Source organism: Miscanthus floridulus, chromosome 14 (genome assembly GCF_019320115.1).
Source record: "Miscanthus floridulus cultivar M001 chromosome 14, ASM1932011v1, whole genome shotgun sequence".
Taxonomy (NCBI): domain Eukaryota; kingdom Viridiplantae; phylum Streptophyta; class Magnoliopsida; order Poales; family Poaceae; genus Miscanthus; species Miscanthus floridulus.
Window position 1 is genome coordinate 25,810,550 of NC_089593.1, and position 72,089 is coordinate 25,882,638.

A 72,089-nucleotide genomic window follows, 5' to 3' on the forward strand; every position below is an offset into this window, starting at 1 on the left:
GTTAATCCTATCGACCGAACCAAGACACCAAGGATTCATGGGAATATAATCCAAGAAGGATATGCTACCATCTCGGTAGATAAAGCTGAAAAAGGTTTTAGTGATTTGCCTCTTGACATTCCTGGAGGTGATGGCGAGAAGACTCTAGGAGAAGCGGAGAAGACATTCATTCTATGGCGCAAGCGCTACATCATCATTCCAGGGATGTCGGCTCCACCTCCTCCTGAACTACCTCACCATAGGTACGTGCGGATGAAAACACTACATCATTAATTTGTATTGGCTTAAATAATTAATAATCTGCTCATAATAATATGTCATTCCTTTTTTTGTAGCAGATCCTCCCCCAACCTAAATCCAATTGTTCAATCGCCAGATCATCATAGTGCTCTGTACGATGACATTGTGTTGGAAGGCAAGGCTGCATCCACACCATCTCCAAGGAGGTCTCCAACGCCGCAGCCGCCACCTCCAAGGAGGTCTCCAACGCCGCTGCCAACACCTCCAAGGAGGTCTCCAACGCCTCCCCCGCCCCCGCCTACCAAGAAGCCTAGCAAGAGGCCAGCCCCTCAAACGAAGAACCAGTCCCCGCCTGCAAAGAAAGCCACCGTGAAACCAAGGGCTATTCCCAAAATAATATCTGAAGAGAAGGAAGAAGGAACTGATGCATATAAAAAAGACATGTCTAGATTCTATGACAAACTTAAAATGAATCAAGAAGCAAGGAGAAACCCGGAGAAACCGTACTTCTTCGTAGCTCCAGATATTCTAAGAAAAAAGGTGACTTCTTACCAGCAACAACAGCGGGAATCTCGTAAGCCGTCCAAATCAACGTTATCGGACTATGACCGCACTCTCACCAAGTCAATTGAGGCGGCACAGAAAAAGAAGCGGGCAGGGAAAGGAGTTGCCCAACTCGGACAACAAGCGCACCAATCAATCCCCCCGCTAGTTGTTGGTAATGAATATGGTTCGAATTTAGGATTAATGCATCAGGCAAACATACCTCCGGATGTCGATTTGGATCACCTTGGTGAATTTCTTGATGAGACTGGTCTCGACCTTTACCAGATGTTTGGTGATGGAAACATTGAGAGTGCGGCGGAGGTTGATATTTGGAAGAAAAAATTTGTACTAGGCCAGAGTCTATACAACCCTCAAGCCTTATCTGATCTGGGGACGCAAATGTACCTGCTAAACAAGTGGTACATGCAGGCGTCTACCAGTGGAGACTTCTGCGTTGGTGTCAGAATTAGAGACGAACATTGGTTCCGTGGCGATGATGTTATGTATGTTGACTTTGCAGAATTTCATCAACTATGCCACCTGACCTCTCTGGACAAAGTTATCATTAGCTGCTATTGCCTGTAAGTAATAATTCTTTCGATCTATTATTAAACTCATCATATGTGTGTATATGCATATAAATTATCCTAACAAGTACTATATATATGCAGATTTACAATGACAGAGCTCAGAAAGGAAGGCTGCAATGAAATTGGTTTTGTTGATCCCCATATAGTATTCAAAGACCCAATTACTCCAAAGACTAATTGGAAGTCTGAGTCAGAGAGTAACCTCATGAACTTCTTAGTGAACCAACGCCACAAGAAGGATATACTCTTTCCCTATAACTTCAAGTGAGTGTTAATCATGTCGATCATATCCTTAATGGCTCATATGTTGATTCTAGTTAATTAATGAGTGTTATGCGTTATATCCTATAAACACATGCAGCAATCACTGGATATTGATGGACATCGATCTGGTGAAAAGTCACTTGATAATCTATGACTCGATGAGAAAACCACAACAAGACTACCAAGATATGATAGATATTATCCAGAGGTAATTTCGGGATCTCTAGCAACTATATATACACACAAACATGATGATTAACTATATCTGATGACGTGGCAAATTTTTTATTGGGCAGTGTTTGGAAAACCTTTATTGAGAAGCAACACATGGAAAAATGCAAAGCGCCACTGAATGTAATCCCTTTGAAAGTAAGTCCCCTGAATCGCATCATCTTTATTAATTAAACATATAGCTTTCACCGGATCACCAGATTGGATGACAAATCTTTTTCTCGTAAAGTGGTGTCTGAGGCAGGAACAGGGGAACAACTACTGTGGTTACTATGTTTGCAAGTTTATCAAGGTGCTCTCCCAAAGAACTCCTACAGAGAGACTCAAAGTACGTTAAAAATACACTATATATTCATTTAATTATTATTATTGATTGTGTTACTATGTCTTTATATATATATATGTACATATATTAATTTATTTTCCTTTAATTCAAACCTGTAGACTCGATGGTTGGAGGAAAAGGTCATACGGCAAGACCAAATCAAAGCAATTCAAGAGTCTATAGCCGGATTTTTTAATGAGCAGGTCATCGATTCCAAGGGCGAGTTCTACTTCGACCCAACACTGCCATTGAAGCCAAGCTAGAGGATGAGAGGAAACTTGTTATGTCACAACAACTGTAATGCAATCTTTTGTAATATATGCACATGAAATAATATAATGTAAAATACACATATGCATGCATGCATGTAAATATATATATGATATATATATATATATATATATATATATATATTTCTATGCTTGAATTGTGTGATTTAATACGTTCATTGTGCTTGAACCGAAACATACTATACGCGCGTATAAATGTATAATTAGCAGCATACAATACGACTTCGAAAACCTATTTTGAAAAGAAAACAAAAAAATGAAAAGAAAAGAAAAAAGAAAAAAACCTTTAGTCCCGGTTCGTATTACCAACCGGGACTAAAGGTGCCGGCCATCGTGGCATGTCAGGAGGCACCTTTAGTCCCGGTTGGTGTTACCCACCGGGACTAAAGGTCCTCCTTTAGTCCCGGTTCCTGACCCGGGACTAAAGGACCCCCCTTTAGTCCCGGATGCTTGCTCTCGGGTGGGGAACCGGGACTAGAGGGGGTTCCCCACCGGGAGTAAAGCTCGGTTCTCTACCAGTGTCCATCGCCCCTCTCGCTCCCTGCCCCTCGCTCGCCATGGCCGCCATTGATGCTGAGCGAAGCTTGAGCTACCGCTGCTATAGCGTGCTCCCTCTCCTCCTCTGCTACAGTGCCTAGGCACGCCACGCTGCTCCTCCGCCGCCATCTCTTCTCCGGCCAGATTCGCCGCTGTCGTCGCCAAAGCTACCACTGCCCTGCTTGTCGTCCTGCTTGCCGTCCTGGCGCTGCTCGGTTGCTGCGCCGCTGCTGCCTGCTGCTTGGCCAGCCAGGGCCAGGCGCGGCCACAGCTGTCCGCGGCCAAGCCCCAGCACCACCCCTCTCCAGCCGGCCAAATCGGCCACCGGCCGGTCCTCCCCGACGGCCTCCTCTGCTCAGTTCGATGAAGGAGAAGAAGGACTGCGCGCGCAAATAAAAGCTTCTCTAGGGGGTTATGTGAAGAAACCGTGACTCAGTTGAACAGTGCCGAAAAGGATCCATTTGTTCATTTTTAATTTATGTTTTCGACAGGGACCCCGGTGCAAGATTTCAATTTCCTTTTTCTCTGGTTTTTATAGATTAGAATGCTCCACTTTGAAAATTCATAGTAATTTGTAGAAAAATCGTAAAATAGTAAATGAGGACTTTTTGGAATTCTTGTGAAATTATCTGTGCACTAGATCTATAATATTACATGTTTTAGTTTAAAGGTTTAGCTGTAAAAATCGATTTAGGCAGCTAGGTTCTTAATGCTAGTCATGTCTTGTCGTTTTGATAACTACAGTTATTTTACTCAAATAAATGTGAAATGTTTATGGAGTGTTACTGATGTGATTAGTGATGTCTGGTAAAAATTTCAGTATTTTAGGCTTGATAGTTTAAGATCTATAAAAATAACAAATTACCTGTATCTGCAAGATTAAATTAAGTGGCTTAGTTAAGTTAGGAATCATGACTTTATAATAATACATGAGTTGTAGTACTTTTATTAATATTTTCAAAAATCTAAATATCCTAATTTTTGGTTAAGTAGATCTTGAGTTATACTTGCTTAAATATCAGTGGCTGTTTTTGCCCAAACTCTGATAGGGTTACCTTGTTGGTATTGTGGGGCCTTCTTAATAGTAGAATTAGCTTTAGGTGTTTACAACAAAGTTGTTTAGAATTTGATAAGATTTCTAAAAAGTCTAGAACCACATTTATTGGATATGTATAATTCCATTTATAGCTGTTTAAAGTGGCATATCAGTTTCTGTCTATGTTTTGGACAGATATGCAATTATTGAATTAAGTGACCCTTCTAACTATAGAATCATCTTAATATGAGAATAGGAAAGTTGTAGGTAACTTCCTAAGCTTTTCAAAAAGTTATGGTTCATGTTTGTTGGAGGTCTAGAACTCCAGTTATGCTTCTCTGAAGTTCCTATCCGTTTTCTGTACCACTGCTGTTGGGTTGCATTTGCAGTTTTGCTTGTGCAATTATTTTCGTGGTGTAAATGATGTTTGCTATGGTTGTAGTGAATACAAAAGTTGTAGAAAATTCCATGGTCTTTCTTGTGTTCAAATTGTAAGGCCATAGGCCTGATAGTGTAGGAGTTACATGACTTTTAAGTCTCCTGTCAGGTTTTGATTGTATTCTGAGCAGATCTGAAAGATGCTAGTGTTTGATCTAGTTAGGGTTTGAATGAGCTTTTGGTGATAATAACAAAGTTGTATATAATTCATGTATCTAGCTGCTGTTAAAATTTGGTGGTATTTGGTTTTGTGGTTTGTGAGTTATGCCTGTTGAAAGTTGGGATTCAGAAATGGCTGCTCTCTGTCAATTGTGGACCAGTTTCTGTAAATATATAATTTTGACCTACTTAACTTGTGAATCATGCTATGATGGTTATAGATGAAATGTAGATAATTTCATAAGATTTCCATAATGTCTTCTTGTAAGTCATTTGGATTTGTGTAACTCTAGTTATAGCTAAATCTTGTAGCTGCTGTTTGCATGTCCAGAAATTGGCAGATTCCAATTATAGTGTTTGCTTGTATATTGTTAAGTGTGACTTATGCCTTGAATGATGACTAAGTTAGAGCACCTGAGATCTTGGGAAACTTGTGTCATGCTTGGTGTTGTCGTCTTCTTTGCCATCTTAGCATGATAGATTGTGTGATGTTTAAGTTAAGCATCGCAAAGTACTTAAGTGTGTTAGTGTAAACTATGCTTGTCTTGCTTGCTATTTTGTGATGCGTCTTATGGTACTATTCTTCATATTTATGCACTTGTATATTACATCTCATCTAGGTACGCTAGATGCACCACATGAAGGATGCGATGTTGGAGCCAAACCTGAAGATTTGGTTTGGTGGATATATCCCGAGGATGGAAGGACTAAGCAAGTGCTAGGACCAGAGATGTCACCATGACGGTGCAAGCTAACTGAACTGACTTGTGTCGGATCCAAGGCAAGCCCCGAAGCATATTAAGCCTCCTAATTTCCGAAATGCAGTTAAAGTATTATTGTTACATATATATATTGTTGCATTAAGTTTAGGTGTTGGATGCAAACACTTGCTGCATTGGTTATCCAATCCTTGTCCTGATATTGATACCCTGAATCCTATGTAGCTCAGGTTCGTGTAGTGCTTAGCCCTGCTTAAACGCGGTAGAAGTCAGGTGATTTCCTATCACCTGCGAGATATAGGAATATACATATGGCACGGTTGGCTATATTTGCTATCGTGGAAAAGAACCTGCCATAATTTGAAATGAAGACTGGGCGGAGGCTTACCGGTTTGTAGTGACTCCGTCTGTGTCGCTTAAGGACTAAATCTTGGAGCCTTTCCTATTCATGTTGAACACATGCCTCTCTCTTAGTTGGGCGGGTCTAGAGACCGACCACGATGCCGAGTAGCTCACCTCAGGTCGGGAGTCGATAAGTACAAAGTACGCCTCAGAAGGGAGCCATAGGCGTGAGTCCAAGGGCAGGTGATTTAAAAGTCCTGATCCTCCTGGCAGAAGGGTAATCCCTGAGAGTGCTGGCGCTGATCGAACCCATGAATTTGGTTCCTGAGTTGTACCAAAGGTGACCCACGGCTACTCTTGCAAAGTATGCTAGGGTGAGAGTCAGGAATACCCCCTCAGCTGAGTTGTAATTCGATTCGAGTCGCCGTCTCTCCCGGTTAGTGAGAACTTGACGGGCTTATCTCCAAAGTAGATACACTAAATAACTTAATGGTTCAGAAATGATGATATGATGATGATAGCCTAATTATACCTGCTATGGTTAATATTGATTGCTCCTAATAAGTGAGTGCTCTAGTACATGTGCTAATCTAGTGGTCAGGTAAATAATGATAAACTTGATGCTAAGTTTAAAGTGGTCACTATATTCATAAGCCCTTTTATGCACTATGTCAAGCTAGCCCACCTCATAAGCCTTGCATGACCCTTGGTGTCCTTTATTTCTGGTTTTGACGGGTAAGTCTAGCTGAGTACCTTCTCGTACTCAGGGTTTATCCCACCATGTTGCAGGTAAAGTTCTTGGCCTGTGAAGATGGTGGCTAACCGCTGGTGGCTCGGTAATTCTATAGTTACTTCTCATCATATGCTTTTGTCGGATGATGTCACTTATGCTAGCAATGTATTTGGAACATATATTAATGTAATCATTTGAAAACTATGTTGTTTTCACTAATCGATTTTGAAACCCAAACTTGTACTTTTAAGTGTGAACCCATTTGTAATATTATTTCCGCTGCAGCCCTGTGTATGTGATGTGTATTTGCTTAATCATACGATCTTGGTTGTGATGTTGATTTACCGAGGTCTTTCGGGACACTCGGCGGACTACCGGGTTTATATGAGTGAAAGTATGCGCGTGTCAATGTGTTAGCGGGGACAGCCATATTTAATCTTGTATAAATTGGGCGGTTCTATTACAGCTGGCATCAGAGCAAGATTAAGCATAATACTATCATGTACATTGTTTTAAAAATAAAGTTTTGGTTTTAAAAAGCATATTTTAACTAAAACTTTAGCTACAGGTAAATTTGTCAAAACTAATTTGCAAAACTATGCTAGCGACATCCTCTTTTATGCCCAGTTAAGGACTATTAGGTGGCTATCTAAGTACTAACATGGGGGTTTTTACTTTCGTCATCCATACGTCATGCTATTGTATGGATGCCATTCATTTGAATGGTAATGTATGGATCAATTGCCTCTACGCCCAGGTAAGTGTGAGTTGTGAGAGCATGACCATCCAACTATCGGTCTAGGGGAAAGTTAGCTATGGTTACTGGAATATTTACATGTTACACCCATGTATATATGAAGGTACTTAATTGCGGGTATATTTATCGGGTAGCTATGGATATCGAAGTATATACATCTGGGGATGCATATATAGAGAGTATCTTAGTTTACTACTTTCATTGTGTGCTTATTTATCTCTTGTGGGGATGGGCTGCAATGAATTTGCCTGTAGGTACGCTAACCACGAATGCGTAGATTGAATCTAGCTGACGACTAGCTATATATCAAGAGAGTACATGTTATGCCACCGACATAGAACGTGATTGCCACCTTAGGCTGGCAATTTCATGAGGACGAATAGGACGAGCATGCATCATGATTGTGCTTGTGCATAAATATGCTTCCCTCACCTTGTTCTAATAGTAAGTAACTTGTGATCCATGTGATGTTACTATCTTCCCTGTGCAAAGCTAGCCAAAATGCCTTGTCCCATGCTGCTTGAATAGTTATGCTTGAAGGTAGTTTGTGATTAGTTTCGTCTTGTATGATTGCTGCCAAAGGAAATAGAGGACAAGTTATTAATTAGCAAAAACTTCACCCCTTCAAAAACTAAATTGTTAAATGTAAGTAAAACTTGTTTTGTAGAGATATCCACCTACTCAGTAAAGAGGAAATAAAAGATAACAATACCTTACCACCAGGTTTGCATGTTTATGTGTAGTGGTGTTACTGTAGGTGACTGCTTATTATGTACGAGCTTTGTGCTTAGTAATAGTCGCTTAAGCTAATCGGATTGAGTGTTTCGAAATGCTCGCTTAAGACCATGATTTAGGCGTGGATGCTCGTTATCTAGGTAGTGCCATAGTTGTCACCCTTTTGTCCTCGGTAAGCATACAAGTGTCAAATAGCTTTATCCTAAAACAACGCTCAAGTTACGTAATCGCACAGTTGTCGTCTCCAATTAGGTTCTCTCTTGGGAGCCTGAGCCTATACACGTGGTTGCTAGCCTTGAATGTTGTGCTACAAAGACTTTATCTATGCCTTTGCTTGACCTTAGGTCCAAGCTTAGTTCCCTTGAATGCTTGCATGTTTCGTGGTTGTCCCGCTCCTATGTGGGAGGACCCTGCTCAAAAATCCTTGTTGGACCTTATTGCTCTCTCTCCTACTAGTGAGCTAGTGCAACGCTAATCGCTATCTGCCCTGGCTTTGGAACCTTTTCTGCGCAGATCATGTCATTGCTTTATCAACTGAATCCCTAGTTAGTGCAATGGCTCTGTCCCTCGAATCTCATGTATTTTGTCTCCAACTCCTTCAAGTCTCTGGATGTTTATCAGTCTTGATCTCCTGTTGCTGCTCGACAGGATCAAATCTCATGTTAATCTTTATCTGGTAATCACTTTGGTGGACACGAGGCGTATATGGAAATTAAGCAAGAGTCTCCTGCTTAGTTGCCTTCGGCAATTAGGCTATGTTCTTTTGCGCTGTGTTTTGATCTTCTGATCGCCTCCTTGTTGAGTCCTAACCTTGTGACTACCTTTGTTTGCTATCTCTCCTTCTCATTGTGCTTGCTCCTATGCAACCAAATTTGTGCCACGTGAGAATTTTGGTGGGTTGTATATTCAGTAATGGTGCCACGATTAGCGATCTATGGTGCCACGACGGAACCTAGGGCCTCCTTGTGGGTGGTCAATGCATGGTTGTGTTGCTGGGTGCGTGCTGGTATCGAGGTTTCTAGTCATGATCCATTGCCGAACTGTACCAATGTGTTATTTTCACGTGAGCTCTTCCTTGGTTATCTCTCCATATCTTATCGAAGATCCATATATCTAACCAAACGTAGTAGAGCTTCCTGTTGAAGTCATAAAAAGGATAACCTTTGAAGAACTGGTCACCGACATAAACATTAACCGACTACAAGAGGTGGTAGACAAGTGACTCCACTTGGTTGTCCCAGTATTGACGTCCGTCACCTAGTGAACAACTTATGTCATCATTGTTGGATTAGAAAGGCGCACAATACTTAATGTTGGGTAAGTTGTTAGTCAGATAAGAATCGAACATCATATTATGATTATGAATTAGCTATCCAAGTCTTGATCATTAGGTGCATGCGGATTGCACAGTCGAGATCAACCATCTCTAGTGTGACCCCTTGCCTACTGACTTCGATGGCGACCATCTGTTATGTGTCAATCACAACTAGGTGGGCAAGAGTGAAGGTTTAGAACTTTTAGTGTTGAGAGACAACTGATTAGTTACTAGTAGGAAGCTTAACCTCTGGCTAGGTGACAACCTTTTGCTAATTATGAAGGCCAGATCTCACAGAACAATGTTAAGCAAACGAACAGCAAAGCCGGTCATCGATGCTAGTACTGCTTCCTTCTCCAAGCCCTATGTTGTCAAGTCAAGTCCATCTTGGACAATCACACAGATAGTGTTGGATGCTATATCAGCTAAGTAAAGAGCTAGAAAAGGCACATTCCTAGTTTCTGTCAGCATCGTTATGTATATGGTGCTATCAAAGGATTGTTCCGAATTCTATTGGATGAGGCACAAAAGGATAATAAGAGACGTTCCCTTATCTCTGTAGGACAGTCCCTCCATGAAGAGTATGCTTTGTGTTCTGAAAGCATAGTCACAAGTCCAATGCTTGTGCATAGTCAAGTTGCTATCTAAATCAAACGATTTAAGTTGTTTCCTGAGAATCATATATGGAAAATCTTAGTCTACATCCTTAGAGAAAGGAGCTGCTGCTGCTGCTATACAAAGAGATCGAGAGTATAGAACACACACCACAACGTGTGAAACAAAGAAAGAGAAGAACGAGAAATCTGTACAGATCTTAGGGTACAAAACTAAATATCTTCAAGCCAACGATTAGTGACTCAAACGAAGTTGGATTGACCCCAAACTTGGTGATCTCATTCCTTGCTTAGGACCATTCAATGTCTTAAGTTGGTTTGAGTATTGGTTGAGTAAAACATCGGATTTGAGAGATATCTTGTTGGCTCGGTTTGCTACCATTTTAGAACACAGCAGTTTTGGTAGATGAATTGTTTGGATGGTCAAACGGTGTCCGGTTGAGTTGAATTTTGGTGAGTAGTTAGAAGACCCATGGATCTACATTCACACCAAAATTTGTGCATATTGGTGCAGTAGTTTGTGAGATATGAATAGAAAACAAAAGGGTACGGAATCTGCAATTTCACTGTGACTGCGATCATCCTTCACATTAGACGGTTGTGTTTGTAATTCATGCCAAGAAATTACAACTTGTAGGTGTATTGCTGTTAGACAACCCTCCATATCCTTGAGAAGACTAATTGCACCCTATGTGCCTTGCTTTTGCCCTCTTAGATCAGCAATGCGTGAGCAGTCAAGGTGTTCTAGAAGTCAAATTGTGCCCTTGCAATTCGAAAGTAATTGGAAAGGTGTCAAACCATAGATTTTTGGATTATGGTTTTTAAAATATTGATTGGCCTAAGAATGGAAGCCTCGACGTCAAATATAGTTTAAGAAAGCTGATTTTGCTACGATGCAAGTCAACCCAACTTGCTATGCTACTGCACCACGAAGGCAAATTGTACTTAACCTGCTTGGTAGTGAACTAGTCCCTAGTGTTGTGATTACTTGCAACTTGTGTTGCCCTCCAAGCTTTGCTAACATCCTTCTGCATCAATGGTTCTCCAATGCTGATATGCCTAAGGTGTCTTCCATGTGTTTTACCCAAGGGGTTGCCTCAGATACAACTCAGATAACGGTTGCCGCTGGGATATGAGAATTCCTTTAAATAATGGTCGTCAAAAATGCTGAGTCAACAGAGTCAGCTATCACATTCATCGCTCACTCAATAGACTTAGGTAATACAGTATTGTTATCAGAGAAAGAGCACTGCACACATGGAACATTATGTAGCTTTCCATTAGTGGAAATATGAGTGAGTGCACCGCTACAACCAGTTTGGATATTGGTTAACTAGCTTCTTATACCCTCAATAGATGTTTACCCCATCTATGATCACATCCTTTACGTAAAGTTGTGCTCGAGCCACTTTAGTAGAGAACTGCCTTTCAAACCTTAGGAGCCAATATAACACCGTTGCATGGAATATCCGTCAACCGACTGCGATCTAGTGCAAAGTCCATAAGTTCTGTGCTATATCCACTAGGGAAGTAGGTGTTACAAGGATTTAGTCTACATTTGAATCACTCTTCGTACATCGAGGACAAAGGACAATGCTATCTTGGATTCCTTCCTATGTAACAATGCTTTATGGACGCCAATGAAAGAAATTCTTTAGACAACAACTTACGACAAAGAGCAAGTATCAGAAAGTGTCGTGACCAAATTAGCCTCTCTGATACTCCGAAGTTAAGTGGCCTAATGCTATCACTGATGTTGGAAACTGGATGACATGTTTCTCTTCCCTTAAAAGTCTTTCGCATCGAATCTCGAGACATGTTTCCTTTAAGGGGGGAGGGCTATAACACCCTATGTGTTTGTCACTGGTTAAGCAATGGGTTTGAGCTCAACCATGACATGTTCAATGGTGATGGAGATGTCAAGGTCAAACCTATGGAAATGAGCCCCAACCTAAACTCGGATGTTGCACCCTTGCTTTACATATAGGCCCTTTTAAAGATATATGCTTGGCTAGTGTTATTGGAATATCTTCATGTGTCTCACATCAATATCCATCTATATTGATCACTGGAAAAGTTTCATGAAGTTTGGAATCAAAAAGTCACATGAAATGATAAGTTATATCCTTATTGGAATGATTTTACTAAGTGCTTGAATTGCACTAGTAAGTGAAGGGAATTCTAGGCCATCAATCAAACCTTGCAACCTTGCTCCAACAACTTTAATTGAACTCTACAACAAAAGTTATGAAGGGTTCATGTTGAGCAAAGATGGAGAAAATATCTGAAAATCATGGAAACCCTAGATTCTATAGCAAAAAGGGCTTTGCGTTGACCAAGAAATAAAGTTGACTTCTGGACCAGATATGAGGTTTGACCAAAAATGAAAGTTGAATAAAAGTTTGATTATAACAAACTTTGTTAAAATACCAAGTCATGATTCGGTTTCAAAATGGATCAAAACAAGGCTCAAAGTCTAATAGAAAAGCTGAAATCAGCCCGACAGTGTTTGCAGTCTGGAATTCACTGACATCGACATTGACATCCCGCGTTCTCCAAATTTTGCTAAGCAACTTGAGTTGGTCCAAAAATAAAAGTTGAAGGTTATATTATGGAGAAGAGCATACAAAAAGTTGCACTGAGTTTGACTGAGTTTTGACCTCCGAAGGCGAGCTCCCATGACTGTTATCAACACGCTGACACTATCACTTTGGAGCCTAATTAACTGCTAATCCATTGCTCAAATGGTCATGGTCCATTAATGAAATTTGTAGGTCATCATGTGGACAACCATCTTGCTTAAGGGCCCATGACTTGGTTTAGACCAAAACAAGCCCAATAACGTGGTCCAACCGGCCTGCTCCGACACTTGCTAGCCGCTCGGTGGAATGCCCCAAAGGGGGAGCGCGTGGCAGCCATGCAGAGCTCGTGCCACACCATTACCGGGTGCCGCTGCCACGTGTTCTGCCACCCTATTGCACCCCCTACCCCTTAAACCAAGCGCTCGAGCGGCCCTCGCCTCCTCTCTCGCCTCTCCATCGCCCATCTCGCTCCCTGCCTCTCGCTCGTCGTGGCCGCCATTGACGCCGAGCGAAGCTTGAGCTGCCGCTGCTATAGCGTGCTCCCTCTCCTCCTCTGCTGCAGTGCCTAGGCACGCCACGCTGCTCCTCCACCGCCGTCTCTTCTCCGGCCAGATTCGCCGCTGCCATCGCCAAAGCTGCCACTGCCCTGCTTGCCGTCCTGGCGCTGCTCGGTTGCTGCGCCGCTGCTGCCTGCTACTTGGCCGGCCAGGGCCAGGCGCAGCCACGGCTGTCCATGGCCAAGCCCCAGCACCGCCCCTCTGTGGCCGCCGAAGCCCCTCTCCAGCCGGCCAAATCGGCCACCGGTCGGTCCTCCCCGACGGCCTCCTCTGCTCAGTTCGGTGAAGGAGAAGAAGGACTGCGCGCGCAAATAGAAGCTTCTCCAGGGGGTTATGTGAAGAAACCGTGACTCAGTTGAACAGTGCCGAAAAGGATCCATTTGTTCGTGTTTAATTTATGTTTTCGACAGGGACCCCGATGCAAGATTTCAATTTCCTTTTTCTCTGGTTTTTACAGATTTAAATGCTCCACTTTGAAAATTCGTAGTAATTTGTAGAAAAATCGTAAAATAGTAAATGAGGACTTTTTGGAATCCTTGTGAACTTATCTGTGCACTAGATCTATAATATTACATGTTTTAGTTTAAAGGTTTAGCTGTAAAAATCGATTTAGGCAGTTAGGTTCTTAATGCTAGTCATGTCTTGTCTTTTTGATAACTGTAGTTATTTTACTAAAATAAATGTGAAATTTTTATGGAGTGTTACTGATGTGATTAGTGATGTCTGGTAAAAATTTCAGTATTTTAGGCTTGATAGTTTAAGATCTATAAAAATAACAAATTACCTGTATCTGCAAGATTAAATTAAGTGGCTTAGTTAAGTTAAGAATCATGACTTTATAATAATACATGAGTTGTAGTACTTTTATTAATATTTTTAAAAAGCTAAATATCCTGATTTTTGGTTAAGTAGATCTTGAGTTATACTTGCTTAAATATCAGTGGCTGTTTTTGCCCAAACTCTGATAGGGTTACCTTGTTGGTATTGTGGGGCCTTCTTAATAGTAGAATTAGCTTTAGGTGTTTACAACAAAGTTGTTTAGAATTTGATAAGATTTCTAAAAAGTCTAGAACCACATTTATTGGATATGTATAACTCCATTTATAGCTGTTTAAAGTGGCATATCAGTTTCTGTCTATGTTTTGGACAGATATGCAATTATTGAATTAATTGACCCTTCTAACTATAGAATCATCTTAATATGAGAATAGGAAAGTTGTAGGTAACTTCCTAAGCTTTTCAAAAAGTTATGGTTTATGTTTGTTGGAGGTCTAGAACTCCAGTTATGCTTCTCTGAAGTTCCTATCAGTTTTCTGTACCACTGCTGTTGGGTTGCATTTGCAGTTTTGCTTGTGCAATTATTTTCGTGGTGTAAATGATGTTTGCTATGGTTGTAGTGAATACAAAAGTTGTAGAAAATTCCATGGTCTTTCTTGTGTTCAAATTGTAAGGCCATAGGCCTGATAGTGTAGGAGTTACATGACTTTTAAGTCTCCTATCAGGTTTTGATTGTATTCTGAGCAGATCTGAAAGATGCTAGTGTTTGATCTAGTTAGGGTTTGAATGAGCTTTTGGTGATAATAACAAAGTTGTATATAATTCATGTATCTAGCTGCTGTTAAAATTTGGTGGTATTTGGTTTTGTGGTTTGTGAGTTATGCCTGTTGAAAGTTGGGTTTCAGAAATGGCTGCTCTCTGTCAATTGTGGACCAGTTTCTGTAAATGTATAATTTCGACCTACTTAACTTGTGAATCATGCTCTGATGGTTATAGATGAAATGTAGATAATTTCATAAGATTTCCAGAATGTCTTCTTGTAAGTCATTTGGATTTGTGTAACTCTATTTATAGCTAAATCTTGTAGCTACTGTTTGCATGTCTAGAAATTGGCAGATTCCAATTATAGTGTTTGCTTGTATATTGTTAAGTGTGACTTATGCCTTGAATGATGACTGAGTTAGAGCACCTGAGATCTTGGGAAACTTGTGTCATGCTTGGTGTTATCGTCTTCTTTGCCATCTTAGCATGATAGATTGTGTGATGTTTAAGTTAAGCATCGCAAAGTATTTAAGTGTGTTAGTGTAAACTATGCTTGTCTTGCTTGCTATTTTGTGATGCGTCTCATGGTACTATTCTTCATATTTATGCACTTGTATATTGCATCTCATCTAGGTACGCTAGATGCACCACGTGAAGGATGCGATGTTGGAGCCAAACCTGAAGATTTGGTTTGGTGGATATATCCCGAGGATGGAAGGACTAAGCAAGTGCTAGGACCGGAGATGTCACCATGACGATGCAAGCTAACTGAACTGACTTGTGTCAGATCCCAGGCAAGCCCCAGAGCATATTAAGCCTCCTAATTTCCGAAATGCAGTTAAAGTATTATTGTTACATATATATATTGTTGCATTAAGTTTAGGTGTTGGATGCAAACACTTGCTGCATTGGTTATCCAATCCTTGTTCAGATATTGATACCCTGAATCCTATGTAGCTCAGGTTCGTGTAGTGCTTAGCCCTGCTTAAACGTGGTAGAAGTCAGGTGATTTCCTGTCACCTGCGAGATATAGGAATATACATATGGCACGGTTGGCTATATTTGCTATCGTGGAAAAGAACCTGTCTTAATTTGAAATGAAGACCGGGCGGAGGCTTGCTGGTTTGTAGTGACTCCGTCTATGTCGCTTAAGGACTGAATCTTGGAGCCTTTCCTGTTCATGTTGAACGCATGCCTCTCTCTTAATTGGTCGGGTCTGGAGACCGACCACGAAGCCGAGTAGCTTACCTCAGGCCGAGAGTCGATAAGTATAAAGTACGCCTCGGAAGGGAGCCGTAGGCGTGAGTCCAAGGACAGGTGATTTAAAAGTCCTGATCGTCCTGGCAGAAGGGTAATCCCTAAGAGTGCTGGCGCTGATCGAACCCGCAAATTTGGTTCCTGAGTTGTACCAAAGGTGACCCACGGCTACTCTTGCAAAGTATGCCAGGGTGAGAGTTAGGAATACCCCCTTAGCTGAGTTGTAATTCGATTCGAGTCGCCGTCTCTCCTAGTTAGTGAGAACTTGACGGGCTTATCTCCAAAGTAGATACACTAAATAACATAATGGTTCAGAAATGATGATATGATGATGACAGCCTGATTATACCTGCTATGGTTAATATTGATTGCTCCTAATAAGTGAGTGCTCTAGTACAGGTGCTAATCTAGTGGACAGGTAAATAATGATAAACTTGATGCTAAGTTTAAAGTGGTCACTATATTCATAGGCTCTTTTATGCACTATGTCAAGCTAGCCCACCTCATAAGCCTTGCATGACCCTTGGTGTCCTTTATTTGTGGTTTTGACGGGTAAGTCTAGCTGAGTACCTTCTCGTACTCAGAGTTTATCCCACCATGTTGCAGGTGAAGTTCTCGGCCTATGAAGATGGTGGCTAACCGCCGGTGGCTCGGTGATTCTATAGTTACTTCTCATCTATATGCTTTTGTCAGATGATGTCACTTATGCTAGCAATGTATTTGGAACATATATTAATGTAATCATTTGAAAACTATGTTGTTTTCACTAATCGATTTTGAAACCCAAACTTGTACTTTTAAGTGTGAACCCATTTGTAATATTATTTCCGCTGTAGCCTTGTGTATGTGATGTGTATTTGCTTAATCACATGATCTTGGTTGTGATGTTGATTTACCGAGGTCTTTCGAGACACTCGGCAGACTACCAGGTTTATATGAGTGAAAGTATGCGCGTGTCAATGTGTTAGCGGGGACAGCCGTACTTGATCTTGTATAAATTGGGCGGTTCTGTTACACAAGCGGGATGAGCGTAGCGCTATTGTTGAGCACAAGACGTGCCTCGTCGCCCGAGGCTTTGTCCAGCGTGAGGGCATCGACTTTGAGGAAGTCTTTGCATCGGTAGCGCGCATGGAGTCTATCCGACTGCTACTGGCTTTGGCAGCAGCAAAGGACTGGTGCGTCCATCACTTAGACATAAAATCGGCCTTTCTCAACGGCGAGCTGGCGGAGACAGTCTTCGTCAGGCAACCTCCGGGTTTCACCGTCAACGGAGCGGAGCACAGGGTGCTCCCACTGTGCAAGGCGCTCTAAGGGCTGCGGCAAGCCCCGAGAGCATGGAACACTAAGCTTGATGCCACGCCGGACGAGCTTGGGTTCACGCGGTGTGCAATCGAGCACGCGCTCTACACGCGGTGACAGGGGAAGGAGGAGCTCGTCATCGGCGTGTATGTGGACGACTTGATTGTCACCAGTGCGCGTGCGTAGGATATCGACAACTTCAAGCGTGAGATGGTGGCTCATTTTCGAATGAGCGATCTCGACGCGCTCTGCTACTACCTCGGCATCAAGGTGAGATAGGGGAAGGAGGTGCTCACGCTTGGTCAGAGCACGTATGCCTCAAAGCTGTTGGAGCGAAGCGGCATGGCTGAGTGCAAGCCGTGCGTGACTCCGATGGGGGAGCGGCTGAAGCTGACGAAGGCCAGTACCGCACCGAAGGTAGATGCAACACTCTACCGGAGCATCATCGGTGGTCTACGCTACCCAGTCCACACAAGGCCGGACATTGCGTTCGCCGTGGGCTACGTCAGCCGCTTCATGGAGGATCTCCAAGAGGATCACTGGGCTACGGTGAAGCGGCTGCTGCGCTACGTCAAGGGGATGGTGGATCAGGTGATCGTCTTCCCCAAGACCGGTGAAAGTAGGCTATAGCTCACTGTGTTCAGCGATGTAGATATGGCGGGGGATATCGACGGACGGCGGAGCACCTCTAGCGTGATTGTCTTCCTCGGGTCAGCTCCAATCTCATGGCTGTCGCTGAAATAGAAGGTGGTGGCGCTGTCCACGTGCGAGGAAGAGTACGTGCGGCGTGCCAAGCTATGTGGCTACGACGACTGCTGGACGAGCTGACCGGTGTGGAAGCTCACCCACCAGCACTGATGGTGGATAACCTATCCGCCATCGCCCTCGCGAAGAATCTATATCTCCACGACCGGAGCAAGCACATCGACGTCAAGTTCCACTTCATTAGGGACTGTGTCGATGGAGGGCAGATCGTCATCGAGTTCGTCGAAACTGATCGGCAACTCGCGGACGTCCTCACCAAGCCGCTCGGCCGTCGTCGGTTCACGGAGCTGAAGAAGATGATCGGCATGGTAGAGGTTCTAGGGTTAGCAGCAGGATTAGGGGAAGAATTATAAAGTAATCTGCTGTCCTTCCTCTGTACGCGCGGCAGGGCAGGCGTCGAAAGGGCTCCCCTGCTGCTGCACTATAGCCGCTGCAGGGGCAGGCGCCGAAAGGCTCCCCTGGCGCACTGTAGCCACAGCAGGGGCGGGCGCCAAAGTCAGTCATGCTGTCGCATCTAGTCACTGTAGCAGCATAGCTGTTATGACCGGCGTCACATATACCAGGTGGAGGCCATTAGTGGCTGAGCTTGTGCGCCGGCATTAGGGGGCTAACAACCCATATTATCTATTATTTAGCCTATTTATTAGATATATCCCTTATTTATGAGAGCTATATATATGGCTTGTAAGACATTTGGATAATTAAGCAGAAACAATCTATTGTTTCCGGCTTCCCCTGGGAACCGGGAGTTCCTAACCCTAGCCGCTGTTACTGTAGCTATGCGAGGGTTAGGGCTACAGCCGCAGCTGCCCATCCTCCACCACGGCGTCCAGCCGCCGACAGCGAGGTTCCCAGCCTGCTCCACCTCCCTCTCACCCCTACAGACTCCGTGATCTACGCGGTAGGATCCGTAATCCTATCAATAGCAGTCTGACATGTCTGTGTACTAGGATTAGATGGGTAGAGTTGTATATATAGTTTCTCACGGCAACTCAGGTAAAGAGAGCGAGTTCAATTTTGCCATATCCTCTGCAGAGCTCCGGCCAACACTAATGCTTGTGCTGTGTGTGTGCGCGCTCTGTTCTCTCTCCCTTCTTCTAGCTCCAGCCGTAGTGTGTGGTTGGGAACGACAGTGAGCGGTCGGCTCACCCATGCGGGAGATCTTGGACCAACAGATACTGGCCTTTAGATGGATCTGATGACCTAAACAAAACTTACAACGAGGGTTTTATATTTGAGTAAGCAGCAGGTGTGATTGGCTTTATTTACCAACTTAAGAGGACAAGTTTCTTGCTGCTGGGGTTGTGTCATTCTGTCATATGATATTTGTGGGACTAATCAGCTTGATGCATCAAGCAATGCCAGTAATGCTTGCAATAAATAAACTTTTGCAAGATAACTGAAGCAATATCCTAGTACAGACATAATTATAGGTTCTTGAAGACAAGACTGAGTTCTGAAGCATCTTTTTGGGATCTTTGTGGCAGTGGAATCCTGCTTGCCTTTGAACTACTGTGCTGGCATTATTTTCTGTCGCAGATTTCTTTTTGTTTTATGTGTTACCAGTTTGGAAATATACAAGGTTCAATACATCACTACTAGTTCTGGATGTGACCAAGTTAGAAATGCAACATATGAGAGGGACTACATCCACTTCACGGGCCAAATGACCTATTTCAGAGCTTCATGCATTCCTGCATGATGTCCAATGCAGTTATCTCAGTGATCACAGAGGGTCTCCCGATTGCGGCACTGACAACATGAGGGTTGTGGCCCTGGTTTTTCTGTATGTCATTCTCAGGGATGCTTAGTTTATGTTGATAGCAATGTCTAGCCGAGTGATGTCCTGTCAATCTAGGATCATGACAGTGAGAAGTGGATGTGGATCTTCAAGCAAAGCATGGTCAATAAGCCAAATCTATTTGGATCAAGAATGTTAGGAAGGGGATGGGACTACTATACAACTGCATTTCATCTAGACAGTGATTTGATTTTCTTCTAAGATTGGTTTCAGAAAAGACCGGTGTCCTATCATATGAACACAGGGATGTGTATGTTATCTACACTCTAGAAGTGCTCTGTTTTGAGTTTCAAGAAACAGATAATGTGTATCGCAACTTTTTACCATATGTTCCATCATACGCAGGGGCATTACCATCATCTACTCTCAACTAGAAATGCTTCACAGCCTAAAAGCCTATCTCATATATTTACTGTGTTGGAAGGGTACAAGTCTCAGAAGTTACTAGTAATTCTGGATGTAAGGAATTAGAAAGCAGGCTACTTGTTAAGAGTCTTAAGTTTTCTTGTTTATCTCCCTTTGTTTTTCAGTGCTGTATGATTCCTATTTTAGTAACTATTCTGAGCGCACTTGAAACAATTAGTAGGACTAATCTTGTTACTATATTTGTGGCAATGCAATATATGATTTTATTATGATGTAGAGGCATTTCTGGTTGCTAACCGCAAATCTTGGTCAAATTACTTAGCTGTTTGAAATGACATTGATGGATTTAGATGGTTCAAATTACTTAGCTAGTTCTGGATGTGACCAAGTTAGAAATGCAGTACATGTAGAGGGAACAGTGAATTATCTGGTGGTTTTGCAATGAGTGGACCATGGGAGCATAATTCTGTGCACTATGATAATCAGCTGATTCATGCCAGCATTTTGGCTTTAGCAAATAGCATTGGCCAAGAGAGGATTACTGGCATTTGAAAGTGTGGTTACTTCTGGGGATCTTATTGAGGAGGCCACTTGTATGGCTTTCGCTAATTAACCATTGACTGGTGTGATGACATCTGAAGGATCAAGTTTTTGTGATCAGCTGGCTGTATCAAGCAGTAATGTCTTTAAGGATGTGTGGTGAAGCTATCGAGTTTGAGTGAACTACCAGCTGCATCAGGCAGTAATATCACTAAGGGTGTGTGGTGCAGCTATCGAGTTCGAGTGAACTGTCTGGTTAAGGATCAGCTGTGTGAGCATAACTGAATTCTTTGTGCTAACACAGTGGATGAATGACCCTCTTTTGTCTTAGGAAACAATAGTGGAAATTGTGGAGACCATGTAACACCAACGTTTTGAAGAGTGTTTACTATAGGGATCTTGCTGAAGGAACCTATGTATTTGACCTGTTATTAATCGATTAAAAAAAGATTGTGTTGAAGCTGAGAATAGAGGTATCCTATTTTATCTCAGACCTCCTTGCTGCTTTTGTTATGTTCAGCGTCATGAAACAAGTTCCCATGATGCCTGCATTTTGTTTTCCAAGAGCTTCTGGTCGCCTCTGAATAATGACGGCAATATCTCTCTTGATGCGAAATTTCTGCCAGCACCGATTGAATTTCCTCTTTGTTAGTAGACACACCTGGAAACAAGCTAAAAGTTTCTCCCATTTGTCGCTTCGCTGAACAGTCAGACTGAAAAGTACTGTTCGTTGGCTGATAAGGCAGGTTGATAAGTTCAAGTGAACAGGAATCGAGAAGAAAAAAAAATTGTTTATGTTGCTTGGTTGTTTCCCACCTCCACATCTGTATCTAGCTAGATTGGAACTCTCAGTTGAGGACGCCCTTAGGTAGGTAAGGGGAAACGAATATGATATGAATGTCATTATTTACCATATATTTTGTCGAATAGAGATACTGATACGAGTATCCCAAACATTAATGCAAAACGGATAGCTTAGATATGGATTCGCATTGAGATATCCATTTAGCTCTGTTGTCTACAAATATCCAACCAATTTAGGAAACAAATTAATGAGATATCGAAATATAATAAGTATACTAATTCTATCATACTAATTATAATGTTAACTATATATCAACAATCATATTAACTATATGAATTATGAATCAATAGTTATATTAATTATGTGTCATTACTAGTATTTAAGATAAAACACGGGTTACTAGTTACCCATGGACACAACCGTTAAATACTTGTTTTAAGGTTGACCGCTAACTATTTAAAACTACATTATATATCGTTTGTCATAACAACTGAAGTTAACGTAATTAGCCAGATTAAATTAATATCATTAATCATAAAAATAATTATTTTTTATATATCTTTATTAATGAATTAATATTATTAGTCATTATTTCCAAATAGTTGTAATGTTACATATTATATATCATTGGTCATATTAACTAAAATTAGCATAATCACTCATATTAAATTAATATAATAACTAGTTATATAAAAATTAATTAAAGTTTAATTTATATATAATTAATATTACTACTCATTACATTAAATAATTTGAATGGTACATATTACTTTGACTACAAAATCAATATTATTAGTCATTAGTTTTGGAATAGTTTTTAGATAGTTCCACTTAGTAGCATATCTTCACGGATAGATGTTGTCGGATATTTTCGAATACGGATTAAAATTGGATAGAGAAAAGCAACACAAAGGAAATTCAGATACATCCATTTAGCATCTATATTAAAAACGAATACAAATACAAGTATCTATATTATAAGTTTTAGTGAATACGATTTGAGTAATTCGGATATCCATGCATGCATTTTCATACCTACCTTAAGGCTAGTCTTAGCGTGAGTTTCATGAATATTAAATAAACTGACATTGCATAGTTTAAACGAAGAGATATGATTGGGCTTCTAGCAACTTAGGCAAGCACAAATTCTTCTTATGGTTGCTACTTAGAGACAGACACCAGAAAATCTGCTGAGGAGAAAAAATAGATGTCTAGAAGACTACAGTTGTGTCCTATGTACCACTGATCAAGAAGAAATATGCTTCCATCTCTTTTTTGAATGCCAATTCAGTCAAGCTTGCTGGAACTGGAACTCGATCTCTATCAACTGGAACCTGAACTCTCAGCCACTAGATATGGTCATAGAAGCCGGAGAGGTTTTTGGGAGTAGTATCTTCAAAGAGATCTTCATTATTGCCTGTTTAGAGCATCTGACTAGTCTGAAATTGAGTTATATTTGACAATGAACCTGCATGGAAGAGGTATTTCAAGGCTGAACTTGGCTATGTGTGTATCAAAGCCAAGCCTAGGATACGAAACCAACTCAAATTGTGGAGAGATAGCCATACATGACGTACTTGCTTCTTCTTTTTTGGGCCTAGATGCCTTGTATCTTTTTCGTCTTGTACATACCATTCTTTTATTTAATTGAAAAAGGAAAAAATATAGGTAGGGAACTCCCCTTCCTGTTCGATCAAAAATAAAAATTTCATGTGATGAAACACGTTTCATAAAGATAAAATTTGTTTATTTAAAAATTGTATTTATGAAACCTATTTCATGAGAGTTTCAACACGTGATAAACCCAGCGCTAAATCTATTTCTCGCTCGAACAATTCTCGACGTTGTGTCACTCGATTTGTGTGCCGTCAGATGTAGCATCCGAACGGAGGCGATGGCCTGCTGTGGGGACCAGGGTGGTGTGGTGCAAGTGAGGGCGTGTTTAGTTAGGTGAAAGTCGGAAATTTGGCTATTGTAACACTTTCATTTTTATTTGATAAATAGTATTTAATCATGGACTAATTAGGTTCAAAACGTTCGTCTCGCAATTTTCAACCAAACTGTATAATTAGTTTTTTTTCGTCTACATTTAATGCTCCATATATATATCGCAATATTCGATGTGACGACTACTGTAATACTTTCTTTGAATTTGGGGTGGAAACCTAAACACGCGCTGAGATGGTGTGCGCCTGCTGTGGGGACCAGGGGGCTGCGTGGCTGTGTTTGTGCTGTACTCCCTCCGTCTCATTGAGTTTGTCGCTCGGGAAGCGGGATTGTGAGGGGGGCACGGTTTTCCAACGACAAACTCAATGGGACGGAGGGAGTACGTAGGTGGTCAGGTGCATGCAGAAGCATGTGACCCGTTCTGTCAATCATCTCGCCCCTATAATCAGGTGCTGTTTAGTTTCTCAAAATTTTACAAAATTTTTTCAAGATTTCTCGTCACATCGAATCTTTGGACGTATGCATGAAGTATTAAATATAAATAAAAAATAAAACTAATTACACAGTTTAGACGAAATTCACGAGACGAATCTTTTAAGCCTAATTAGACTATGATTGGACACTAATTGCCAAATAACAACGAAAGTGCTACAGTACTATTTAAAAAAAATCACCAACTAAACAAAGCCTCAATTGTTCAGTGTAGCAAATTACAACCCTACTTTACTACTTCTATTTAAGCATAAATTCTATGTTTAATTGGTGTAAAATGATTATTCGTAAATAAGAATGATCAGAATTATTTGAACCGTTATATGATCTTTTTTGTTTTTATTTTATTTTATTTTCTATATGTTTTATTTGCTTCTCCTTTGAAAATTTTTAATTTGGTTTTCATAGAAATAATTTGGTTATTTTTTTTGTTTGTTTAAAATTTTTAGATTATTTGGATATTTTTTTGGTTTTTTTATTTTCTGTATGTTTTATTTGGTTTCTCTTTGAAATTTTCCAATTGGCTTTTATAGAAATAATCTGGCTATTTTTTTGATTTGTTTGTGTTATATTTTTGTATTACTTGGATAATTTTTTTTGGTTCATTTGATTTGGATCCACCGGTCATGAAGTCGTGTGTTGCTACCAAAAGAATCACTCGATTCTATCTTTTCATTCCAATCGAGTGTCAGGTGGGTCTCTCTCACTCGAGCGTTACCTGCCCTCGAAACACCCGGCAGCCAGGTAGATAGACCCAAACCCAGACACTGGCCTTAGGCTGTCTTAAACCGGAGATCTATCGGAACACCTAAATCTAAAATGAGTCTTTAAAAATACATATAATTTTTAATAGAGTATCTATATAAAAAATCTATTTTAGATGTTAAAAGAGGTATAACCTAAATTTAAGTATTCATTCTCTTTTAAAGATCTATTTACAGAAATAATTCTTTTTTAATCTAGTTATGGTAAAATAAATATTAAACTCTTTACTCGTAGCGCTTCTTACGCAGAGAATATCTTATATTTTGGGTAGAGGTGGCCCGAGACGGTCATAGGAACCTTTCGTTAAATCTCTCGCAGACATGGACCCATGGAGAGACACAGAGGGAGAGAGATCTGACAGGTGGACCAACAAAACGGTGGCCGCACGTTTCAGTGGACGCCTGACACACGAACACGCCTCACCGCCCGGGCTCGCTCGGTCGCCGGCTCCAGTGTTCCTCCCCGGCCCTCCCATCCGTCATCTTCTCTGGCGACGGTTGATTGGGATCCGCAGCGAGGAGTCCGCCGCGGCGGGGCTATTATCCTTCCCGACAGCACAAGAGGTGAGCAAGCAATCGACTCTCAAACTCTCCAATGCCCCCCAATCCCAGCGATAAATAACCACAGTTTTCTTTTTTCAGCTTCGGTCTGGTGCGGCGCCTCTGGAGATGATGGCGTCCTCGCAGGAGAAGGCCATGTCGGGTGTGCTGTGGAACGCGGCGGCGCTGCTCGATGAAATGCAGCTCATGGGAGAGACGCAGGGTGAGTGTCGCTTGCTCATGCAGAATTCTGCATTTCTTCGACGCGTTTTAGCGTGATGCGAGTTCTTTCTTCCCGGTGCTTGCTTTCCGTCAGGTGCGAAGAAGATGATCAACTCCGAGCTGTGGCACGCGTGCGCGGGGCCCCTGGTGTGCTTGCCGCAGCGGGGGAGCCTCGTCTACTACTTCCCCAGGGGAACAGCGACGCCTCGGCCGGCACCTTCGACTGCTTCCTCACGCGCAAAAAGAAGGTACTGATAACTGGGCTCCACTAGCAAAGAGATGGGGACCGACGGGAGCTGCTAGCATCATTTAGCTGGGCAGACGGGGACGTCAAGTTCTATGCTGGCACGCTGAAGTGGCGTGCCACGTCAGCGAAAATGGCAAAATATTAGTAAAGTTACTGTTTTCTCGAGCAATTTTGTAATTTGCACGATAAAGTTGGCAAACGGAGAGGCAGCCACCGTAAGAGTGGCAAATAGTTAGATATCCCCCGGGGAGTGGGTTACCTTACCCCAACCAAGCCGCGCCCCAGGTCTTATTGACTATTATGACGGTGTCAGTCTACCCATAGACACCAGCACTAGGCTTCGATCCGTCCATCTCCCCGCATTTCCATGTGTTTTAGCTGGTGCAGCAGTTGGATCATTACGAATTCATCGTCTGGGTAGTGGAGTGTTCGGCTTGACTGAATTTCGGCTTGTTCGGCTTATTTTTCCAGTCGGAGCAGTGTTTCTCTGTCACAACATTCCAGCATAAACAGTGTTCCCAGCATGAACAGTAAAATTTCAGTCCAGTCGAACACTCTACTCGTCCCAAACGGGAAGATGGGTTCTCAGAGAAGCCCCATTTGACCATGACATAGAATATGTCCAATACACTGGCCAAATGACCTATTTCAAAGGCTTCCTGCATTTCTGCATGATACGCAATTCTGTCGTGTTGGTGAACACAGAGGGCCAGACATGGAGGATCTCCCGAGTGAGGGAAAATGGTGGTGGTTCTGGTTCTTCTGTCTCATTCTCAGGGCCGCTTACTTTATGTTGATAGCAATCTCGACTCAAGTGATGCCATGTCAATCTATGTTCTTGAGGATCATGACAGTGAGGAGTGGATTTGGATCTTTAAACAAAGCATCAACAAGCCAGATCTATTTGGACCAAGAATGCCAGGAAGGGTATGGGACTACTATGGGCTTGTTTGGCAGGACTGAAAAATACTGTTCCGGCTGATTGTTGTGAGAGAAAAATACTGTTCTAGCAGGACGTGAACAGTGATTTTGTGAGGGTCAGAACCAGCCAGCCGGCCGGCTTAAAGCCAGCCGAACAAGCTGTACACAGCTGCGTTTCATCCAGACAGCGATTTGATCTTCTTCTATGATTGGTTAAAGAAAAGACTGGTGTCCTATGATATAAAACACAGGGATGTGCATGTCATCTGTACTCTAGAAGTGCCCTATTTTGAGTTTCTACCAACAGAAGATGTGCATTGTAAATTTTTCCCATATGTTCCGTTGTACTCAGGGGCATTACCATCATCTAGTCTCAGCTAGAAATGCTCACGACATTCAATACAAGGTCCAAATTTGGCATTGATTTCTTCAGAAGGAGCTGGTAAACTAAATTATTTTAGGGAGTTTCATGATGGAGGAACCACTTGTTGTTGCGATTAGCTTTGTTTGGTGATTCAAGAGGGTTTCGGTGCTGTTGAGGTGGAAATATGTTTGTGTCAATCTGCCATCCACAATTTATATGAGCTGCTATCAATGCTTTGGTCAATTAGCTGGCTACATCAGGCAATATCAGTGATGCATCATCTTCGCAGACATGTGCTTCTGAAGCTTCTTGACAAGAAGATTGAAATTTCAAGCATTGGTTTCAGCAGCATGGCAGATGAGGCCTTCGTGCCTTTGAACCATGCTTTCAATATATCCTATCTTCTATTTATTATGTTGGATGGGTACAAGTCTTAGACGTTACTAGTAATTCTGGATGTAATGAATTGGAAAGTAGACTACCTGTTAAGAGTCTTTATGTTTTCTTGTTTATCTGCCTTTGTTATTCCACTTGTTTGGTGCTGTATAATTCCTAATTTAGTAACTATTCTGAGTGCACTTGGAGCAACTTGTTATTATATTTGTGGCAATGCAATGTGTGGTTTTATTATGATGTACCTGCATTTTTTTTGTTGCTAACCGCAGATCTTGGTCAAATTTCTTAGCTATTTGAAATGATATTGATATGGGTCTGGTGGTGATACCATTGTCTGGTTGTTTTGCAAACAGTGAGGCATGCTAGCGTTTTGGCTTTAACAAACAGCAATGGGCAATTATGGATATGGCTGGCATTTGAAAGTGTGGTTACTTCAGGGAATCTCATTGAAGAAACCACTTACTGATGGCTTTGGCTAATTAACCATTGACTGGCATGATGGAATCTGTAGGATCAACATTTTTTGGTCAGCTGGCTGCACAACAACAACAACAACAAAGCCTTTAAGTCCCAAACAAGTTGGGGTAGGCTAGAGTTGAAACCTAGCAGAAACAATCAAGGTTCAGGCACGTGAATAGTTGTTAAAGATTGAAGTAGAATTTTCTTGAAATTCGGGTTCTTAAGGATTAAGATAAGCGAATACCGAACAGTGAGTTTTGAAACACCATTTGAAGTGTTGTGACAGAGGAGCACTGATTGCCTTTGAATTCAGCTGACCTTATATTTTAATATGAGATTTATTATGTGGCCATGCCTATTAAGAGGGAATGGTTTCTTGTATTCTCCACCTTTTATATGCAGAATTTATTCAATGCTATTAATTTCAGTTTTAGTAACTAGCTTACTAGCCTGATTCCATTTGGAACATGCAGTACCAAGAGCAATCGTGGAAGTGTATTTGTGGGAATGCAAACATTTAGTTTAATTTCCATTTTGTTGTGTATCACCATGTCTGAAGGGCAGGCCTGGTGCAGTGGTGAGAGCTGTCTCACTGAGTCACCAGCTCGCGTGTTCGAAGTAGCCTCTCCGTAGATTTTGCGGGGGAAGGCTTGCCTCAGGTTTTCCCTTCCCAAGACCCCACTCATGTGGGAGCCTCCGGCACTGGGTCTGCCCCTTTTGTGTATCACCATGTCTGGTTGATTAACTGCAATGTATGTTTAAATTCGTTTATTTTTTGAAATGGTGTTCATGGATTTAAACTTTTTTGTTCGAGTGAACTATAGCATAACTGAATTCGTTGTGCTAAGTGCTAACTCAGTGGACGAATACACCTCTTTGGCTTTAGGAAACAATAGTGGCAATTGGGGAGACGATATAATGCCAACATTTTTTGAAGAGTTGTTACTACAGGGATCCTGTTGAAGGAACCTGACAGTACATTAGAAAAAGATTGTGCTGAAACTGAGAATAAAGGTGGTTTGTTGTCCTATTTTGTACTATCAATCAGGCTTTCCTGGTCCCTACTGCTCTTGTTATGTCCAGCATCATCAAGCAGTTCCCATGGGTACCTGCATTTTTTGTTTTCCAAGTGTTTTGAGTAGGCAAAGACTGAACGCAAGGCACCCACCATTCAAGGTTGAAGTTGTACCGAGTTTCTTGTTGCCTCTCGCCAACTATGGTAATTTGCAATACTCCCTTTCACAGTTTCTCCTTTGATCCGAAATTCTCTCTGTATTCAGCTTAGCCGCCTTGAGTAGAGATGGCAACGGGTACGGCCACCCCATCCCCGTCCGCGCGGGGTGAAAATTTTCCCATCCCCAACCCCGCTAAGACTCATGGGGGACATTTTCTTCCCATCCTCGTTCCCTGCGGGGAATACATACCCAACGGGGATCCCCATCCCCGGTACATGATGAAAGAACAACTGCTCAAATTAACAATCCAAAAGTGTATAAAATACAAAAAAAAACTCATCTTGCAACAACATCAAACAAGATTGTAAAATAGTTTACAGATCACAAATCCCTTTTAGGCTTCGTTTGGCAACCTATGAAAGTGTATAAAATATTAAAAAAAACTCATCTTGCAACAACATCAGACAAGATTCTAAAATAGTTTATAGATCACAATTCCCTTTTAGGCTTCGTTTGGCAACCTATGGTTAGGCGTGGAATGGAGAGCAATCCCGGTCATCCATGGAATGAGACTCACGTGTGGGAGGGCATCCCTCCTCGGCTGAAGATGCATTTGGCAACAAGGTAATAAATAGCGGATGGCAGGTCTATAGCGGATTGACTTCTACATCGTGGGTTGCAGATAGCGGGCGCTATAGTGGACGCTAAGTTCCAATAACATTGTCCCATAATCTCATATAATTGAGTTATATGTATACCTTAAAAAATGACTTTCTTATGCATTAACAAATCAACTAAATACAAATAAAATGATAGACTAATAAACATATAACTGAAATAGTATAAATATATATTTAATTCTATTCGAAGAGTTGATTGTCGACCAAATATATCTTAAATTAAGAATGAACTAGTTTTGTTCTGGACTTGGCCGCTATAGTAGCTTGATGCGTCAAATAGCGGGTGCTAAGTTCCAAACCGCTATATCCAAGCCGTTACGTCATAGCGGTAGTGGTAAGGGGCTGACCGCTATTGTGGTCGCTATAGCAGCCGCTACAAACATTGTGGGGTACTAGTTGCCTAGACCGAAGGTTAGTGTAGAGGCAGATGTTATCAAATTACCAGGTCTTGCATCATCTTTAGAAATTAATTCTGCTAAGAAAAAGGATACTTTGTTTGTTTGGTGGTTTTATCTGAATTAGTGGTAGTTCCATTAATAAATTCCCTATCCTCTGCAGTTTATTACTCTATTCAGTTTGCACAATGTAAATTAAATTGCAGCATGCCAAATTCCCTCTAGTTTACAGTTTACTCTTTTCACTTGTAGTTCTAACAGAACAAGTAGTTTCCTTGCGCAAACTGATCATGTTTTTTTTTGGTTTTAAGTAATTAATTAGCTAATCATTTCATTGCATGGTCAATCTCTTTGCTAGGGCATTCTATTCTGTTTTATTTGTTAGTAATGATCCTTTCTCAGATTGTCTCGGACTGCTTGTGTGTGTATTCAGCTGTAGCTGCTAGTATTGCATCTGCAATTTAATTTACATTGATTTTTTCTATATAGTCTTGCTTTTGTTGTAAGCATGATCTGAACGTTTCTTCTAAAACTAAATTAACTACAGTGATCGACATTTCGTGCCAGGATAGGTAAAGGCATCAGGTGTAAGTCGTCCAGGGTAACTAATTTAACTTTGGTCGGAGCAAATTGTTGGTGATAAGATAAACAGGGGAGATACAAGGGTGTTTGTTAATTTTCTCTTTTGGTTGGCTGCACCTCATAGGGTATAGAGGAACTTCTGTTACAGATGTCAATTTTCCTATGGATTTCCACCCCCCCCCCCCCCCCCCCCCCCTTGGTAGTACCGTAATAGCAAAGCAACAATCGTGCATTCATCTTTGCTTGAGTATTTGAAGCTAGCGTGTCTCTTTGTCATTCTTACTTGGTGTGCACATGTATCTTGCACTGCCACATACTTGAATCAGTTCGAATCAGGTCAAGCTTTCCGACTTCCAAAATGAGCGCATCATTTCGTGGACTCTGAACTTTGAGTTTTGAAGTTTTTGTTTGAATATGAAGTCTTTTGTCAGTACTTTTTTTAGACCTACTCTAGTATACAGCACCTAGTTTGCTTGGGAAAATCTTTACACTAGTATACAGCACCACTATATATGCTGTTTTTCAAGATTTGCTTTGTTAAATCAGCACATCACATTGATTATTGCATTTTCTTTTCTGTTGCATTGGTCCTATTATAAGCCTTGTTATTTCATACTGATATGCGGTGCTAAATCAGTTCAGCACATTACTTATTTCGTCACGTTGAGTTACTGAGTTTGGACCCCTCACGGCCAAACGAACAAGCATGTTCGGTTGGCTGGTTCGTTTCGTTGCTGATTCGTGAAGAAGTACTGCTGGCTGATTTGTGTGAGAGAAAAATACTGTTCCGGCTGAAAATTTACGATCGTTTACGACAAGCCACAGCCAAACGTACAGGCTGACGCTTGGTTCTGTTGCCTCCCCTTTCCTACACAGTAACACAGGTGAAGAGCCTTACACAAGTGATTGCATTTTCCTGCTGTCACTGGATTTGTTGTCATGACCCACAACAAATGCTCGTCTCTTATCTCACTTATCTCACGTTTCTACCTTAGATTTTGACGTAATGGATGTAATTGATCAATTTACTATGACGTAGTTCAAGTTGGTACTTGGTAGGAGCAACAATATATTGCGGTCGTCTAACATAGTTCCGTATAGGCATGTGGAAGAATGACACACTGCTTTGAAATTACTGATGCCAAGCTGCCATAAATTCAGAACTTCCTCTGGTTCTTTACACTCGAGCAGGTGGTGGTAACAATATAGTGGAGTTCATATTGGAATCGTGGTGCCATCGTGATCTTGATGCAGCCGATCCATTATCAAGAGATGCACACAAAAAATGGCACATGTGCAAATGCGTGTATTTGATCAACTGTGACCGGAATAACCAACCAACAGCACTGCAGATCTTCCTACAGCTAAAAAATAAAGTGAGGCTTATGAATTGCTTAACCATTGCATATAAATGTCTAAAAAGACTGTAATACATGCTAGCTAACGATATTGCTGTCCGTCTCGGGTGACCCACCTCAATGACATGAATTTAGCAGGCCTTTCAGCTCGTCAGCAATGGCCCGGTAGCAGAACTTGTATTGTTCCTGAGGAGTAGAAATATGCTATTTTTAGAACATCAAAATAGTATGTAGCCCATGCACACATTTATATAGAACATCACTTGTACTGTAACTTTATGATGAAAAGGTCCATTTGAAACTACTGATAACTGTTTTGCAAATTGTACAAGGCTATATTTCATGTGCTGAAATTATGCTGGGCATGTGATATCTTTTAGGTGAAAGTCTGAAACAGACCGCACAATCAACAAACAACAGCAAGCCTTTTAGTCTCAAGCAGTTGGGGACTTGGGGTAGGCAGTAGGCTAGAGATGGAACCCAACAAGAGCACCAACAATACGTCACATGAGTAAAAATGAAATTAAAATAAAGCACAACTTACCTCCGTTTGGACCATTCCAGGTCGTTGGGATCTAAAATTCTTTACAGTTTTGACAAGATCATAAGAGCTTTTATCTCCAAGGAGAATTCGTTCAATTGTATTATGGATTGTGATGTAAGCACCAGTTCTTCCTATACCTGCACTGCAGAAAGATACAATAACAGTGTTAATAGAATAAAATGCACGTGCAGGTGACATAGCTGAGCTGAAGGAAACCTGCAATGGATAACTATAGGATGTTCCGTTGGAATGTGATGCAGTCGTTTCCAGATTTGCCGTACAGCATCAGTATTAGTTGGCACTCCATGGTCGGGCCAATCAGGATATGCTAAATGGAGTACAAAATGAACCTTGCCTGACTACATTATGAAATTTACAGTCAGAATAACCTTTAGTCATGAAATACCTATAGATGTACAGGGCTAATAAGAAGTAATACAGATTTTCAACCACCACTCAAAAGGTACAATAAGTATGACATCTACCAGTGATGATGCCACATCCTTTGTCACATGTGACCAAACTGTGATCTTCATTATCACAAAATTTAATCATTTAAACCATCACTAAACAATGTTATAATAAATCCATGAATAACTGATATCTTTGTAAGAACCTTGGGTTAACAATACAATTATATTTCAACAATAGAGCAGAGAATTCATAAATAAAAAGAAAGGGTGTCATGTGCCACCTAGGAGATCTAATACAACAAAACTTAACATGATCAGACTCCTAGGAGAGAATGAATACTAAGTTTTGGAATAAATTTTATCTATTGCTGAAAAGACTAATAGATTGAAGAAACCAAATAAGAAAACTGACGTCCATGTGTGCATTTTTTTCTTTAATAGAAAGAAGTCCTTAGTGAGATGAATACAAGGAACAATGAAGTAACACACACATGGATGTCTTTCCAATTTCTTTACCTCATTGTTTTGCACCTTGACAACACGCAACTGTAAATGGTGGCTATCTGTTCTTGTCTTCATAACCTTGATATCATAATTCCCATATGTTCGTCGTCCACTTCCCGTGGAAGATATTCATCACACTGTCATTAATTAAACATAATTTCATCAACAGGCCAGATCAAATATTTGTGTTTCAAAGCATATATGTATATAGCACAGTGAAAACCAGTGGATCTTCCTACGGTTGAAAGTTCATCATCATTACCTATTACTCTGGCAAAACCAACGACCCAGGACTCCAATACCAAACAACGCCTAATCACGTCAGATACTTGTACAAGTCTAGAGAAGCTTTATAAAAATCACCTGTCAGCCGTTTTGCTCCTGAAAAAGTAACTTATGGGATCATGTTACTTGATCACCAGTGCCAACAATCAACCAATGTTATCAAATTGTCTAGTCGACCCTAGTCACCATGGGACCGACCAGGTGAGTAATCACGATTAGTCGTAGACCAGCTCGATTAGTCGAGCCTAGTCAGTCCTAGTCATCCATATAGCTGTCCTGTATCTTCCAGGACCGATATACTATATAGTATAAAGCAAGCGTGAAGAGTCTAAAAGCACTAGGGCACAGATTCTTGTGAGATTTGATGGCCAGTTGGCCGCATATCCACATATGCGCATACATCACACAGCCACACAGGTGTATGTAAGCACTAAGCAGAGAGCAGCAGCAGTAGAACATGAGGCAAGAACAGCAGCAGTAGAGCTAGAGCAGCAGAGCTAGAGCAAGGCAGAGAATCGGAGTCGTCAGTGGATGTAATCGGAGTCATGGGACAGATCAGTCAGCTTAATCGCGATTAATCAGATGACTTGATAACACTGCAATCAACTTATAGGATATTATACTACTCACTACAAAACATTACTCCCTCCGTTCATCTACGATCTGTACTACTCACTACAAAACATTACTCCCTCCGTTCATCTAGTTTTTGTGTATTTGGGGAAGACACGGAGACCAAGGAACGTCATACTTCCACCAGTGCATTAACTCTATCATTATCTGGCACAAAGACGCTTCTGTTAGTCAGTTAGCTTCTTGGGTTTTGATCAGCAGGGCCAGCAGTGGTAGAAGGAAGGCGAACGAACGATGGAGCTGAGGGCAAAGGAGGTGAAAGGGCAACGTCATGCGACAATCATTTACTTGGCCACAGCCCTGCGAATGGCCATGCGCCGTTGCTCGAGAAAAAAACAGCTCCGCACTTGCGAAGATCTATAGCGAATATGTTTTCGAGTGTAATACATGTACAATAAAAACGAACGGTGGGAGTATAATCAATCGAGGAGGACTGTACCACTTAGATTCACTATTTGTGAGTGATGAGAGCACTTAGGAAAATCTGGATTATATTTTCTTTTGAATGAAAGACCATGAAATCCCATCATCAAAATAAGTAATAGGTCTAAATGTACACAAGGACTGGTTACAACACAACATCTCAACAGAAGCACAATATCCAAAGAACAGCATGAAACAGGATGCCAAACTAAAAGGAGAAAAGCAAAACAACAACACAACGTTAGCTCAACAGAAGCACAATATCCAAAGCACAGCATGAAACAGGATACCAAACTAAAAGGAGAAAAGCAAAACAAATAATTCATGAGCTTGCATCTAATGTTTTTCTTCCAAAAAAATTCTAAACTTGCATTAAGTTTTCTGCCTTTATCATCGTTTAAAGGCAACTTATACTTAAGATCTCATATGGTATGCATGCTTATTATAGTACTGTTCATAGCAGTGCTTAAATATGCAATGAAACTGTGTTAAAGTTAGAGGTGTGTTGTTCAGCTTAGAGAATTAGTTAGGTGTACATCTAATGGTTAAATTTACGACTTGGAATTTGCATTGGGAATTCTACCACACTTATCATTAAATTTGCATGGCCCTATTGTTCCACATCTCAGTTATACTTAAGCACACAAAGGGTTCGAGCCAGAAACACGCTTGGCCCAGGCTTATCAAGTGTTAATACAAGATTAAGTCATTTGAATTTTGAACCTTTGACATTTGCACAATGTCTAGAGGATTTGCATTGCCTTTTTGGCTTGGAACCAAGACTGGGCAGCCCAGGCCCTGGCTCCTCCAGTGAGTACACAAGGTTATACATTTATGAGTTCCAGCATGACAGTTGACAGATTTTATTACCTTAATTAATACAACAAATACTTTATTTGTTCAACATGTCAATTAAAGGAAGTTGTGAAAGAGGTAATGTGATGCAAGCACTTATTACCTTAATACTGTCGAATTGAGTGAGCATGACAATTGCAGGGCACTGATATTCATAGATCATTTCCCAAAAATCTCCAAATGTCCTCACCAGTGGACCTTGTGTAGAAATAAATGTTGCAACTCTGTTGTCCTCAGTAGCCTGCAAGTTTCATACACCATAACTTTAAGCTACTCCTGATTCCTGAATTATCCCAAACACGATTCAGGAATAAACTACAACCTGAGATGCATAAAAAAAACGGCACACAAGTTTTACCTTTATAAAGCTTGCGTTGATGTAATCGTTGTTTGGAGGTCGTGCTGAGGATTTTAGCTGTACTCTGGTATCATCAACTAAACACAAGAAGAAAGGAATCAAATTCAACTTTGTAATGCTTTTAGTTCTAGGGAATCTTGCTTGTTGCACACGAGTAATAATCACAATGGTAACAAATGCAGGCAGAGAACCTCACATGGTAAGACATCAATATATCGGTTCTTTTCTCTATTAACAGGATAATGAGCTACACTGATCGTTTTCATATGTCTAATATCCTGCAAAAGTGGCCATGAAACATTAAATACTTAAATTCATAGATTTCATCATGACTAGAAGCATTCAACAGCCTGCTATAAAAATTCAAAGCATATTATATAATAAATACAACATGATGTCTGCTTCAAAAGAATAAAAATAATATGAACTGTTGTGTTCTGTAAGACAGTTTCTGAAAGTTTTGAAGGATGGGAGTTATATTGTTTTTCAATACAACATCTATAGATCTTCATGCATTTGTATAAGACGCCAAAACTGGGCTCTCAGAATGAAGAACAGCCGATCAACAGATCATGAAGGCGTTGGTTGATATGGCGAATTGGCCATATTACAGAATGATCTCCAAGAAGGTTAATGAAACAATGATATGAATAAATATATCTGTCATAGATGGCTGGGAGGAAAATATATAGGTTCCCAAATCAAGAAATTGTACCCCTGCTGTCCATCATGTAAGGCATATTTTGATTCAAAAATAGTCAGAACTTGCATCTTTTGACCAACAATTTGAAAAATTTTGTGTGTTTAGTGTAAAAACGCTGTGTCAATAGATTTGTACTCAAGGTCTTCTAAGATAATGTTGATTTCATAGCAAATGATAACATATAGCAAGAGAAACTAATAAAAATCAAAATGTACTTATGAGGACTTTTCCCTGAAAAAATACACCTTACATTTATGAATACCCTAGAGTAAAGAAACGTTCGCAACGTTTTCTTCTAGATAGCGATAGAAATCAATCTCGAGCCTGATAGCAGTGACATTCTACTATTTTTATATAAGAAAAAACTACTCATGATTAAAATCTTGTATTGCAGTCGAATTTAGCGAAGACATTTAACTTATTGTAGTATCCATACACGGCATCCTATACCAACACACTCCGATCAGATCCCCAATACTTCACATTAAAGCAACCCAATAGCAACAGCCGTGCTTTGCTTCGAAGCAAAACAAGCAGAATCGAACGACAATCATCCATACCGAGAGGCTTCTGTACTCATTGGACAAGTCATCCCAGCGCTTCCCCTTGTCCTCGAAGTGCGCGAGCGCGTCACTGCAGAGCCCGATCTGCTCGGCGTCAGCTCAGGCCGCGGCGGCGGGTTGGTATCGACGTCGAAGGGGTCGAAGGCGGCTCCGGGGGCAGGAGCCCGGGAGGAGGAGGACCCCGGCTCTGGGGGGCCGGGGCGATCGGCGAGGAAGGGCGGCGGCCGCCCTCATCAACATGCCACGGAGGCCGCCGCCTCCGCCGCCAGGACGTCCGCCGGCGCGGGAAGCCAGAGCGCTACCCGAGGATGCTCCGGAGGCGGGGGTCGCGGCAGCGGTGGTGGTAGAGGGGAGCGGAGGGCGCGCGATGGTCCGCCGGAGACGTCGGCGTTGACCGTGGTGGCGTAGCGTCGTGGTCGTGGATCTGGGTCTAATAAATGAAATAACGAATAGAAATTGAATAAATTCTCCTCCCTTAATATTTTATTACAGAGAGGAAAATGACGGAATTGTTTTATTTTCTATTAGGGCCTTGTTTAGATTAAAAGTTTTTTCACTCTCTCTTCATCACATTAAATCTTGACATATGTATGGAGTATTAAATATAGATAAAAAAATAACTAATTACACAGTTTGATTGTAAATTACGAGACGAATCTTTTGAGCCTATTTAAACTATGCTTGGACAATAATTATCAAATACAAACAAAAATGCTATAATATCAAATACTGATTTCTAACTCTAATCTAAACAAGGGGCTAGGCTTCATTAATGGCCGGTAGGCCCGGCCCATGTTCATCCCAGAGGACATACACGAATTCTCTCGATTTGGGCCTCTCGTGAGTGGTGAGAACGTGACTACGTGAGAACGGTTGATGTAGTCTGATTTTATATTTTTTTTGCTAAAAAAAAGTCTGATTTTATATTTAGACCAAACATTTACCCTTTTATTTCTCAAAACCATTTAAATAGCTTCTCAGTGGTTTTCATGATGGTTTCGTCATTTTTATAAAATTTTCAACTTGATTAATATATGATAAGATTTTTATACCCCTAGGTGCGTAAGCTCCGCCTCGCCCGACCTTTGGGGCGGGCTCCGCCTTGTCCGACTCCAAGCCCACGGGCTCCGTCTCGCCTGACCCTTGGGTTCGTGCTTTGCCTCGCCCGACCCTGAGGTCATGGGCTCCGCTTCTCTCGACCCTTGGGTTTGCACTCTACCTTGCCCAACCCCGAGGCCACGGGCTCCACCTCGCCCGACCCCTAAGGCCACGGGCTCCGCCTCGCCTAACCCTTGGGTTTACACTCCGCCTCGCCCAACCTTTGGGGGTGGGCTCCGCCTCGCCCGACCCCAAGGCCGCGGGCTCCGCCTCACCCGACGGAGACCCATGTCGCCGCCAACCACTCCAGGTCTGAGCGTAATGGGCCTAGGTCAAAACTCTGACACCAAGGAAGAGACCGACATGCCCCGATGTAACCCGTAGCCTTGACGGGCCATACCTAATGATTCACATCAAGATCAGCGTCGAGCATACCATTGTTGTTCTTCCTAACTCCTGTACGAACGCTGACAAGCGCGTCAGCTCACCACAACATCTCCTACGATGGAAATGGAACGCCATGACCCGGCATACGACTCTTGCGCATGGCGTCAGTGATAAATAGGGCTTATGACGTGGAGCTATCCCTGTTGACATCTAGAGGGTCGGCAGGATCCGCATGAAGGATGAAGAAGGACCCAATGATTTTTGAGGACTCTCTCTCCTCTCTCTCTCGGTTCTTCTCTTTTCCTCCGCTGTAACCCATGCTTTCCCTTAGCCTATAAAAGGGAAAGCAGGGCATCCCATGAAGGGGATCTCCGATCCAACCCCGAACCAATCAGATCCAGATACTCACAAGAGCAGCAACTGAGCTCTCAACACCCTTTCACTCCTTTCACTAGAGACTTGTGATCCTTTCCCTCTCTCGCCTATTTGTACCCCCTACTACAAACCTTCAGTGATAGTAACACGAGCAGCAGCGATGAACTAGACGTAGGGACTTTCTGCCTAAACCAGTATAAACCTCGTGTCCTCTAAGCACACCATCCGAGCTAGATGTGCAATATTAGAAATTTACTCGTTGGTGGTAACTCAAAACACCGACACCAGACGACCGCCACAGCAAGCCCCACCATCGCAAGAGCACGCTGGTGGAAGCAGCCTCCTTGGAGATGAAGTAGAGGATGCGCTAGAGAAGGTCGTCGGAGAGCTCGGACAAGCGGTCCTCATCGCCTATCGTCATCATCGGCGGGCGCTCGGCGGTGTTGTAAATTTGTGATGCGATCTCACCTTACGACGATCCATCTTTTATGGATCTTGGCCATCGGAGGATGGGACTCCTCCATGTCGGTGTCGCATTTTGTGCATCCCATCTTTTATGGACTCTGATTGATGAAGTAATTGCACCAACCCTGATCGATGTGTCAGAAACCAGGGTCAACTAGGCATAGATAAGTGGGTGTACATGCTTCTATTCATAATAAAATGACATAGAGTACGAACTACAACGAGAGGGATTGAGAGAGAGGGGTAGGGATGCCTGACCATCAACCTTGGAGGAAGAAGAGTCCTACATGGGGTCGGTGGTGAGGTTGGCGATGGTGTAGGAGTAGCTGTGGCGCCCCTATGGCGACGTAGACGTCCTAGCTATGGTGAGGTGGTTAAGAACGGTGGCAGCACTTCCCATCGCTGCTGCGCACCCTTGATCAGTTAGGGTTGTATCGGTGGGGTACTATGGCTATGGTGAACCTCATACTGTGAGCCGTTGGCCCCTAACTATTTATATAGCGTAGTGCGACAGGGGCCTACCAACCATGTAGGATTGGCCGCCTCCGATCAGGGCATGAGATCAAGGCCCAAGTTGGCCATTGGGGCCAATCTTGATGGAGAGATCAACCTAACATTCTCCCCCTTGATCTCACCTTTTTGTCTTAAGCTTAAAATACTTATCTTTTTTTTTCTATTCCATCACAGATTAGCGCATAGAGCGTGCCTCGTCATAATAGTCAGTACCATTGGATTAACAACTACAATACACCTCTATTTTGAAATAGATTCTCATCTAGGCCCTTATTGTACAGGAATCATAGGCTTTCCTATAAACCCATGCTGGCTAAGTGTTCTCTGAACACATTAGGTGGTAAACTTTTTGTAAGCGGATCCACAAGCATCTTCTTTGTGCTTACATGCTCAAGACTAATAGCATGATCCCGGACTTTGTCTTTCACAACATAGAACTTTATGTCAATGTGTTTGGCATCATTACTTGACCTATTGTTGTGAGCATAGGTTACTACTGGTTCATTGTCGCAGTATAACTCGAGTGGTCTATGGATGTCGTCAACCACTTTCAACCCGGACATAAATTTCTTTAGCTAGGTCACCTGCCCTGTGGCCTCATAACAAGCTACAAACTCGACATACATCATGGACGATGCAGTGATGGTTTGCTTGGAGCTTTTTTACAATATAGCTTCTCCTGTGAGAGTAAATACATATCCTGATGTTGATTTTCTATCATCTACATCTCCCATAAAATTTGAATCCGAATACCCCTATACATGTAGGGAATCAGGTCTTCTGTACGTTAGCATGAGGCCTTTTGTGCCTTGCACATAACACAAAGCTTTCTTCACCATTCTCCAGTGTTCTATTCCTAGATTACTCTGATATCTGCCAAGTATCCCGGTAACAAAAGCTAAGTTAGGATGTGTACATACTTGAGCATACTGCAAGCTTCCGACAGTTGAAGCATATGGAACCGCTTTGATTTGATCGATCTCATATTGGTTTCTAGGACATTGGAATTCCCCAAAACTATCACCTATGACTATAGGAGCAGGTGAAGGCTTATACGCATGCATACTATATTTCTGTAGAACCTTTTTTAAGTGTGCCTTTTGCGATAATCCTAAAACCCCCTTTCTTCTATCTTGGTGAATCTCTATTCCTAAAACAAATGAAGCTTCACCGAGATCTTTGATGTCAAAATTTGAGGACATGAACTTCTTCGTCTCCAGTAGTAGATTAACATCACTACTAGCGAGCAAGATGCCATCCACATATAGGATTAGGAAAATAAATTTCCCATTCTTGAACTTTGTATAAATACAATTGTCCTCCACATTCTCTTTAAACCCAAACTTCCTTATCGTTCCATCAAACTTTAAATACCACTGTCTAGAGGCTTGTTTTAATCCATAAATGAATTTCATCAAGCGGCATCCCATACATTCTTTTCCTTTTACGACAAAACTTTTTGGTTGTGCCATGTAGACATTCTCATCTAAATCCCCGTTAAGAAAAGTCGTCTTTACATCCATCTGTTGTAATTCTAAATCATAATGCACCACTAACGCCATTATGATTCTAAAAGAATCCTTGCATGAGACTGGAGAAAATGTCTCATTATAATCTATTCCTTCTCTTTGCGTAAAACCTTTCGCCACAAGTTGCGCTTTAAATCTTTCCATATTCCCTTTGGAGTCATATTTAGTTTTGTAGATCCATTTACAGCCTACTGTCTTGGCTCCTTTAGGAATTCTTTCTAAGTCCCAAACACCATTGGTGCTCATTGATCTCATTTCATCTTGCATGGCTTCAAGCCACTTTGATGAGTGAGCGCTTCTCATGGCTTCTTCAAATGAGGTGGGATCACCCTCCATTTGAAATTCTTCACATTCATAGACTTCGTAGTCATCAGGAATGGCTGGTTTTCTGGCTCTTTAAGACCTTCTAGGGGCCTCATTAGTTGGCGCTTGTTCTATATGGGGCTATTGTTGCTCATTCTTATGTGTGATAACTTGTTCTATAGGATCCTAAAGGATAGGTTTCTCATGTTCATTTATTGTTGCCATCGAAGAACTAATAACAGATGTTGTCACTACAATGTCTTGTACTGTTGGTGCAACAGCAACAGGTAGTGAGAAAAATGGCTCCTGAACCATCGAGTGGGCACGTATACCCGCTTATCCTCAAAGTTAATTTCTCACGCTACCATGCCCCCCTGACCATATCATCCTCCAAGAACACAACGTGTCTTGTTTCTACAAACTTCGTATGTCTGCCAGGACAGTAGAAATGATAACCTTTTGACTTATCTGGATAGCCAATGAAATAGCAACCGACTGTCTTGGAGTCTAGCTTCCCAATATTTGGGTTAAATACTTTAGCCTTTGTTGGACAGCCCCACACACGTAAGTGGTTAAGTGAGGGTTCCCTTCCTGTCCACAATTCATATGGTGTTTTGGGCACCGACTTGCTTGGTACTCGATTGAGAATATGAATGGCGGGTTTTAACGCCTTCATCCATAAACTTATCGGTAAAGTGGAGTAACTTATCATACTTCTCACCATATCCATTAAGGTACGGTTGTGTCTTTTAGCTACTCCATTATGCTGAGGCTCGCCCGATGTAGATACTGGGCAACTATGCCATTTTCCTGTAAGAACTTTGCAAAAGGTCCAGGAACTTAGCCATATGGGGTATGTCGATCGTAGTACTCCCCCACGGTCGGATCTTACTATCTTAATCTTTAAATTGTGCTGATTTTCTACTCTAGCCTTAAATATCTTAAATTTATCCAATGCTTATTATCTTTCCTTAAATGGGTAAATATATCTATAATGAGGATAATCATATGTGAATGTTATAAATGAATCATAACCATCCACACTTTTCATAGGAAAAGGACCACATATATCTGTGTGAATTATTTTCAAAATTCCTACGCTTCGTTTGATGTCTTTCTTTATTTTCTTAACATACTTTCCTTTAATGCAATCAATACATTGTTCTAAATCTAAAAATTCTAATGACGGAAGAATTAATTTCTTAATCAATCGTTCTATTCTCCCCCTCGAAATATGACCTAAACGACAATGCCATAATTTTGATGATACATCATGAACTCTCTTCCGCTTATTTCTTGCATTCATAGACGAGGAGGAATTCTCATTCTCAGTGCTCAGAACATTCACATTCTCAGAAAGTGATAACAAATATAGCTCGTCTTGTCAGAAGGCAACACCAACACACTTATGATTAAACATTATCTTACATTTACCATTACCAAAATGGCAACCAAATCCATCATCGTCTAAACGTGAAACACTTATTAAGTTTCTACGCAAAGAGGGTACATAAAGGACATCTGTAAGCTTAAGTACAAAGCCATCATTTAATTCTAATGAGAGTTCTCCAATGGCTTCAACTTCAGCTTGGACTCAATTTGCCACTTTAATGTGTCTTTCTCCTGTTTGCAGGGTCCTCCTCATATGGAATCCCTATAATGAATTTGCAACATGAATAGTTGCACCTGAATCAATCCACCAAGTAAATTTTGCATAACTTAAATATAAAGACTCATCTATGAATGTAATAATGTCCTCACCTTTTCTCATCAGGGGCTTCAGGAAATCTGGACAATCCTTCTGGTAGTGTCTAGTCTTCTTGCACCATTTGCAGGTGTCCTTGTCCACTTGAACATAGTTGGATTTCTGATGGTGATCTTTCTGAGGGGTCTTTCCTTGTGACTTAGATGAGGAGCTATTGTCCCACTGAGGTTTTCCTTGTGATTTGTCTTTCTTGTTGTAAAAGTTCTTTATTTTATTTTCCTTCACATGGTTAGCTGAGTCACCATGTGAGCTCTTAAATCTCTCTTCTTACACACACATTGCAATGAGCTTCTCAATGTCCTACTTATCTGGCTGTAAGTTGTAGTTCACAACAAAAGTCTCATACTCTTTTAGCAAAGAAGCAAAAATCAAATGAATTAGGAACTCATCCTTAAACCCCAAGTCCATTGGCTTGAGCTTAGATGTCGTGTTGCTCATCTTCAATATGTGTTCTCTAATCCATCCACCAGAGTATTTCTCATTGACTAACTTCTTAATTAGAGTGCTTGCATAAGCCTTTGAAGAGCCAGTAAACTGACTCTCCACCTTCTTGAGATACTCAATGGCGGTAGTACATTATGAGATCGAACCCCTTATTGGATCCTCAATGGTGCCTTTAATCACCATCAAACACTTACGGTTTTGAACTATTCCACTTCGCACGATCAAGATCGTACTTCATTATCACTTCTGCATGGTCATGCTGCCAAGTCGCAAAAGTTGCATCGGTCTCGTTTTCTACCCTCACCGGATCATAGGCTCAGTGGAACACGGAGAGATAAGTGCTAGATCATTGTCTGAGAGCACAAGTGCTATCTCAAGCTTCTCTCGCCATGTGTTATAATTGCTCCCATTGAGAGGCGGAATGAACGAGATAAATGTCATTACGTTGTAGCCAAAAAACAATGTTAGAGAAAGTGAGAAACATTTGACATAATAATTGCATGCCGGAATTTAACGTTGGTCAAAATTAAAATATACAATGTGCTTCTACATTAATTCTACATCACCGTTGGACAGAAATAGAACTAATGCATAAAACATCATGAATAAAAAATTATAATATTGCTATCAACAACTTTGGTTAGAAAATAATAATATCATAATTTACAAAAAAAAAATATTACTATTCTTCAAAAATTAAATCCTCATGTTGATTCAAATTTAATTAGAAGATAATAAGCATCATCTTTGCAGCGGAAACATAAAACTAAACTTGTCTGTTTTTCAGAAACATTTCATGGTATTTGTCTACTCTCTAAAATTATACACGTTGGTGCAAAATTATAGAGATAAAAAATATATAAAACTTATAAGGGAAATGATTCTGAAAATAATGGAAAACTAAACAAAATTTTACTGTTCATTCAGGAAAAACCGGCCCACGGCCTGATTCGTGCGAGCATGCCCGCGCTCCCCAATGCCCAGGCCACAACCTAGTCCTAGGCCGAGAATTATCTCCCCCGCCTGGTCCTAAAGCCGGCCTGACCGTCCCTGGCCGTCAGATCCGATGGGATAGTTGTCTGTCGATCTCGGTGGGACAAAACCTAGGCGCCTGCCTCCTCCCCCTGAACTCTAACTCATTCTTCACCCTCCCCTCCTCTCTCTTCGCTGTAGAGGCAATAGTGGTGGCAGCCACATTGGCCGTGGGCGCCAGTGAGGAAAAGCGCCGCCAGAGCAGATCCGGCTACCCTTCCTCTTCTTCTTTCTCGCTCCCCTTCTCTTCTGTTCTAGCCCCGCACGAAGCAAGTAGGATCTCATGAGGTGGCCCGAGGCCGGAGGAAAGATGGTGGCACCGCCACAGCCCCCCTCGTCGGCGCGCGCGTTCACCCAAGGGTGAGCGCGCCGCCATGGAGCGGCCTTGCGATGGTGCCCTGAGCCTAAGCCACTGCGGTGGTGGTCTGTGCCTGACGGCGCGTGGCTCGGCTCATTCTCCCTTGCGGCGGTGAGTCTTCTTCCCACTCTATGGCAGTGATGAGCCCTAGGTAGCCCCTGTCCCCTCCGTCCGACTTCTAGGATTAGGGTTAGGGTTTGGATCGAAATCGCAAATCGAATAATCTCCTTCTACTTTCTACCCTGATCTAGATCTACACGTTAGTGTAAGGCTCAACTGATACCATTGTTAGAATAAACCAGGGTCAACTAGGCATAGATCAGTGGGTGTACATGCTTCTATTCGTGATAAAATGACCTAGAGTACGAACTGGAGCGAGATGGATTGAGAGAGAGAGAGGGGGGTAGGGATGCCTGACCATCAGCCTTGGAGGAAGAAGAGTCAGCCATGGGGTTAGTGGTGAGGTTGGCAATGGTGTAGGAGTAGCAGTGGTGCCCCTGCGCCGACTTAGACGTCTTGGCAATGGCGAGGCGGTGAAGAACGGTGGCGGCGCTTCCCGTCGCTACTTGCGCACCCTTGATCGATTAGGGTTGTGTCGGTGGGGTACTGTGGCTACAGTGAATCTCGTACTACGAGCTGCTGACCCCACCTATTTATAGAGCATCGATCAGGACACGGGATCAAGGTCCAAGTTGGCCATTGGGCCAATTTTGGTGGAGAGATCAACCAAACACGATGAACCATAAATAGAAGTCCCTAATAAAATCAATCACGAGTTCTCGACCGATTGAAGCAGACATGATGGACAGCTCCCACGCAACATCGTGCTCCGGCGTCGGTGGCCACCTGAGCAAGCTAAAGGACCGTGCGCTCGGCCACATCCTCTCCTTCCTCCCGGCTGAGGAGGCGGCGCGCACGGCGCTGCTGTCGTCGCGGTGGTGCCACGTTTTCGGTGCCGTCGACACCGTCTCCCTCGAGGAGCCAGAGAGCCTGATCCCTGACTACGGTGACCGCGGCTACTACTCCCCGGGGTGGCGCCCTCCCTCGGACCCCAACGTGTCGCCGCCCTTCTACAGCATCGTCAGCGCCGCGATCATCGCCCGCCAACGACGACGCGGCACGGTACCCCTACGAGCCCTCCGCTTTGCCGTGGAAAGCTACCACGGTCTCCATGGTGATTCCTTGATGGTGGACCAGTGGGTCTCGTATGCCATGTAGCAGGGCGCCGCCGAGGGCCTTGAACTCGACCTCCGTCTCTAGTGCCGCCGCCTGCTCTACGACCACCCTTACGCACTCCACCGCGGCCACCAACATCAACACAAGAATGACGACCATATGTCCATGCACATACGACGATGACATGGTTGAGAGGCAGAGGTCAATGATCGATGATGCAGCGGGATCCGAGTCCAATGATGACAGCGTCGTCCTCTCCTCTGATTCCTCTGATGACGACAATGAGACGAACTGGTGGCCGTGGGTCCTACGAGACTACACCACGACAAGAGTGATCTTCTCCTGCGCCCACTTGCGGTCGCTCTCCCTTAGTTCCTGTCGGCTGGCCCCGCCCGACACCATTAGCCTACCATCCCTGGTGACACTGCTCCTGTCCCACATCTCCGACCCTAGGAGCGACGTGGAGCGGCTCGTCGCCGGCTGCCCACGCCTCACGGACCTGACGCTCGAGGCCTGTAGCACGGTGACCATGCTCTCCATCGTCAGCGGTGCTCACCTTCTTAGGCTAGCCCTCCACTATTGCCACAACCTAACGGCCGTCGCTGTCGACTCATTAGAGCTATAAACATTCAAGTACAGGGGTGCCGTGATCGACAGTTTGTTCCTGACCACGACGTCTGTGGAGTAGAGGCTGTTAAGAGTAGTCATGTTCTAGGTTCATTGAACCTATGTAACCCATGTAATGTGGATTGACTCGGTTGTATATGGTAGTTAGAATAGATAGGCATGAGATCTGTTGTAATCCCGAGATTTGTGTACTTGCCACCACGGGGGTTTTTCCTGTGCCTATAACACGCAACCAGGAGCAGCCCAAGGGGTTATCTGGTTCTCCCACTTCTCTTTACATGGTATTAGACACCTCACATATCCCAGCGGATTAGGTTTTTTTTTCATCGATCCTCATGGCGGCTTCCTCCCACGCCGCCGCTGCTTCTTTCTCCTTCAGGTTTCTCCCCCCCGGTGATGGAGAAGCTCACCCGTGGGAACTACAACATGTGGCTTGCGCAAGTCACAACCACCCTCTAGGGTGCCCAACTCTAGAGCTTCACTAAGTCCACTGCCAAGCCTCCGCCTGAGTTCTTGGAGGAGGACGCCGCTGCTGGTGCGGATGGCAAGACGCCCGAGCCGGTGGTCAATTCGGAATATGAGAAGTGGTTCGCCAAGGACAGCCAAGTCCGAGCCTACCTCTTCTCCTCCTTATCCAAGGATGTCTTCTCTTAGGTGGCCTCCTCGACCACCATGGCCTCCTTGTGGGCTGCCATTCAGGGGCTGCAAGCCTCTCAGTCCCGGGTGCGCCTCATGATGACGAGGATGGCGCTCTCCACGGCGATCAAGGGCTCCTCCACTGTGGCGAAGTTCTTCACCAAGATGAAGAGCCTGGCCAATGACATGGCCTCGGCCGGCAAGAAGCTCGACGATGATGAGATCGCCTCCTACATCCTCATGGGTCTGGGGGAGGAATTTGATTCGGTGGTGACCGGTGTTGCCAACCGCGTCGAACTGATCTCCCTTCAGGAGCTCTAGGCTCAGTTGGTGAGCCATGAACAAAGGCATGAAATCTGCAATGGTGGCTCCCCCTCTTCTGCCAACATCACCACCAGGGGCGGCCACGGGGGTGTTGCGCCATCCAACAACCATCGCGCCGGCCATGGTGGTGGTGGCCGAGGTGGCTCCGGGTGTGGTCGCCATGGTGGCCGCAGGACAGGCGGCAATGGCGAGTGCGGCCGCAACTTTCTCCACGGTGTCTTCTGCCAGATCTATGGCAAGGAGGGGCACATGGCGCATCACTGCTTCAAGAGGTTTGGCACCAACGTCACCGGTCCACCACAGAAGAGCGCCTCAGCCGCCATGACTTCATACGGGGTGAACACCAACTGGTACATGGATACCGGTGCCACCGACCACATCACCGGGGAGCTAGACAAGCTCTCGTTCCGCGACAAGTACAACGGTGGCGAGCAGGTGCATGCTGCAAATGGGTTGGGTATGGATATCAACTACATTGGTCATAGTATTTTGCATACTCCAAATAGTCAAATTCATCTCAATAAAATTCTTCATGTGCCACAAGCCCACAAAAGCCTTATTTCTGTCAATCGTTTAGCCTGTGACAATAATGCCTTCTTAGAGTTTCATCCAAATGATTTTTTCATCAAGGAACAAGGGACCAAGAGAACACTGTTGCACGATAGGTGTGAAGGCGGTCTCTACCCCCTCAAGCCTTCGTCAAATAACCAAGCCCTTGGTGTGTTCAAGCCATCCGAGTCCGTGTGGCATGCTAGATTAGGGCATGCATCCTCTACCATCGTCTAGCAAGTCATCAGTCGCCATAGTCTTCTGATTTGCAAGTCCAATAAAGATGCCATCTGTGATGCGTGTCAGCAAGGGAAGAGCCATCAACTTCCCTACCCTCGCTCCACCAGTGTTTCAGCTAGTCCTTTAGATTTGATTTTCTCAGATGTATGGGGTCCCGCACCATCTTCGGTCGGGAAGAACAATTATTATGTTTCATTTATTGATGATCACACCAAGTTTACTTGGATTTATCTCTTGCGCCATAAATCTGAAGTTTTTGCTCGTTTTCATGATTTCCAAAGCCTAGCTGAACGACAATTCGGTCACAAAATTTTGGCAGTTCAATCTGATTGGGGTGGTGAATACCAAACCCTAAACTCCTTTTTCAAGCGCATAGGGATAGATTATCACATTTCTTGTCCTCATGCACATCAACAAAATGGTTCCACTGAGCGCAAGCACCGACACATCGTTGAAGTAGGCCTCTCCTTACTAGCCCATGCCTCTATGCCGCTTAAGTTTTGGGATGCAGCATTCCAAACTGCAGTTTTTCTCATTAATCGTCTACCTTCTAAGGTCATTGACAATGAAACACCATATGAACGACTTCTTGGCCATAAACCCGACTACTCCTTCCTTCGTACCTTTGGCTATGCCTGCTAGCCGAACCTACGGTCATACAACACAAAAAAACTTCAGTTTCGCTCAAAGAGATGTGTGTTTCTCGGCTATAGTGACTCACATAAGGGATTTAAATGTCTTGATCCCTCTGAGGGGTGGGTCTATATTTCTAGAGACATTGTCTTTGACGAGAATGTTTTCCCATTCGCTCAACTTCATCCCAATGCCGGTGCCCAGCTGCGTTCTGAAATTGCCCTCCTTTCACCATCACTTTTGCCTTCTCTTTCTACATTTGGAGATGCAAATTTACTGGACTAGGGTAGTCTTGATACTGTATCTACTAACCCGTGCTCCAGCTCTTATGTTTGTGCTGCAACTACAGAAAAAAAATTCGGCGCAATTTGATGGTGTAACGGCGGGGCAATTGGCTGAAGAACCAAAGCTTCAGCACCAGTATTTCATGTGCTCCCCAGGTGGTGGCAACACGGAGATTGGGGCTGATCCGCCTGGCGCAACTAACGGCGTCGCTAGCGGATCCAACTCGGGATCGGCGCCTGATTCCTCGGCGTAGGAGTTGTCGCCCACCGGGATGGTTTCCTCCGGATCGTCTGCGGCAACCCCGTCGGCCTCCTTACCCGCCCGCCCTATGGCCACGGATGTGGCTCCACACTGGGATCTAGCGCCAGGGGGGCTGTCCTGCCTGCTGTTGATTCGACAGGGGAGATCCGTGGCTCCGAATCCTCTACGTTTGGTGCGCCTGCGCCCGAACCTGTGCGCCCTACAACTCGGCTTCAACACGGCATTCGACAGCCCAAGCGATACACCGATGGCATGGTGCGTTGGGGCATGTCTGCTATTGCCTCTGGGGAGCCTTCTACTGTTAGTGAAGCTCTCCGTGATCCAAAATGGAAAGGTGCCATGGATGTTGAATACAAGACTCTCATGAACAACAAGACTTGGCAACTTGTCCCACCTCCAAGTGGCAAAACATTATTGATTGCAAATGGGTATACAAGGTTAAACGAAAGGCAGATGGTGCTATTGACAGGTATAAGGCTCGCTTGGTGGCCAAAGGGTTTCGTCAACGTTATGGAATTGACTATGAAGACACATTCAGTCCTGTTGTCAAGGCTGCAACCATTCGCCTCATACTATCCATTGCTGTGTCGAGAGGATGGGCACTTCGACAGTTAGATGTGCAGAATGCATTCTTGCATGGCATATTGGAAGAAGAAGTTTACATGAGACAACCCTCTGGTTATGCAGATCCAGATAGACCAAATTTTGTATGCAAACTTGAGAAAGCACTTTATGGACTCAAGCAGGCACCGCGAGCTTGGTATGCCAGGTTATGTGCAAAATTAGTAGCCTTGGGTTTTGCACCCTCTAAGGCCGATATGTCACTGTTTTATTATAGCAAGGGTGGCTACACTATATTTGTTCTTGTGTACGTGGATGACATTATAGTGGCAAGCTCATCACAGAAAGCGACAGATGCATTGCTTAAGGATCTTGAGAAAGAATTTGCTCTCAAGGACCTTGGAGATCTGCACTACTTTCTTGGCATAGAGGTCAAACGACTTGGTGATGGTCTCAAGCTTTCTTAGGAGAGATATGCAGCTGATGTACTGCATCGGTCAGGGATGAACAAGTGCAAGGCAGTTGATACTCCTCTCTCTTTGACTGAAAAACTAAGTGTGACAGAAGGGGAACCTCTTGAAATTGAGGATGCCACAAGATACAGGAGTATAGTTGGAGCACTACAGTATCTTACCCTGACTAGACTTGATATCTCATTCTCTGTGAACAAGGTATGCCAATTTCTCCATGCGCCAACATCTGTTCACTAGAGTGCTGTCAAAAGAATACTTAGGTATGTTCAAGGAACCCTCAAGCTTGGCATGAAGATCAGTCGATCTGGATCTACAATGGTGAGTGCATTTTTGGATGCTGATTGGGTGGGATGCCCTGATGACAGAAGGTCCACTGGAGGCTTTGCCGTTTTCCTTGGACCAAATTTGATCTCCTGGTGCGCCAAGAAACAGGCTACTGTGTCGAGGTCGAGCACCGAGGCAGAATATAAGTCACTAGCGAATGCTACAGCTGAAGTTATGTGGATTCAAAAGTTGCTTGATGAGTTGGGGATACAACATCCATGCGCAGCTCGGCTTTGGTGTGACAACATTGGTGCTACATATCTTTCTGCAAATCCAGTTTTCCATGCATGCACAAAGCATATAGAAATAGACTTTCATTTTGTGAGGGAAAGGGTCGCTCAGAAGCTACTCGACATCCGATGGATACATACAGACGACCAGCTCGCTGATGGGTTCACCAAACTGATTGTTGCAGCCAAGATCAGCAAGTTTAGGTCCAATCTTAACCTAGTGGCCGGTTAAGATTGAGGAGGGGTGTTAAGAGTAGTCATGTTCCAGGTTCATTGAACCTATGTAACCCGTGTAATGTGGATTGACTCGGTTGTATATGGTAGTTAGAATAGATAGGCATGAGATCTGTTGTAATCCCGAGATTTGTGTACTTGCCACCACGAGGTTTTTTCCCGTGCCTATAACACGCAACCAAGAGCAGCCCAAGGAGTTATATGGTTCTCCCACTTCTCTTTACAGAGGCCACATCAGAGGAGGAGCTCATGAACCTGAGGCAGCTTCTTCAGCTGTTTGTGAACGCCAAGCACCTGCGCCTCGAGTCCGCTCGCCTCGGCTCAGGCCTCGACAAGGGCGTGCCGATGAGGTTGCCTTCCTTCTCGAGCCTCCTCCACCTCGAGATGAGGGGATGCCTGCCCAATGACGACGACACCGGCGCCATCGCCGCGATGAGCACGGTCCTCGAGCACGCCCCGAACCTGGAGACGCTGTCACTAGCCTTCCATCCCCAGGAGCACGACTTTGGTGACCGCCCCGACTACATTCGCTTCAGCGAGGAGGAGCTACATGACGCGCGCCATCTCAGCTACAATCCGCACTCGGTTCTCGCGACGCCGAGCGCCATGATCCCTTGCCTGAGGAACCAAGTGAGGGAGATCAACCCGGTGCATTACCAGGGAGGCACCGCGCAGTGGCCAAGTTCCTGCTCTCCAACGCGCCGGTGGTCGATAAGCTGTGGTGCGGGTTCGCCGAGGGCCCCATGTGGACCCAGATTCAGCTGATGCGCGAGATCGAAGGCTGGTTGATAAACAAGTCGGCCGAAACCCACTTCGCTTGAACTTGAATTCATGCGAGAGCCGTCTTCTCCATCTTCATGTGTGTGGTTTGTGCTTAGTTAGCTTGTGTGCGTATTAATAATTAAATCTGTTAAAAGTGCTTTATTATTTATTTACTAAGCTCTGCGTTGCAACGGCAACAAAAATAATACACGACCACCTCACCGCAGGGCGATGCTCCAGCCACTGCGGCGACTGACATGCATCGTCGTGTCAGGATTTGATGATAGCGAATGCAAAGGTACAGAGTATAGGTTTTTACAACATCAGCATATATTCTCTTCTCTTCCGATTAAGATTAAACGAAATGTTTGGTCTATAAATTCATCGAAAACATAAGTTGTAATACATTCCATCAAAAGTAGCTTGCACAGGAAAATAAATAATCTTACAACCAAATGTGGGTTTCACTATGCATTCGACATGCTTTTCAGCCATTGAGATGGGGCCGTCAGTCCCTAGCTGTCCGACTGCTATATATGTTGGCCAGCCCATGCAATGGCCAACAAGCCCACCGTCTAACCTGAAACGAATAGCTCACCTTTCAGCTACCCCAATACTTCATATATATATATATATAAAAAAAAGACTACCCAAGTCTTGAATATGCTATATATATTTTTATAAATTTTCATCTTGATGCTCAATCATGTCAAGTAAGGTGCATTTTTATACTCGACAAGGTCCGAACATCAGCGCATTCCCACGGATTTCTTCAAGTCTCCCTTTTCACCTTCATTCAATTGGATCTTGCTGCCAGCAATTCACAAGCTTGGACATTATGAATCGTATTCATTTCATATCTTGGTAGCAGTATCAGATTCCTTCAACTGCAGTCAAAGTATTGCAGAAACAAAAGAAACTAGTAAGGATAAATACATAAGTTTAGTTTGAAAAGATATGCAGTTTTGAGCTGAAGAATCGAATGAGAAGAGTAGTATTCAGGTGGCACCTTGGGCTTTGGTCTACAGGATATGTCAGCCAAATGTTCCAAATGATTGGGAGCAACAGATTTCTCAAGTGCAAATCAAACATGAAATAAATCAATCAGTGACTCATACAATTGATTGTCTGGAATCATAACTGAAATGGGAGAAGTTCTAAAGACCATCCATGCCAATTGTACCTGTCGATAGAAACCATAGAAGTAAAAATGATGAAACCATGCAAGTACATGGTCTATGATGCCAGATGCCGCCACACTTGCTGCGACACATTGAAGCCTACAACATTTATTTCAAGTGACCTGCAGTGCTCTTGCCTTTTGCACAACATTTTATTCATTTGGTGCAATGCAACTCCCCTACAAGCTAAAGCAAACAACTCCCCTATGAGCCCAAGTATTCAGTGGAATGATTCTGGCACATTCTAAAATTCCAGTTGGCTCAATGCTGATTGCTGAAGTAGAATGTGATGCAAAATTCAGCATAGCAGAAAATAATGAAACCGCCTCCTCAAACCTGTAATTTATGACAATGCTAATTATGAGGAACAAATACCAAAGTCAGGCTACGTGGCAGGTACAAAATGGCAGACATATGCATCATGTAGATGAGAAAAAATCGTACTCACAGAATACTGAGCTACTACTAACTACAGTTTTTTTAACCATGAAAAATTATGATCAGCTATAGCTAAAAGAAGTGCAACAAGTATTTACTTACCAACGGTTTGTCCGTTCCAAAATCACATATATGGCTCCCTGAATCACATGCTAAGCTGCAAAAACCAGTCAAGTAAATTTTGCTAAACTGAATGTGAAGAATATGACAGTTAGTAGCCTGATGACAGGTAGTTAATTTGTTTCAGCAGCGCTAGCCTAATGATTGAGGTAGTTTGTTTCAGTAGTGCACTACGGGAATCAGTGGCTTTGCCGAGTGCCAGGGGCACTCGGCAAAGCTCAATTTGCACTCGGCAAAGGCTTTGTCGAGTGCTGCACTCGGCAAAGAACACTCGGCAAATAACCCGTCGGCAAAGGTGTCTTTGCCGAGTGTCTTTTGTCGGGCACTCGGCAAAGCCTTTGCCGAGTGCCGACACTCGGCAAAGCCTTTGCTGAGTGCCGACACTCGGCAAAGTTGAAACCGAAAAAAACCCGAAAAAATGGGAATTTTTACCCAAAAAATGAATTTTTTTTATTGATGGAGGCCCCCACCGGCCAGCGCCCACCCATCTCCAACATTTTTCGCGTGAATTTCATGGCTACGCGGCCGACGTGATTCGAACCCGAGACCTCCCGCTGTGCACGTACCTCCTCTACCACTACACTACACTCTCACTTGTGTCTGGATTCCGTTTTAGTTCCCAATATATTATACTAAATAGAGTGTAAATTGCATGTTTGAGGCCCTAAACGAATTCAAATAAAAAAGTTGTAAACTACAAAGTTTCATAACTTTTCGAGATCTACACTTTTCGTTTAGGAAGTTTTTCCATCTGAGGTCGTTTATAAAATTTGAATTTTAAAATTTTAAAATTCAAACGCAGTTTTGCATGACAAGATGTTTTCAAATCAAAAAGTTATCAACTATAATGTTTCATAACTTTTCAAGATCTACAGAGTTTATTTTGGTTGTTTTTTCATCTGAGGTCGTTTGAAAAGTTCGAATTTTAAATTTTTGAAATTCAAACACAATTTTGCATGACAAGATGATTTCAAATCAAAAAGTTGCCAATTACAAAGTTTCATAACTTTTCGAGATCTACAAAGTTTATTTTGGTTGTTTGATCATCTGTTTATCCGACATGGTCGTTCTAACATTGTTCACAAATCTTATATATCTCTCTTGTAGTTTCATAAACTACAATAGAGATATATTAGATTTATGAACAAATTTATTTTCACTTTGTCGTATGAAGAAAAGACTAAAACAAACATTGTACATCTTGATGAGTTATACAACTTTGTAGTTGAAAACTTTTTCATTTGAATTAATTTACTGCTTCAAAATATGCTTTGAAATTTTCTTTGCCGAGTGTCAAAAAAAACACTCGGCAAAGAAGCTCTTTGCCGAGTGTCAAAAAAAAAACACTCGGTAAATAAGTTTTTTTTGCCAAGTGTAAATTACATGTTTGAGGCCCTAAACGAATTCAAATAAAAAAGTTGTAAACTATAAAGTTTCATAACTTTTCGAGATCTACACTTTTAGTTTAAGAAGTTTTCCCATCCGAGGTCATTTACAAAATTTGAATTTTAAAATTTTGAAATTCAAACGCAGTTTTGCATGACAAGATGATTTCAAATAAAAAAGTTGTCAATTACAAAGTTTCATAACTTTTCGAGATCTACAAAGTTTATTTTGGTTGTTTGATTATCTGTTCATCCGACATGGTCGTTCTAACATTGTTCATAAATCTTATATCTCTCTTTCGTAGTTTCATAAACTACAAGAGAGATATGTTAGATTTGTGAACAAATTTACTTTCACTTTGTCATATGAAGAAAAGACCAAAACAAACATTGTACATCTTGATGAGTTATACAACTTTGTAGTTGAAAACTTTTTCATTTGAATTAATTTATTGCTTCAAAATATACTTTGAAATTTTCTTTGCCGAGTGTAAAAAAAAATAACACTTGGCAAAGAAGCTCTTTGCCGAGTGTCAAAAAAAAACACTCGGCAAAGAGCCTCTTTGCCGAGTGTCAAAAAAAAACACTCGGTAAATAAGTTTTTTTTGCCAAGTGTAAATTACATGTTTGAGGCCCTAAACGAATTCAAATAAAAAAGTTGTAAACTATAAAGTTTCATAGCTTTTCGAGATCTACACTTTTAGTTTAGGAAGTTTTCCCATCCGAGGTCATTTACAAAATTTGAATTTTAAAATTTTGAAATTCAAACGCAGTTTTGCATGACAAGATGATTTCAAATAAAAAAGTTGTCAATTACAAAGTTTCATAACTTTTCGAGATCTACAAAGTTTATTTTGGTTGTTTGATTATCTGTTCATCCGACATGGTCGTTCTAACATTGTTCATAAATCTTATATCTCTCTTTCGTAGTTTCGTAAACTACAAGAAAGATATGTTAGATTTGTAAACAAATTTACTTTCACTTTGTCATATGAAGAAAAGACCAAAACAAACATTGTACATCTTGATGAGTTATACAACTTTGTAGTTGAAAACTTTTTCATTTGAATTAATTTATTGCTTCAAAATATGCTTTGAAATTTTCTTTGCCGAGTGTAAAAAAAAATAACACTTGGCAAAGAAGCTCTTTGCCGAGTGTCAAAAAAAAACACTCGGCAAAGAGCCTCTTTGCCGAGTGTTAAAAAAACACTCGGCAAAGCGTCTCTTTGCCGAGTGTCAAAAAAAAAACACTCGGCAAAGGCGGCTTTGCCGAGTGCCCGAAAAACAACACTCGGCAAACCACCTGGCACTCGGCAAAGAGCCGGTCTCCGGTAGTGGTGCGTTGCAATGGGAGCAACCACCCGACCATGGCTACGGCGATCGCCTTGTCCATGCCGCCGCTATCCCACCTGCGACGCCAATATCTGCACGCCGCCAGTCCTCGAAGAGTCGAACCACATATATTTGATGATAGGTGAGTGCCCGTGGTTGCAATAAAAAAACGACATGATGATTCAAGTTTACGTGTTTTGTACTGTTAAAAGAAGATACTTTAAGTGTGTCTGCAACTTTATAAAGGATGAACAATTAGAATATAATTTAAGTTTTTTCCCATACTAAGAACATGTTGCAATGGGAGAGCATTTGAAAAAAACAAGCACGATGTACGACATCGTATTACGCCATGCAACTAGTAAAGATATACCATTACAATAATGAGAGTGAATTTCGATGGCAAGTCAAAAGCCGCAGCGGCTCAGCTAATTTTCAGGGGGAAAGGGTCCACACATGAAACTAAAACAGGTTGGGGTACCACCCAAAATCTTATATGGCGTGTGTGCGCTTCTAACTAGAACTAGGGAAGAAGGGGGGCAGGTGGTGGGCGGAACAGCTAGTGGCGAGGTCGCCACGGGCCACGGCCGGGGCGGTTGTGGATGAGGCGCTGACGGCGGCGGCACTGGCAGCGGTTAATGTTTCATATTTTGCGACCATCTATGGCCGGCAGCCTTAGAAGAAGGGTCCCAGGGGAGGCGGCCGGCCTGACGGTGTTGGCGGGTTGAGGCGCGGTGAGCGAGATAACGGATGGGCGGTGCCGGCGGCGGAAGCAAGGAGTCACTGGCGAGCTCCTCCATTGGGGTTAGGGAGGGAAGGGCGAGTTCGTCCAGTGGAGGTGGGCGCCGGGAGGGGAGGTTGTCGGCGGCCTGGGCAGTGGTCGAGGTGGGCGGGTGCGGGGCTGGCCGGGGGAAAAAGAAGAACCGAGGCGAGCTGGGTCGGGGTGGACGAGTGTGTGTCAGCTTTAGCAGCCCGCGCGTTAGCTAAGAGAGTCGGGGTACCACGGTCATGCTGAGACAAGCGTTCGCTCAGCATGAACGACCATCAAACAGGATTTGGGGACGAAGAACCTCCTTCCTTAATTAGTGGACCAATGCAAGCTCCATAGTGGAGATATCAAGTGATGGGAAGAAACCTGAGGTGAGACCTGCCTTTGTGGCATGTTGCTTATCTACCTTGTGCGGGCCTTTGCTTCAAGAGCAAATTCCTTGTGAGCCATTAAAAAATATCACAATTTATTGTGAGTCGCTGAAAAAGTTCAGCGGACTTCAACGCCACTGCTCCAATTTTTTATTGCCCTCCATGTCATTGCCGTCAGATTGGACTCCAACGGTGTCAACTACATGTGTGAAGAGTAAAAAATACCCTTAGTCTAAATATACATTAATTTTATTTGAGTATCTTAATGACTTCAAATAGAAAAACACAAAACTAGAAAGCTGTAGATCTCGTCGAGATCTACATTTTTCATATAAAAATTATCTTCATTTAATACCGAAAAATATATGATTTTTCTAAGATATATTAATCATATCAAATTATATCTTTTTTTGCGGAATTAAATGAGGATAATTTTTATATGAAAATTGTAGATCTCGACGAGATCTACAACTTACTAGTTTTGAGTTTTTTTTTCATTTGAAGTCGTTAAGATGCTCAAAAGCATTAATGACATTTAGATCTAAGGGTATTTTCGACTTTTCACACCTATACAGTGTGATACCATTAGAGCCCAATCTGATGGCAGTGGCATGGAGGGCAAAAACAAAATTAAAGCAATGGCGCTGAAGTCTGCCAAACTTTTTCAGTGACTCACATGAAATTACGATCTTTTTTAATGGTTGACAAGGAATTCCCTCTTGCCAACGCAGGCCCATGTCCTTGGACGAGTCTGAGTGACCGGGCACATATTCTTGGTGGAGCTACTATGTGGATTAGGGGTGGTGGTGCTTAGCATAATTATTGATACCACGGGCTACATCTTTATTTGCACTGTTTACATCTGTCTTTGCACAAATCTTCACTTATCGCTTTTATACTTCTGCACTTGCTTTAGTTTTGTTGTGTGCCTATACTTTCCTGGAATATATACTGTTCGCTTGGTTGTATTTGGCTTATAAGCCATGACTTATCAGCTAATGAACAATATTTTTTTCTCACATCAAACTAGTCAACGGTACTTTCAGCCATGACTTATAAGCCAAACCAGCCCAAAAACGAACAGGGCGTATCGCTAGATAAAACGGTTGCAAATTAAACTATTTGGTTAGGGTAAAATATATCGCTAGATAAACCATAGCTGTGCATTTAAAGTTTAGGTTTGTATATATATCTTCAGACAAAGTTTTTAATGAACCATAAGATTATGTTTTAAGCGACCTAATTCAACCTATTTCTCTTGGAGAATTATTGTTTTCATGTCACATCATATCATTGCCTAAGTTTGTTTTTGGAGAATTATTGTTGGCTACGTGGGAATGTTATGCATGTCGACACGCATATAATCCCTGACTCTGTACGTCTAATACTATATTAAACTGTGGAGTTGACATCATCAGCTCTCTGATTCAGTCGAACTAACGCTTGCATGCGCGAATTGTGCAACACTTTGGAACTGCAATCAGCAGACGTGGAGATGTGTGAACACTCAAAGATGCGAAGAACCGAAAAAAAATCGCATCAAAAGCATATAGTCCAATGGCATATCGCTGAGAATCCAAAATGAGTCACTCTAGTACATAGAGACTTAATTTGTTATAATTTGCGTAGCAATTATCAACAGTGACGCAAGGAGAAAAGTAAAATTAACGAACATGTAAACTGAATGAACGTCAGTTCGTGTATGCATGACACAGCATGGATAATCCCTACATGCAACTAGTGTGATCGATAGATACTACATTATTTATATTATTATTATATATATACCCAGTTTTCCATTCGTAATCATCTTTCAGGAGTACATATTCTAAATTTCATCCAAGACGAGTCATTTATAGATAGAAGTTCATGATACAAGGCCAGGAAAGAGACCTGTATATTCTCCAATTAATTAAGTTTAGTTACACAGGTGGCATACATATGCATATATATGATAACTAAGTCGATCATCCTAGAAAATAGCTTCCAAACAAATAAATTCATAATTTTTTTTCAAATAAAATAGGACGAAGACAAACTTCAATAAAATTGTAGAGGCCAACATGATCCAAAACTTTGAAGTGGAAGATTTTTCCTGTTTAAGAATGTTTAGGGGTTCAAATTGTGTTTACGTTAGATCTTGAAATTGATTTTTTTTAATTTGTCAAACGACCTCAACCGGCTCCATACAAACTTGTAGTTCTTGATGAGATCTAAAACTTTATAGTTGAAACTCTTTTCATTTAAGATTGTTTATGGGCAAAAAATATTTAGTATAAGATTTATGAAAGTTAATATAAAATTATAGCATCTTATACTTAATTAGTCACATGTGACTATATGGTGTAGTCGTAGAAGGACCACAAATGAGACAAAAGATCATGTGGGTCTCTAAAAGGTCCCTAGTTTGGTTTTGATAATTAAGTGACAACCTATGTGGACTAATGTGTTTAAATGTGAGATACACAGGTGATTAGTCCACAGATACACTCGTGTGAGCAACTCATGCCATGATGGTCAAGATGGCTTGGGTTTCTTAGCAAGGCTCACAATGTGATGAAGGTACTCATTGCATATGAGACATAATATGGAGTCATGTGACTAAGGTGGAGAAGATCAAGACAAGACTTGGCTTGATGGACTGGTTGCAAGTGTGAAGGGCAAGTTGAGGGATGACTTGGCGCTGATAGACCGAAGCAACAGTGAAGAGCTAGTGAAGTCAAAATCAATGAACCAATACGTTCACGTGATGATATGAAGTGGATCATATCATTTGTGATTGGTTGGTGCATGTGTTGCATCAACATTGGAGATGAAATAGAATGCGCAAGGCAAAGGTATAACCTTAGGGCATTTTATTTCACCGATCAAAGGTTGTGTAGAGAAGTGCATGACCGGGTTTAGGATAGATGGTCGTACTATCAAGAGGGACAAACTTATTTGCATATCAGTTATCTAGTGCCACTCGAGTGATCTAACTTTGCATCGTTGCTAGGATCGAGTGGCATAGTGAATTGAGTGACTAATCCTTTGGAAAAATGTTTGTGAAATGATAACACACATACACATGGTAGTGTACACTTGGTGGTATTGTCACATTTACAAAGAAGAAGTTGTTGGAGTTGAAATGGATCAACTTGGAGAAGAAAAGGAGGTGGTCTTGGAGGACTAGACCCTGGCTATGGGAGGACCAAACCTTGAGTGGGTGAGTCCAGTCATCAACCCTAGGCAAGGTGCGACTCTGTGGAGCTCTGGACCTAGAGGACCGGACCTAGGGCTGCATCGGGTCCGGTTGTTAGCAACAGCAGCACAAGTATTTCCGGACCCAGGTGTTGGGTAGGACCGGACACTGAGTTGTGGGTTCGGTTGTAGCGCGAGCGGTGAAGAGGCAACGTGGTGCATTTTGGAGTTCTGAACCTTGCGCTGTCTGGGTCCGATCGTTGAAGCCGGACCGGGTTCGGTCAGTTTGGTGCAGTCTGGATGCTCTATGTTTCCTTCCGGACCTTGGGAGGCGTTGGGTCCGGTCGTTGGTGGCTGAGTCCGATCCAGAGTATTCACTGAGTAGCCGTTGGCATAGTGTTAGTGACCATTGGAGATGGACGTTCATGGTTGAACTCAATGACACGTGGCGCGATCTGGAGGACTAGACCTTGTGAATAGGGAGGGTCTAGTCGCTCAGTGAGGGTCCGGTCTGGACCTCTGTAAGAGGGGGACCTTGTGAACAGGGAGGGACCGTGACATCTAAGAGGGGGGGGGGTGAATTAGGCAACTTAAAATTCTACTTCTAACTATGGCCTCTAATTTCCACCTTAGCAAAACCTATGCAAGAAAGTAATCTATGTAAATGTGCAACTACGATTTTGCTAGGTGTGTTGCAATCTCTACCGCAAAAGAGTTATGCAATCGAGGTTCCAATCCTATCAACTAGCCTATCAACTAAGCTAGGAAAATAAAGTACACAACCAAGGTAGCAATATAAATGCAAAAGGTAAAGATGAGGTAGAGATGCAAACTCCCGTCGATGACTCTGATATTTTTACTAAGATATCGAGAAGCGCGCAAGCTTCCCCCTAGTCCTTGTTGGAACCCCTCGCAAGGGCCAAGCTCTCGGTCGGGTAACTCCGTGGATAGCCCCGGGCCTTCCCCACGTGCAAGTGGGTCTCCGATGTGCCTCTCCCTAACCGCTGCCCTCCGTCTTCACTATCAAGCTTCCAGCCAAAACACTATGGGCCTTGTTCCCTTTGGTACACGGTGGCGGCCACACCACAAACGCGGTTGGTGTGGCCTCACAAGACTACAAGCCCCTTCGAGTACAAGCATAGTATGCGCAAGCACCTTTGATTAAGAGGTATGCAAACCTTACTAGCAACTAGACCTAAGCCTAGAGCAAGCGCATATGAGTGTGGTCTAACTAACCTAAGCACTTTGCAAAGCACCTACACTAATCACCTAGTGATCTTTATACCCTATGCAAATGGAGAGCTCCAAAGTGGTGCACAAGCACACTGCTACCTTCCCCCATCTCTCTCTCACCTTGTTTGGCCGGTTGGAGCACATATTTATAGCCCCCAAGCAAAGATATGGCTGTTGGGGACAACATCACCCTTTCTGCGGACTGTCGGACCGTACTTTTGATGGACCGTCGGACCATTGCGTCAGAGTCTGACGCTTTCTACAGGTTACCATCGAAACTAGCAATTCTGGTAGTGTCAGACCATTAGGTGAGCGTCGGACCATTAGCGTCGGACTATATGGTGCCACTATTCACTTCGGTCCAGGGAGCGTTGGACCAAAGATAAGGGCGTCGAACCATTAGCGTCGGACCGTCCGACGCTCCATTTTTAGCACAGACACAATTCCGTATTTTGGGCGTAACGTTTTGTTCCAAACTCCGAGTTTGATGATCTTGGACTTTTCAGAAAGCTAATGAAAAGTTCTATAGCTTTGAATTGGTGTCATATCAATTTGAGAAGATCCAATATCATGAGACAATTTCAATTCATTCACCTCTTTGTCTCGGCTTGAGTGGCTTCAACTTGGTTTGTGTATTTGTGTCCGCGCTTCTACTTCTTAGTGTATTTGACTTCTAGCATGTCTTACAGGTCTTCAAAAAAGCTTCTAATGTCTTGCTTGAGGTTTTGATCATCCGGATCACCTCATTACCCAAGTCAAAGTCCACCTTGCATCCATTTGAACTACACCTTGTATACTAGCAACCAACATTAGTCCAAAGGGTCATGTTGTTCCTCAAACACCAAAATCTAAACTAAATGGGCCAAAGGGTCCATTTTTCTTACAACCTCCTAGACAGCTTGGTGGCAAGTTCTCCATCGTGAAGTATGCAAGAAGATTGTGCGGTGCTCCGGAGAAGGATTTGTGAGGGGTACCATGCTCATCCCGCGAGAGACACGAAGAGCAACACTAGTAGAGCGTATCATAGAGCTACCCTCACTTGTGGGTAGGTTCTTGTGGTGCCCAACGTGTGGGCTTGGCAGGTGATGCCAATTAGCTGCCGAACCACAAGTGAGCGGTCGACACAATGGGTACTAGCGTGTTGGCAAACACGTGAACCTCGGGAGAAAAATCACCATATAATCCTTGTTTCTCCGTTGGTTTGCATTCTCTATTACACAAGCTTGTATTTACATTTCATATATTGTGCTTCTCCGTGCCACGGGTGTGGCCCGCCATCATTTATTAGCGTAGCGTTTGGGTTCTTCGCAGCTTTAGGCAGCCACAACGCCAGCACACTGCTAGTTACATTCTTGTTTGTATAGCATAGAAGTAGCTCCCCTACATAATTAATTTAGTTTTAGTAACCTTGTTAGTTACATTGCTTAGTTTGTGTAGCTAAATAATTTATGTTTTCTAATTTGGCTTGTGTAGCCTTGTTATTGTGCATTGCTAGTGAGCTTAGGAGCTTTGTGCTTTTGCTAATAGCATGTGTAGGAGCTCCTCGGTACTTGAAGTACTAGTGGCATAGGTTTATGTGGCTTTGCTCCTAGAATTGGTTAGGTGAGCTCTAACTAGTTCGATATCTTAGTTGCTTGATTAGGATCTTTTATAATGTGCTTGGGAATTTAGATAGATGTGTGTAGTCTTAACTAGACCGATAGTTTTAATTTGGACTATGCAGCAACCGCTTGTGCACATAATTTTTTTCTAATCTTTTTTTGTGCAGTTTAACGTTATTTGATTTGATTTTTTTTAAAGATTTCTAGAGGTAGACTTTTGGTTTTACGCCACCTTTTACCACACCACAGCTGCGGCGAGTTGCGGCGGCGTCACAAATATGGCGGCAAAATCCAATGCCACAGAGTGTGGCGAGAAATGAGTGTGCTGGCGTTGTGGCTGCCTAAAGCTGCGAAGAAACCAAACGCTATGCTAATTAATGATGGCGGGCCACACCCGTGGCACAAAGTGTGGCTCCAATCCAAACAGCCTCTTAAGTAGTGTTCGGCTGGTGATATTCTGCTGACCGATTTACTTTTTTTTTTTCAATCGAAATAGTGTTTTTCTCTCATAACATTTTAGACAGTAAATCCCAGCATAAACAGTGCCGGAATAATACCAGCCGAACACTCCATGTCAACTGCTTCTGAAAATGCGGTATTTTTATAATTCAGGCGTAGTAGAAGTTTTGGCCGTGAACTGTAGTTATACATAAGAGAAAGCGGGTTAGTGCTAGTGCCTACCCCTAAACCAGACACTGAGACACACGCGCTAACGCTAAATGGTTCAAGCTAGATTGGCCCAACGGGTGATGTTGACGAGAAACTATGCTACTATGATGTGTGCATGAGGTAGTAGCCTGGTAGGTAGCCCTTCTAGAAGACTAGAACGCTCAGCAAATGACCGACCACACATATATATTCCCTATAAACTTGGACTATATGCTTTTGGTAAACTCGTGTCTCGTGTCATCAAGTGACGTATCTGTGTCGGCCCCCATCCGGACCTGAATACAATGATGCAAAGTCGTAGAAAAAATTAAAGAACATTGCCTGTTATATTGGAATGTCAGTATTTCACCTAACCCACCTGCTAAAGCTACCAAAATAGCAGATGTCGTCCCTAGCTATGATCCAAAGGCTCTGTAATTAGCTAGTTGTTGTTCTCTCTCCTTTTCTTTTTCACGTTTTCTCAAATCCTGTGCGTGCAACAAACTTTACATCTTCAATACAATTTGAATGCGACAAACTTTACATCTTCACGTTCAGGTCGGCATAAGCCTACCGTAGTTCCGTTATATATAAAAAAAAACTCAGGATCCAATTTGAATGCAAAAATGTACAAGAATAACCATATGTAAATTTGATGGGGTTTGCTGTGGTACCCTCACATGACTGTGAGCCATCTCTTCAATTAGATCGGATGGCTAATATGTGAAATATAAATTTATTTAATTTCTTATTTACTAAAATAAAATAAATAAGGAAAGTTCTAGATTTTTTTTTTGCTCTTGATCTAATTGATCCGTATCTGGTTTTTTTGAATGTGGCAAATCTTTTTATTTTGGAATTTTGGATGTGACATATTTTGATGCATGTAATGTCTAACGTGTACTTGTTGATGAATCCACATGTAAGATTTGTAACGTGTAATTTCCCCGATCTTTTGACGTGACAAATATTTTTGATGCATGTAAATAACGTGTAATTTATGTAGAATAATCGTTCTTTCTGGTGGTGTCATGCCAATAAGTATGAATTATTACATGCATCAAAAATTCAAAATCACTTTTGGTTCTAGAGATCTTCATTGCATTAGCTTTCGTGCTTTCAGAAGAACGAACGTGTAGCATAATACGGAAGTGGACAACAAAAATTAAGTTTGGATTTAAGATTGTATATAACGGTGTTTTGGTAATCTGTGTCAATTTGTAAAATAAATCGTGTATCAAAAGGATTTGTAAAATCAACCGTGTATCAAATAATTAAAAGGAAATGTTAGATAACGCAAACACCCCCTCATCCGCTTGCGTAGCATGCGCCGATGGGATTCCGCGTCTTTGCTCCCTGTGTATACGGAGAAAGGAAGTGCAGATACGTTTCTTACGTGATTAGAGGGTTTGATGGATTTTCTCTCCTTTCCTTAGCTTACTAATTTATTTATTTAATTCATAAAATCTAAAAAATCAATGGTCTAGATTTATTTGAGTTATTACTTCCTACGAGGTTATAGATGTACGGTAGCATTGCCCAAATTTGATCCAACCCTTGCTGCAGCAGTAAGAGTGCATGCATAAGAGTAGCTAGCCTGCCATGTCACCTGCCAAATCCTATTCATTTTTTTTTTCAACGAATGGTTCTATAAGCCTCATACTAAGCATCGCCCACTTGACTTGTATCCTCAGTTTGCAATTTGACCAAGGATATAGGAGACTCATTTGGTTGTCCAAACAACCCTTTATAATAATGAGTAACGTGAGACTTTATTGCTTAATCTTTCTACAAAGATTTGATCACTGTCTACCAATTGAATATTTCTTGTTTTATGATGTTTTCCATTGGCAACCAACGACTGAAAATATCAGGTATTACAATCACCCTTCAATAAGTTGGTTGCTTTGGATCTTTGGTACCACCTAATTTCCTCTGTAAGCAAATGCACCAATCTTAATACATGTTTGAGATTAATTTTAGATTCTTATATCTTGTTTTTCCTTTTTATAAGCACCACTTACATTCTTGGCCCAACTCCTCAAATGATGACATAATTTTCAAAGCTTATTTTGCCATATCCCGAGTGGTATTGAGCCTCTTTTCTCATTTTTTCCACACATCATGTACTAATTCGGCAAACCCCTCATGAATCAACCAAAACCCACGGTTGGAGTTGCCGGTATTATTGGGATCCTATGCTTTTTTGCACTCCACAGATGGAGTGTTTGATCCACCATATGATCTCGTGCTCATAAAGAGGATGAAACCACACCCATCTCGTACTTCAAGTAGAAGCTTACTTTCCCAAGATACCTTGTTTCTCGTTTTTTTTGATTGACTTATGGGATTGGCAAGAGGATGGCTTACCTCGGCTTCAATGTTGTCCTTCCACATATGGCATGCTGTGGTGCATCAAGCCATGTCTTTTTTGCACCGCCGTTCAGTGTCCGCCGCACCACAACTCTAACTCATTCCTCTCTTCAGTGTACTCGATCAGGTGTGCTCCGACCATGCTTCGCCATCTCGAGCTGCAGTGGATCACCGGCGTGCTCAACTCTCCTCCCTGGTCCTCCCTACTCTCACCTTTGGCCTCCTGTTCTCTGGCGTGTGCTTCTCTATGAACAGTGGTGAGCTTGTGTGAAACTGTGATGAAGTTGCTTGTGTGAAACTTGCAATGTGAACTAAGTATACTGAAAAATGTGATTTTGATTACTAAAGCATTGATGAATTTGCTTATATTCTTCCATTTTCACTCCAGCCATTGAAAAACTAGCAACAATATATATGTAATAATATATAGATAGATGCATTTCTAGCCAAAGTATGTGATAGAGTTTGCATCACAGAGTTTTACTACTTCATCATAGTAATTACATCATCACCAAAAGTACGTCATCACAGAGTTTACATTCACATAGTTTCATTAGCAAAAGTTAACACAACATCACATCATCATTAGTTGTTCGCTGACAGCAGAGGCATGGCACCCTGCAACTTGCTCTGGAGGTCATGCACATTCTAAACCACAGATGCTAGGTGGTCACCAAGGTCGTCCAGGTTCTTCTTGAGACGCTTCTCCTTCTCTTCGTTCTTAGCCTTCTCTTTCTTGAGTTTGTCAACACTCCGCTGAAGACCGCCTATGCTCTTTATGATGGGTTTCAAAACCACTGCCTATAGGGCCTCATGCATGGTACTTAGAGGGAGCTGATAAGATCGAACCTATATGCACAGAAATAGTTATATGAACATATATGAAAATCCAGCATAAATCTAGATACTGTGACAAAAAACCTACATATAAGTTTCATTTGCATTCATATAAGTTTCATTATCCAGCATACATATCAAAATCATATAAGTTTTATATAATCAATTATAGGCTACAAAGTCCATGACCTTGTGAACACCAGAATCATAGCAAATTAGAAAAAAAAAACATCTAGCTGCCATTAACAATGCACATAAAGACTTAGAGCTGCTCCAAAGAGAGGAAACCCAATCTACTCAAATCACAATGCTAAAATATTGAAGTGGCACCATCAAAATTATTCACAAGATTAAAATCATTGATCTATGATAAACATCTAAATAAAGCAATCTACTCAAATCACAATGTTGTTGCAAAATACAATATATGACAGTTTACATTGCTTGTATAAAAACTTGAGATGCATCTGCATTTATTCTACACTAAGTTGTTTTCTCTGCTACATCTGGGTCCAGGATGAGAGAATGGCATGAGACAAATTATTTTAGCAACAAACTCATCCAATTCAGAGGCTACCAACAAAATTGTCATGAAATTAAGAAAGAAAACCTATATATAAGTAGTTGTAATCTAAAGAGTGTGCATTACCTGGCCATGGGTGGAGCTTGAACCGCTGACTTCACCGCAGTTGACGCCGCCGCAGAGCCATAAACGGCACATCCTGGCTCCTCCCTCGAAGCAGTGGTCACACATCTTGGTGGCCGCTACCCTCGATGCCATGGCCGAGGAAGAAGGCGCCGCCACCACCGCTGCTTGCGTTGCCTTCCTCCTCGCTATCCGAGTCCACTGCGAGCACCACCGCTAGCTTCTTGACTGCTGCCCTCGATGCCACCACCGAGGACGAGGGTGCCGCGGTCGAGGAAGAGGGCATGTCTTGCCTAGCCTTCTTCTTCTTCATAGGAGAGGATGAGGCGGGCAAGGCCTTCTTCTCCTTCCTCCTCGCCACCGCCAGCTGCTTCTTCTTCATCAACGCCACCAGGTGCTTCTCCTTCCTAGTGATGACGATGACCTTATTCTTTAACCCCAGCGGGGCGACCAGGACGACCTTCTTCTTGAAGGCTGGCATCTTCTCGGACCCTGACAGGGGGCTTACCTCCTCCTTCACCACTACCGAGGACAAGGAATGGCGGGTGAACCTCCCCATCTTCTCGTCCCTCAGGTTGTGTCACCTCTCTAGCCTCGTCATCTTCAATGGCAGTGGCTGTGGGCCGAGGAGGCGATAGGAGTGGAGGCGGCTACATGCGTGGTGAGGAAGGCAAGAGAGGAGTGGAGAGACGAGAGGCCGGAGTGAATGCGAGTGAAGGAGTTGCAGTTCCAATGCTTTGAACTACCACTCCTCTCTCTGTTGGAGTGGTGAAGGGACACCCTTCGGATGCGGATGACTGCGGACAGTTCCTCAATTGGCTTACTACAGACGATTGTTAATAACACGGGTCTAAAGTAGGACCTCGACAGGATGGCCCCATCGCCACCTTGTTTTAATGTATTGGAAACCTTTTTAAAAATAAACACCGCTCCCCGTTTGAACTTACGAACGTAGCGCAATGGTTAACTCATGGGGTTGTGGGCCTGAAGGTCTCGGGATCGTTCCCCATAGGGGTACAAATTTTTTGCCTTTCATTTTACTACTAGAGACGCGCTTTTACAACATGCGTCTCTAACAAGAAATCTTTTGTGGATGAATGCTTAGTCTGGTTGACAAGAGGATTTCAAATCAAAAAGTTGTCAACTATAAAGTTTCATAACTTTTCAACATCCACAACTTTTATTTTAGTAGTTTCTCCATCTGAGGTCATTTTAAAAATTCAAATTTCAAAATTCAAATTTTTGGAAATTTAAACTTAGTTTTCCATGACAAGATGATTTTAAATGAAAAAGTTGTCAACTACAAAGTTTAATGGCGTTTTGAGATCTACAACTTTTATTTTGGTTCTTTCTCTATCCAAGGTCATTTAAAAAATTCAAATTTTAGTAGTTAATTTTTAAAATTCGGCGTCTATATGTAGAGGCGGCTCAATAGAGTAGTGTGGAACATCACAAACACCATCACAAACAACAATATAACATGTATTACAACTAAATCATCTTAGTTTTCATCACTGCTTCTCCGGATCGAACATCAACCATCACCAAAAGCAAAAGTTTCGATCATGTCATCCAAATATATAAACATATCAGCACTCATGTCCACTGGCAATCAAGGAAGAACCTACGACACTTATTGCAGATCCTACACTCCTCGCTGTAGAATAGGGCCCACTGCTCCCATGCTACCTGTCGACACAGAATTTCGTCCCATGCCGAGGGCACACGAGCAAGTCGGAAGGGTCCGCTCGATGGAGCTGGAGATCCACCTAGCTTCAGTGTAGGGATGGTCGATCCTGCGCACTCCTCCCAAGACATGCCAGTCAATTTGACCTTGCAATTGACAAGGAGAGAAAGTTTATCAGTAATTAAGGGCGAAACATGTTGGTGTTGCCAGACAGTCCCGAATGTGCGGCTCTGAGAGCTGATATGAAAGGAGATCGACTAAATAGTCGATTCCAGCATATCCATAAGAATAAATCGGTTAAAACTCATGGGGTTGTGTAAGAAGAATCAATTATCGTTCAGGATGATTATCATTCTTTGGACAAATATTAGTCAATGGCAATAAGATGTCAATGATAATTAATTCATGCTAAGCCAATGACTGCAAGCAACCAAACTTCTTTATAAAAGAAATAGTTCATCAACATTTAACCATTTAATAGAAATAAATCTAATGAACATATTAGATCTCATCTATCGCTATAACCAGTGGGGCATAAGGCCGAATCATGTAGGCCTTAGAAACAATAATAGACTCGACGACCCTAATTTATTACTAATATTAGTGGGGCATGAGGTAGAATCATGTAGGCTGTAATACAATAATAAGATCATGGGGCTAACACACCTTTCAACCTATCGCTACTTCAACGATCTCATGATGCGAACTATTCGTGAAAGCGCTTGATATCGGCTAAAACAGCCGATTCAAGCATAGTGCACAGTTAAGGTCATGCCCTCTCAGGAATAGATCTACCAAATAACGATCCCCACTCCACGGTGCTAATAGTGGGGTGTGAGGCAGAATCACACAGGCCGTGATAACAGGTCATGGAACAGTTTTCGCTAGCCAATAGATCTACTCAAGATCAAACATGCCTTAACCGCATGCTATGCACGATCAAGATTGATGTAAAACAGCCGATAAAATATTAAGTCATCATTTAAAGTGCAAATCATATCAATTTAGATTAACAAATGATGGGTTAAAAAAGATGTAAGACCGATCTAGATCAATCCCAATCGGGCGAAGTGATATTGCTGTAATTAAATAAATAATGGATGCAATAAGCAATATCGGAGGTCGACTAGATCGATGCAGCCGTATTTGCTAAAGAACTCACCGAGATCTACTCTACTCCTACTCCTAAGGGGTGGCCGGAGCCGAAAAAAGTAAATAACTGGTATTTTATTGATTGTGTGTCCTTTATATTAGCTGGGGTTTGATATTTATACCCAGGACCTACATATGACTCCTATCTAAGCATGACTCATCATAATCTTTGGCCCTAAGAGAAAACATTCCTAATTTAAGATAACTTGGACTCTAATCTTTCCCTTTTTGTAGAGTCCATCATGTTTTGTCCCGACGCCGATCGTAGCCTTTGTCGTTATCTACTAGCGCTGCCTAAAGAAAGCCGATTCTAGTGCTACGTTCGAATCAGCTGATTCTGATCTGCA

At 42.5% G+C, this 72,089-nt stretch overlaps 2 protein-coding genes and 1 pseudogene across 2 annotated transcripts; 2 read left to right on the forward strand and 1 right to left on the reverse strand.

The window, feature by feature from the left end:
- The first annotated feature begins 24,906 nt into the window (after window positions 1-24,906).
- Window positions 24,907-27,479, forward strand: LOC136503221 (uncharacterized). Its single transcript, XM_066498368.1, has 4 exons — window positions 24,907-25,149; window positions 25,228-25,348; window positions 25,442-25,595; window positions 26,066-27,479. Exons 1-4 carry the CDS (start codon window positions 24,907-24,909, stop codon window positions 26,196-26,198), a joined length of 651 nt encoding a protein of 216 aa, XP_066354465.1. The 3' UTR covers window positions 26,199-27,479.
- Window positions 27,480-31,867: 4,388 nt separating this feature from the next.
- LOC136504734 (protein-tyrosine-phosphatase PTP1-like) lies at window positions 31,868-37,445 on the reverse strand (annotated as a pseudogene).
- Window positions 37,446-46,272: 8,827 nt separating this feature from the next.
- Window positions 46,273-47,275, forward strand: LOC136503222 (F-box/LRR-repeat protein At5g02910-like). The gene is made up of 2 exons (XM_066498370.1): window positions 46,273-46,596; window positions 46,850-47,275. Exons 1-2 carry the CDS (start codon window positions 46,273-46,275, stop codon window positions 47,273-47,275), a joined length of 750 nt encoding a protein of 249 aa, XP_066354467.1.
- The last annotated feature ends 24,814 nt before the right edge of the window (window positions 47,276-72,089 follow it).

Coding starts and splice junctions, on each gene's coding strand:
- LOC136503221 (XM_066498368.1), top strand. CDS start 24,907: ATGGACCCATGGAGAGACACAGAGGGAGAGAGATCTGACAGGTGGACC. Junction 25,150..25,227: donor CCTTCCCGACAGCACAAGAG/GTGAGCAAGCAA, acceptor TTCTTTTTTCAG/CTTCGGTCTGGTGCGGCGCC. Junction 25,349..25,441: donor GCTCATGGGAGAGACGCAGG/GTGAGTGTCGCT, acceptor GCTTTCCGTCAG/GTGCGAAGAAGATGATCAAC.
- LOC136503222 (XM_066498370.1), top strand. CDS start 46,273: ATGATGGACAGCTCCCACGCAACATCGTGCTCCGGCGTCGGTGGCCAC. Junction 46,597..46,849: donor GCCAACGACGACGCGGCACG/GTACCCCTACGA, acceptor GTTGAGAGGCAG/AGGTCAATGATCGATGATGC.